Genomic DNA, 66,376 nt, shown 5'->3' with positions numbered 1-66,376 from the left:
ATGGTTCCAGTTTCCCTTAAAGCCTCCTGAATATTATAACATAAATCTACACTGGTTATCAATGATATAATAGAATACATCATATTGTTGCTCACCTCATTCATTTCTTCATCATCCTCCACTTCCTGTCTGGAGTCATGCTCCTTCTGTCCACCTTTGATTTTGGTGTAAAATCAATGAATGTTGTTTTGGAGAGTCCCTAATCGTTATTGTTTACAAAAGGTTCAGATATCAATCTGATTGAACTCTGTATACTGTATGATTATTTAAATAACTGCATGGCACATGGTGTGATGGGTGCTTAGGAGTTCAACTCAATAATGACTTTATCACAGTAATTGAGTCGATGTAATTACATGCCAGCCTCACAAGCAACACACGGATTTTCCTCCACAGTGGGCATGCTATGTTTGGTTCTAACACTTCAATGTAAATTTTTGAATAACCAGGTCATACATAACTAGATCATCACAGCTGAAATGAACAGCACTATCTGTAACATTAGTTCAGTCTTGGCACATGAGCTAACAGGATACAAACACGATCATACTGCCATTGTTAAGGCCTCACACATGAGTTACCTGTATCTAGAATGATGTGTGTCATGTTGACAGGAGAAGCCGAGATAGGGGACGTTACCTGAGTTTATTCAGCAGGCTGTTCTCTGTCTGACAACAGGAAGCCCATTGCAGTGTTACCACAGTGTTCTCTTTAGGGGATACTCTCTCTGGTGGTGTAAACAAGTAACTACAACTCAAAATAGAAAACCCAACAACATTACAAACACAAAGCAGCTCCAGTGTTCCATCGCTCTGACAGGGAGTCAGAGCCTTCAGATAAGACCCCAGACTTCCACTTGTGTAATCCATCCATCCATCCATCCATCCATCCATCCATCCATCCATCCATCCATCCATCCATCCATCCATCCATCCATCCATCCATGTCTGGTATCCAGGTGAGTACAGGTAGAGTGTCCTGTTCTAGTCTCCTGGGAGTTGTTTGGCCGTCGCTGTCCAAGGTGCTGAACTGTCAGAAACAGATTCAGGTATCTTCTGTCTCTGTTCAGGATGCTGCACCTGTGCTGCTGCTGAGCTCTGTGGAGCAGACATGAAGCTTCAGTCAACATCCACAAACTGCTCGTCTCTCTTGTAACTGTTGGATGTCAAATAAATCAATACAAATAAGCAACGATTGAATTCAAAGTGAGATCAGGTTTCTGTGATGCTGCCTATCATTTGGTCAGTATACTTAATGATCGCTTCTATGAACATCAAGTTTAGTCTGACCTTGAAAACAGTTGCTGCACTGAGCTCCAGCTGTGGTGATGATCAGTTCAGTCTCTAGAGTCCAGGGAACAGAGGACGAGAAGCTCCCCTGCACTCACCTGGAGGAGAGCCATGAAGAGGAGAGTCCAGTCATTTCACTCCTCTCCACTGAGGAGGATGATGATGATGAAATGCTCTGTCTCTTCTAAATGTTGTTCTGATTTAACTCTCTTAAGTAAACTACTATAGTCTGTTGGCGTACACTTGTACTTGAGTACAGCAACATTTAGTGGACTTTAGTAAACTGTATTTTCACTGGGTGTTTGTTCAGTCTAACATCATGACTCTTCCCTCACCATGCTCACTGTGGAGCTCACTCAGGTTTACAGATTCGAGCTTCTGTTCTGTAGAGGCGCTGATTCTCTGAAGTTATTATCAAGTAGATCAAATGGTCTGTTAAAGGGCAGCCACACCATACTGCTATTTAATTACACTAGTTGTTTCATAGCCAAATAAAGTGTGATACTCAAATCCAGACCCCTTAAGTTACAAGTTCAGCAGCACTGAAAGCAGTTTTACCTAACAGGAACAGCAGAGCGCATTGGAAGAATCAGATTTGTTTTCTTCCTCGGACCATAATGAATGTCAGTGACATGGACAGAAACCCTTGATGCTGCAGTGAGTGTATGATCCATAAAATGAATCAGGGGTTAACAGTGTCCATGCGACTACTGTCGGACCGCCTTTCTGTTTTTTACAGGTTAGGTCTATTTTGGTCTGCTTTAACTACACAAGTAGCCTTTATGCATACATATAAACATGCATACAGTTTGTTTATTTGTGATTGACAACAGAACTGCTTTATTATGAATGTTATTCAGTAACTTCAACAGAAACTCCTGGTTGCTGCAGTGTTCTAAACGTATCCATCAAATGAATCAGGTGTAAACAGACTGAACTGTATTTCTACAGCAGCAGTGACTGAAGTATATAGTATATATGTATATGGATATACATATGGACTTGAATCATTCCCATGAAAGTGCACTAAGAGTTTTATTAGAACGTCACCCTTCTGGGATGATACGTGAAGAATGAATTAAACTTGATGCTATAATAAATATACGAACCTACCGCGTGACAATTGGATCATCTTAACCAACATAAGTTAACATGAGTTTCTATAATGTGCTGTGTTTCATTCTAATTTTTCCACACATAATCGTACAACATATAGAAATATCTCGGTAGTTGTAGTGGGGGCTCTTAAAAGAGCCGTTTGTTGTATTGTTGATGTGTGGTCCTGTTTAACCTCCGAAGCCGTAGAGAGTGCGGCCCTGTCTCTTGAGAGCATAAACCACATCCATGGCGGTCACAGTCTTTCTCTTGGCGTGCTCGGTGTAGGTGACGGCGTCACGGATGACGTTCTCCAGGAACACCTTGAGCACCCCGCGGGTCTCCTCGTATGAGACCGGAGATACGCTTCACTCCGCCACGGCGAGCCAGACGGCGGATAGCGGGCTTGGTGATCCCCTGGATGTTATCACGGAGGACTTTACGGTGACGCTTGGCGCCTCCTTTACCGAGTCCCTTTCCTCCCTTTCCGCGTCCAGACATGATGATCAATCGAAGTGGTTCGGTTGAAGTGTAAAGTTTTTAGGCAAACGTGTGTATTTAAAGCATGTCAGCGGACGTTTCTGAGGCACACAGCTCCTGGGCGGGATCTTTGTTTTCTGCTCTGGTTTAACTCCGCCTACACTCAAACCCAGTCACTGCTTTGTCTTCATGCTTTCATGTGACTTCACTTATAACTGCATTCTCCTATTCTAATTGTTCATCTGTTTTAATTATATATTCTGTGTGGTAAGTCCAATCCACAAATCATAGGTGGGTTCCTTAATTGGCTTCACCGGCGTTAAAAACAATCTTTAAAACATGTTGCATACAACACAAGTTACACACAGCTGATTTCCGTTTTTCAGCCTCAACTTTCTGACTCAATTTCATCTTGTGGACATAATATCTTCAAAATGTCTAACACTTTATAAAGTATCATTCTGAAACCTCTTGTACCATGTAGAGACATTCTGTCCGTTTTAATCAAGGTATTGTTTGTTCGAGTTTTCTATCTACAACTTTTATGGGGAAAATAGATATAATGTAGTTGAAACATAAGCATTTACTGTGTTTTTATTAAGCATTCACTTGACATGTCTTATCTGAGGAGCTTTTTTTTAATCAAGCCAAAGCAGCTTTAGTAACAGTATCCCTTAATGTACTTTTTTATTCTCTCCTTTGTGGTTGATTTTTTTTAATATAATTAATGGTGTCATGTATAGGGCAGAATACAAACCAGGGGATAGAGGGGCAGAGTGGAGAATATAGATTCATACAGTTGGTTATTACGTTTATTTGTAGTGATTTAACTTGAGGTATTATCTGTACCGCGGGTTAGTTCCCAAACCTCAGGTGTTGCACAGACTGCCCTGAGTTAAACATGATTATCACTGATATGGGTTACATAAATGAACGATGAACTATTGTACGTGTCCGACTACACACACGGAATAAGTTAATTCCATGAACTTACACCGTTTGTGTTAATTGTATTTCTGAAACATGGATAGAATGTCTGAAGATGTTCAGATTACCTCTTTAACTGCCTCCATGAAAGGCTATGTATCACTAGGGACAAATAATATAACTTAGTGTTTGTGTGTACTCTTATTGATATTCAGAACCTTTCATTCTGATGTCCAGACAGAGGAACCTCTTAGTTTGAGTGAGTGGCTCTTAAAAGAGCCTTTGGTTTACAGGTTGATGCAGCAGAGGTGTTTACTGGAGCTGGTGTACTTGTCACAGCCTTGGTGCCCTCAGACACGGCGTGCTTGGCCAGCTCACCGGGCAGCAGCAGGCGGACGGCGGTCTGGATCTCCCTGGAGGTGATGGTGGAGCGCTTGTTGTAGTGGGCCAGACGGAGGCCTCACCGGCGATGCGCTCAAAGATATCACTCACGAAGGAGTTCATGATGCCCATAGCCTTGGAGGAGATCCCGGTGTCGGGTGGACCTGTTTCAGGACCTTGTACACGTAGATAGCATAGCTCTCTTTCCTGGTCCTCCTCCTCTTCTTGCCGGTCTTGGTGGCCTTGGACACGGCTTTCTTAGAGCCCTTCTTGGGTGCTTTCACTGTCTCAGGCATCTTGCTTTAGTCAGTCTGACCTTAGATAGATAGATGGTTGGGTGGAGGTTCAGGAGATTCTATTTATATTGACTCAATTCAGATCAAACTGCTCTGTCCCTCAAAGAGGATTGGCTGAGATTCAGAGCTCAACTGAGTCAACACACTACAAGTCTCTGAGACACGTGACGATCCCTGACCAATAGTAGCTTTCCTTTTTTTCTACACATCAGTGACGTCATGAAGGTAATAGTGCCTGAAGAGTCAAACAACATGAACTAAATGAATGATTCTCTCATTTCCTCCTGGTAGTTGTCACAAAAAGTCAGTTTGAACTTGTGTGAGACAAACAGCTCTTAAAGTACTTGAACAACAAAGTGAGTGAAAAGAAGTGTAAAGGACATGTAAGTAAGGTGAGTCAGAGTGTGATACAGACACACGAGAAGATCAGTGCATTATACTATACTTCAGAAAGTTACGTCACTGCTCGATATAAACACTCCAGAATAATGAGCCATGAGAAGACAAGGGATGAAAACACTTTCAGATTTCTGACAACTATGAACAAAAGAAGAAGATAACAAGATTATCAAATAAATGTTCCTTACTGTGTTCAACGTTTCAATTTAATTTAGCAGACGCTTTTGTCCAAAGAACCAGAATCAGCTGTATGGGTCGAGTGTACGAGCACATAGAAGAAATGTGACTCTGGGGAAGTTTGCTCTCTGTGTACAAACAATCAACATAAACAATATGATCATATGTTCAAGTCAACTTTAGACTTTGAACTGAGAGATAGGCCTAAAAGTGTGAGAGCTAATGTATGATGAAAAGAAAAGGGCATTTTATTCTACAGAGTAATGAATAGCTCTACGTTTTGTTTTTGTCTCCATTTATGTTAGTGTCCTCCTCTTCACACATCTTCACACCTGTAGCAGAGGGGCTGATTGTACAGGTACGACTGGTTCTCTGTTGAGGGCTGGTGACAGCAGGTGAGGTGAAAAATCAAACAACCTGTTTTATAATGAGATAACTCTCTCTGTTACAGATACACAACATGTTTTGATCCTCACAGACTCATACATGTGAACATTGTGAGTCCACAGCAGCAGGTGTTATGTTGTGCTCTTCTTCATCAGCTACATCCTATTATAACTTCAGTCATGTTCTGATAGAGGAAATCATTCCTGCTCTCTTCCAAAGACTCATTTCATCCAATAAAGCTGTCAATCATTTATTAGTCTGTCAGTGTGATCAGTGTTTCAGACTCTTCTCAGCACTGACTTGGAGGGAAAATGGCTCCACATTAGGTTGTGTGCTTCTAACATTGGTCAGTGTGTTTATGAATGAATACTGCAGCAAAGCCCATAAAATGCCATCAAAAGATCTTTGTCTGTGTTCGTACAGAGCAGAGGAACAGTTTGTGTCAATGATTGAAAGCAGAGGACATGTCCACAGAGACAGAGAGCAGCTCTGAGAGGAAGCCTGGACAAACTGCAGCACAGGCCTCAGTCCTCCTCAGTGTGTTTGCTGCGACCACAATAACTTGATTTGATGACAAACTCTTCATCAACACATGGATGTTTTTACTCTGAGGCTCTGAACAAACATGTGGAGCAGCGGGAGAAGCACTTTTCACCGAGCTCTGAAGCTTTTTCAATCCTTTGAGGAGAGAAATGAGAGAGAGAAAAGCCGCTGAGCAGTGCTGCTCACGGCGGTGAATCTGTGCGCTTTGGAGGCTCCACAAAGAAGGCGCAGCGAGCAGCAGAGCTCAACATGACTTCAGTCTGAAGAGACACAAGTCTACTATCTGCTCCTTCACTGTCAGCCTTCAGCACGGCTCCATCTTTTAGTTTGGACTCTTTAATCAGGGAGAGAAAACACAAGAGGCTCGGCTTTCAGACGGCCCAGAGGAGACCCGGCCCGGATTGAGTCTCTACGGTTCTCATGGTGCGTTTAAGAGCAGCGTATTGCTCATTGAGCTTTAACGTGTCAGTCACTCCGTGCTGTGAACGACTCTACGACTGAACTATGGCAGAACAAGCTCCAGCCCCAGCCGCCGCCCCGGCCAAGGCGGCCAAGAAGAAGGCTCCCAAGCCGAAGAAGGCCGGCCCCAGCGTCAGCGAGCTCATCGTTACAGCTGTGGCCGCGTCCAAGGAGCGGAGCGGCGTGTCCGCGGCCGCCCTCAAGAAGGTCCTGGCTGCAGGAGGATACGATGTGGACAAGAACAAGGCCCGCGTCAAGACTGCTATTAAGAGTCTGGTGGCAAAGGGCACTCTGGTCCAGGTCAAGGGAACCGGGGCCTCCGGATCCTTCAAGATGAGCAAGAAGATCGCAGAGAAGAAGCCGGCTAAGAAAGTCGCTCCTAAAGCCAAGAAACCTGCAGCGGCCAAGAAGCCCAAGGCAGCGGCAGCTAAGAAGCCAGTAGCAGCTAAGAAGTCCCCGAAGAAGGTCAAGAAACCCGCGGCGGCCAAGAAAGCAGCCAAGAGCCCTAAGAAGCCCACAAAGAGCCCTAAGAAGGCTACAAAGAGCCCCAAGAAGGCCACCAAGAGTCCCAAGAAGGTGGTCAAGAAGGCTCCTGCAGCCAAGAAAGCCCCCGCAAAGAAGGTTGCCAAGCCCAAAGTCAAGAAGGTAGCAGCAAAGAAGAAGTGAGCTGAGACCACCGAAGATTCACCTCAAAACTAAAGGCTCTTTTAAGAGCCACCCACATCTCACACTGAAGAGAGGAGTCCTGTTCATTCATGTCACATTTAACACATTCAATCAATTACAGAGACATTCATTCTTATTCACTGAGCTCTATGTCACCTCGTAGGCCATTTCAATCCAACTCCTTACATTCACCGCAGACAGGACAAACATGTAACATCAACAGGCCTCATTCAATAAGTCCTGTTCAACAACAAAACCTTGTTCAGCAGCGTTCATATGATAGGACTCAATCCATCACTTCAACAACATGGCTGCTGTAAGCTTAGAATATACTAACACAAATACACAACACACTGCTCCCAGTGCTCCTCAACTGAGCACCATCATCCAAATACATTTATCACAAGCAGACTGAGCTGAACAAGCTGTTACTCAAATACATCATTTCAATAACAAGCACTTCTTTAACAAACATGCTCTCTGTTTGGGTTTATAATGCAAGAGTCCCTGAAATATACCTGAGGCCAGGTCATATTTAATTATCCAAAAGTGTTAAAACCCCAATCGATATTTTTTTAGTCTCATTATCAACTCCATTACTAACCATTTCAATCCATTGCCATTTAATGCTGTATTTAGCTGGTTTGGAGGGCATATATTGCCTAAAATTGAAGGAACTTCTGAATGCCACTATCCTTTCATCCACTGTGACATTAGGGCCTGGATTAAAGACAAGTGGAAGTTGATCCACCCACTTGTCCCTCACTGTCCTAATGGCTGCCAGCTTGTCTCTCTTCCATCCAAGCTCCTGCAGTCACATTCCAAAGTGTCCTTGAGCAAGACACTGAACCCCAAACTGCTCCTGCTGTTGTTCAGCGGTGTGTGTATGAATGAGATTAGCTAATACTGATGGTCCCTTACTATAGCAGCCTCTACCATCAGTGAGTGAATGTGGTATGAATGAGTGAATGTGACGAGTAGTGTAAAAGAGCTTTGAGTGGTCAGAAGACTAGAAAGAGATGTATAAGTACAAGTCTATTAAACATTTACCATTTACCATGACCAGCTCAAAAGCTGACTGGATGTCTGTTACACAAGTCCCTGCTATCCTAGTGGCTCTGTCTTTATAATGTTTTCTGCAGACAGTTTTGCCTGACGTATATTTGGGGTGGGAGATCACTGTATTTCCCTATCTTTAGATGTGAATGTCTTGCCTGGAGGAAAATGAATAGCTGTTTCCTCATTTGGATTGTAATCAGAATCATCAGACTCAGAATTGACCACAAGATGATCTTCATGTTCAGACACACCCTCCTCTCTTTCCCTGTCATGATCAAAAAGGAGTGCCAGGGTTGTCACCTGTTTACTTCTGCTGCTCACTCTGTAACACTCTGACAGAGAGCATTTGAGAAATGAAGACAGAGTCAGATACGTCAGTCTGAAAACACCTTCTGCTTTTGTGAAGAGAATTCATCCAGGCGTAGATTTATTAGATCACATGAAGCCATGTGTTCATGATGTTTCAGGGTCTTTGATGTCAAATGTTGGGCTGTCACCTTGTCAATAAGTCTTTTATTTCACACATGATATATTTTGTTTTATTTTCCTGGAACATTGCATCAACTGTCTTCATCTGTACTCGTGTTTGAAATGACACATTGTCTTGATTTTGGATGCAAACTTGGATCCTGAAGACTTCCTGCTCACTCTCTGAGAGGGACAGCAGGTCTTCAGCATCATCACTGAGCAGCTCTACTGGATGGAGCTACAGGGTGTCAGCGAGGCCAGGTGGAGACTTTAGTCTCAAAGCTGCTCATGAATGGAGATGTTTCTCTCACTGTCTTTACAAATGTTCTCTAAGGACTGATGGAAATTAAACTTTCATGTAGTTGCTGATAGTGAGCTCAAGGTCGATGTAAAACCACTTCCTGTCACACACCCTGTTTTTCTAAGTTATTGTGTGTCATTCTCACCTTCACAAAGGATTACATTCTAAACAGGTTCAGTGTGAGCATTAAACAAAGTGACACAACAAGGAAGGTTACATGTGAACACAGTTACAACCAGGAAGCTTTGCATCTCTGTGCTGATCAATAAACCATGAGTTAAACAAGAACTAATACACACCTGCACACACTCTGATCAGAGGTTAGTTGAAGCTGAAGAGTTGATGAGAGTTTCTGATTCTGCTTCATGTTTGGATGTGAACTCTGAACCACTCTAAATTCATTGTTACAGGACTGCTTGTTATTTAATCAGTGATTCAAGCTTAAAACGATATTAATGTGCATGAATGTCAATAACTAAGAGATCTCATGTTAGACAATTGTTGGCAGTATTTGATCATCCATTGAGCTCGTGTTTGAGCATATGGAGGCAGCACTGTTCCAGCTCTGTCATGTTATCATCTGAGTGAAGAGAAGTCTGATATATGCTGCTCATGATGTGATTCTTTTATAGACACACAGCTCTAATAATTTATCTAAGAGAGGGGCCAGTGATGAAACTCGGTGATTACGGTATAATTGCTTTGTGTGAAACTTTTCCAAATGTGTGCTGAAGCGTTGACTGTAAAGGTGATGTAACATAATGTGGAAATAATCTCTGTAGGTGTAGTGAGGTGGCTCTTAAAAGAGCCGTTGTGTTGGTTGGAGCAGCAGTAGTGGAAGACAGTTTATGCTCTCTCTCCGCGGATGCGTCTGGCCAGCTGGATGTCTTTGGGCATGATGGTGACCCTCTTGGCGTGGATGGCGCACAGGTTGGTGTCCTCGAAGAGACCCACGAGGTAAGCCTCGCTGGCCTCCTGCAGAGCCATGACGGCGGAGCTCTGGAAGCGCAGGTCGGTCTTGAAGTCCTGAGCGATCTCACGGACCAGGCGCTGGAAGGGCAGCTTGCGGATCAGCAGCTCGGTGGACTTCTGGTAACGACGGATCTCTCTCAGGGCCACGGTACCGGGCCTGTAACGATGAGGCTTCTTCACGCCTCCGGTAGCCGGTGCGCTCTTACGGGCTGCCTTGGTGGCCAGCTGCTTCCTGGGGGCTTTGCCTCCGGTGGACTTACGAGCGGTCTGCTTGGTTCTTGCCATTGTCTCTGCTTACTGTGAGCGGGAGAATAATGTTGAAGAAAGAGGAGGCGCGCTGCTCTTAAAGCGGAGGAGCAGCTGTGACACGGTGACGCTGCTTCAAACCTCCGGCTCGTGATTGGTGAGAGGCCGCTCCTGGAGCCCAGCCCCGCCGCAGAGGGGGGAGCGAGCCCCCGCCTCAAGCTCCGCTGCTTATTGGAGAGAAAGCCTCCAGACTGTGAAGCGGGGCTGAGCGCGGACCGCCCTCTGCTGCTCTGCTGGAAGCCTCTTTTCTGGTTGGTGAGCCAGGAAAACGCGCGCGCTCCGCGGGTATATAACCTGGGTTTGGTCTATGGAGGACATTATTTCTCTGAGTCCAGACTCTAGAAACAACCCCAAAAATGAGTGGAAGAGGCAAAACCGGCGGAAAGGCCAGAGCAAAGGCAAAGACCCGCTCATCCCGTGCCGGGCTCCAGTTCCCGGTCGGTCGTGTCCACAGACTGCTGCGCAAAGGGAACTATGCCCAGCGTGTTGGTGCCGGTGCCCCCGTGTACCTGGCAGCTGTGCTGGAGTACCTGACCGCTGAGATCCTGGAGTTGGCTGGAAACGCTGCCCGTGACAACAAGAAGACTCGTATCATCCCCCGTCACCTGCAGCTGGCTGTCCGCAACGACGAGGAGCTCAACAAGCTGCTGGGCGGAGTGACCATCGCTCAGGGCGGCGTGCTGCCCAACATCCAGGCTGTCCTGCTGCCCAAGAAGACTGAGAAGGCCGCCAAGAAGTAAACACTCAACAAGAACTGCAAACAAACACAAAGGCTCTTTTAAGAGCCACTCACCATACACCTTAAAGAGCAGAGCTTCACTGATGTAAAAAAGGGAAATTGATATTATATTGTTTACTCTGATTACTAGATGCATCTCATAAAGGCTTTTTAACCCAGGATTAAGAACTGGAAAAAAAAATATTCATCACAATAAACCACCTTAATGCATAATTTCTCTTCAATATAAATCAATTATCTGAAACTTTGTTATCATTTATAAGATGCACACACGAGGGCCGATAAAATACGAACTGCTGAACACCCACAATGTGATTTTCGAGTGGAACTAGTCGCAGATCTTCTGGACCCTGTGGTGTCTTCACAGGAGAAGAACAGTCACAATGGCTTGGAATTATTATTATTTCAAGCTCAAGTGTTAACACACTTGACACTTGCTTCCCAAAGCTTAAAAATAAAATTTCCTCAGTCAAACCGGAATTAGCTCTTCTTCTACCATGGCAAGGAGCTAAGCTACAATAAACAACTTCATATTATTGATAATATTAATATTCCATCATTTATGTTGGGATCCAGGCTCTCCATTTTCACTATTCCTACTGAGTACCAACAGGAAGCTGAAAATACGAGCTGTCTTGTCCGACAGCAACACAAATGAAACAAAGTATTTTGCATTGGCATCACTCCCTTTCCTCTCTGTCTCCCTATGCCTGTCCGTCTCTCTCTTACTTCACATTCATCTTACGTAAAACATGCAAAAAACAAAACCACAACACACAAGTATTACAAATGAAATATTGAGAACGTTCATAAACATATTATAACACAGTATCACTCCTGAGTTTTGTGTCTGAGTCACGAACAAAAAATCTTCAGAAAGTCAAACAACATTAAGATGATGGAAATATTTTCTACTTGATCAGTTATTAATCTGGTTCCCCTCCAGTGGTTTAAATGTTTAAAAAGCTCTCAGCTATCCTTTCAAAGGATAAAATGTGATGAATGCATTACTTGAACTTTGACCTGATGATGTGTGTGTGTGTGTGTGTGTGTGTGTGTGTGTGTGTGTGTGTGTGTGTGTGAAGGTCTCACTACCTGCTGAAGCTATCCAACAAGCTAAACAGAGAAATAAACTCCATGTCAAAGTTGCTGCCTTTGATAAAGTTTACTGAAGTTATCTTTCTGCTGTGAAACTGCAGTCTCCTCTCTTTGCATCACGGTGAAGGTACTTCAAAAATACACCACAAGGTGGAACTGTAACACAAAAAATACACAAGATGTGTTTTCTCCTTTCACAAAATTATATTTTTCACCTCAAATTGATGTATACATGTTCAACAAAATGCAGAGAAGTAAGTGTTAGATGCTCAAACCTCCCTGGAGTACAAACACCAGACTCTTCTCTGATTATCTGGGCCTCAGTATGCTGAAATGAACCCTAAACTGTGGTTATCAGAGGGTTAAAAAACTGCTCCAGTTCTGGAACCTCCAGGCGACCTTACAGGTTTTCAGTCCAACATTTTTACTAGCTCTCCCTTTTAACAGATTAGGGCCGCCGCTTCTATACAACTACCTTATGATCACAGAACACCAAGGAGAGAGAAAACTGAAGAGCTCACACAGTGGTCTTCAAAATGCTGTAAGAGGCAGATCTTTTAGTGCTCTGCTCCTCACATCACACAGGAGGAGCCCTTTTTGTTTGTTTGTCCTCAATGCTCCTCAAACAGACTGAGTACGTCCCTGCTCTTCATCATACTCACTCAGTCTGATAAAGACAAAGCTCTAACTTGAATGGATGTGACATCAGCTGCTGTGACTGATGGTCATTGCTCCTCTCCTCCAGGTGGAGGCGCTGTAGGACAAACAATCACAGCTGCTCTGTGCAGGTGTGTATGGAAACAAGAAGCAGCAGAAGCAGTGCTGAAGCTGTTGTAACATGTAGAAACATTGATGTTGAGCCTGTGTGTGTTTGTTTGTCAGTGTGCAGAGTTTAAAAAGACCGGGTCCCGCTGTATTACTCAGGCTGCACTACAGCGTCTATTCTCAGGCGCGATCCCACTACTGAGCGGCACGAGGGCTTTGACCTGCTCCGTCTCCGACCTGGGCCGGTGCACCCCTCCTTAGACGACCTTGTGGTCCCGGGCTCCCCCAGGAGCACCATATCGATACCGAACTTAGTGCGGACACCCGATCGACACAGTCCGCTGCAGCTCAGAGCTCCTGAGCTTAAACGATCCTCCAGCCTCAGCCTCCCGGTAGCTTGGATTACAGGTGCGCGCCACCGCACCCGGCGAGAGATTCTCTCATTCATAGAGGGTTTGTGGTTTTACGCACGTGACGTCATCAGAGAGGACGCCCAGGCAGGAAATGTTATTGTTGTTTGATGTGTATATGTTGTTTTGGACAGATCTTAATGTAATTTTGTTCGGCCCATGTCACCTTAGGGGCTCCGTAGATGACGCCTTCATGTTTATTTCGCGTTTAAAGGAAAGTAAATAAATCCACTCCTGCTGCCACTCTGCCTCTCTGAAGTGTGTTTTTCCCAATGGGATATGCAGTTTGTTTCACGTGCGCACGTAATACCTTTTCGTGCTTACCAGAAACGATCTATCTAATATTTTTTTCTGCCCACGTCACTTTAGGGGCGCCGTAGTACAACAGGAAACTTTAATCTCAAAAATTGAATGCCAACTGAAATAGAGGAAATTCTAAATAAGAAGAATGAAAAGAAAAGACTAGTAGGTGCGGTGTGTGATATTCTTATCAGGGCCGAAAGCAATGAAGAACTGTTACAAAAGATATGTAATAAATGGAATGAGGATCTTCAAATTGTAGAAACAGAAACAAACTAAATGGAAGGATTGTTTAAAACTAACATATAACGTGAGCACTAATGAAAATATGCGCCCAATCCAGCATAAGCTAATAACAAGCATGTACTATAGTGGAAACAAATCCATAAATTTAACCCCAGCTGCTCAGATAGATGTCTCCCTCATACATGCCTTTTAGTATTGGGATTTTATCGATTTGGGATAATATCGAAAAATTGATCTCTTAATAGGTTATTATAAAACTGAGTTTTCACCTATACATATATTTAAAAAAAAAAATGATTTCATGTCTCATATTATGGGATGCCCTGAGACCAATTCAAAAATAAAAATTATGAGGCCTACATAAAATAGTTTGAAGGAGAAGATCTCCATCTCTTCAGTTGAACCACTTCATCTGCTCTGTGACTTTGATGGTTCCAGTTTCCCTTAAAGCTTCCTGAATATTATAACATAAATCTACACCGGTTATCAATGATATAAATAGAATACATCATATTGTTGCTCACCTCATTCATTTCTTCATCATCCTCCACTTCCTGTCTGGAGTCATGCTCCTTCTGTCCACCTTTGATTTTGGTGTAAAATCAATGAATGTTAGTTTTGGAGAGTCCCTAATCGTTATTGTTTACAAAAGGTTCAGATATGTATCTGATTGAACTCTGTATACTGTTATGATTATTTAAATAACTGCATGGAGCACATGGTGTGATGGGTGCTTAGGAGTTCAACTCTAATAATGACTTCATCACAGTAATCTGAGTCGATGTAATTACATGCTAGCCTCACAAGCAACACACGGATTTTCCTCCACAGTGGGCATGCTATGTTTGGTTCTAACACTTCAATGTAAATGTTTACTTTGAATAACCAGGTTATACATAACTAGATCATCACAGCTGAAATGAACAGCACTATCTGTATCATTAGTATTTATTGCATATATATTGAATAACTTTATTCCATTTTCTGGAGACATACAATATAATAAGCACATTTAACCCCGCTCAACCAAAACCCAGTGCAACAAGAGCAACATCACACAGACCTCGTCAGTGAAACAGACGGCACAGTGAAATATTTACAGTTCTAAGGTTTATAGTGTCCCAGGACAGAGCACTGCTCTCTGACAGTCTAAAGGTTTCCTCCTCCTAAGGTTAGTCTGAATGGTTTTTAAAACGGTCTCACTTTTGATCACAGACTGATGGATTACAATTTCTGCTCGTGTTTTCCAGATGTGGGTGTTGATGATGGACATGATGAGCCAGAACAATCTTCTCTTTGTGTTTGTGAGTGTTTCATTAACCTTCCTCTTGTGTTAGCTGTCTGTTAACATCTCTTGTGTTAACGGGTTGGTTTCGACCTGTGTCTTAAATCAGCTGTAAAATACACTAAAAACAATTTACTATCATCCAATTTGTATCTCATCTCTTGGTTACCTTGTTAGGCTTCTTTATCCATGAAAATATTGGTTTTAATAATTTTGGTGTGGGCCTCTGGGCCTTTTTTTGTCAGTATACCCCTATATTTCAATTTTAAAATATTGTAAAATTAACCTCAAGATAATTATATAGATATATTAAAGGTTGTTGTGTTATCTGCCTATTACTGAGGGGTATTAGAACACATCTCTGAAATATATTTGTTTTATTTATTTTTCATTTCAATTTAATTAACTATAGTAACATATATGGTGTTATGGGTCAGTTTCGACCCATATATAATTACTTCAAGAAAAAGGATAAAAAAGTAATATAAGCATCCAGGTATTCCTCATCTCTTTCCACATGTCACCATGGACTTTTTTTCCTTCAAGGTTTGTCATATATGATGACTCTTCTTAGTGACAATGGCATAAATAGCTCAAAAAATGTCTTGATGTCACTGACTCTCATCACAGCAGACCTTGTGATTCCAGGGCTCATTTTGATGACATGTGCAGCAGCTGCCCTGCCATGTACATCATGAGGTACTGAGCTCCAAAAGATCTCACCATCTTTGGACTTGAATCTTTCAGGGAGAGCAGCTTCACCTCCGGGGACCTCCTCATCAGACTCATTAAATGTGTCTGTCTTCCTCCTCAGAAACCTGCTCATCCTCATACTGCTCTGTGTTCTCTCCCTCATTTTAACCAAAAATAGTATCCAGAACTTGGCTCACTGAAAATCTTCTTCTCATTTTTGCATGCTGAAAATTGGAGATGTGCACTCTGCAAGTCCAATGCTGGTCATCCCTATGTTCCCACAGCACTATGTTCTCACATTTCTAGAAGATTTTCAAAATTAGGTCTTGTGTTCCTATATTTCCCGTCAATTGAAGCCTATCCTCTCACAAATGGTTTTGCAAGCACTTTATAGTAAATTAATGAATACATGGTTAATTTTATTTCGATTAGCAGCAGCAGAAATCGTCACAATCAAAATTATTACAAGAAAAATAAAACAGGCTGATCAAAAAGGGTTTCGGCTGAAGCAGAGCTTATAGATGCCTAAATGTACATAGGCAAGCTCCCCAAATGATCACTCAAATGAGTGAATTAACCTCACATGTCTGGATATGCCTGTCTTTGTTTATTTTGTTTTTGTGCAGGTATACTGGAAAACAATACAAAATGAGAATCCCCTAAAGCTCACGTGATTGGGAAATGATCTGGCTGTCAGTGTGTTGACTGACAGTTCACTTAGGATTTCAGTTTTGACTCTAATTTTTGCTTTTTCATCTTATTTTTATGACCGGGTCGAAACCGACCCTAACGAAACAAAGGTTATAATTTCAACCAGAGCATTTTATGATTAAGTGAAAAAAAAAGTTGTATTTTGTTGAAATAGAGGTTCCTGACAAAGTCAAAAAGCCTTGATGCAATAAAATATTTTTTCTAACACAAGAGGAAGGTTAGAGAGTCCATACATGACTGATCTCTCACTGTTACAAACATTAAAACCAATTGTAGACATTTAGTTCCTGATGTCTCTGGTCCTGTAACAGTCCAGGAGAAGGTGTTGGAGAGGCTAATCCTCATCACATGAGGGCATCGGACATTTTTTAGTGGTCATAAAGCAGCTCCACTGTACCACCGCTCTGACATGGAGTCAGAGCCTTCCGATAAGACCCCAGACCTCTGCTTGTGTATGTATTGTACACAATATACTTCATCCATCCATCCATCCATGTCTGGTATCCAGGTGAGTACAGGCAGAGTGTCCTGTTCTTGTCTCCTGGGAGTTGTGTGGCTGTCGCTGTCCAAGGTGCTGAACTGTCAGAAACAGCTCAGGTATCTTCTGTCTCTGTTCAGGATGCTACATCTGTGCTGCTGCTGAGCTCTGTGGAGCAGACATGAAGCTTCAGTCAACATCCACAAACTGCTCATCTCTCTTGTAACTGTTGGATGTCAAATAAATCAATACAAATAAGCAACGATTGAATTCAAAGATCAGGTTTCTGTGATGCTGCCTGTTATCATTTGATCAGTATAAATACTGACTCAATGTTCACTTCTATGAACATCAAGTTTAGTCTGACCTTGAAAACAGCTGAGCTCCAGTCTAACTATTAGTCTGTTGGCTCGTACACTTGTTGTACAGCAACATTTAGTGGACTTTAGTAAACTGTATTTTCCCTGGGTGTTTGTTTCAGTCTAACATCATGACTCTTCCCTCACCACTGCTCACTGTGGAGCTCACTCAGGTTTACAGGAGACATGCTGTCCCTGATTCGAGCCTCTGTTCTGTAAAGGGCGCTGATAGTCTTAGAAGTTATTATCAAGTAGATCAAATGTTCTGTTAAAGGGCAGCCAACCCATACTGCTATTTTATTACACTAGTTGTTTCATATCAAATAAAGTGTGATATTGAAATCCAAACCCCTTAAATTACCAGTACAGCAGCACTGAAAGCAGTTTTACCGAAAGGGATGAACAGCAGAGTGCATTGGAAGAATCATATTTGTTTTCTTCCTCGGACCATGAATGAATGTCAGTAACATGGACAGAAACCCCTTGATGCTGCAATGAGTGTATGACCCATAAAATGAAACAAGGGGTAATGTCCACGTACGCGCGCGATTACTATCGGGACCTTGTCTTTGTTTTTACAGGTTAGGTGTATTTTGGTCTGCTTTAACAAATCAACACTTACCTCCAGTACATAGGAGCTTGATCATTATGTTATTTTCCACACATATCATCGTACAAACATAGTAGAAATAGCTCGGTAGTTGTAGTGGGTGGCTCTTAAAAGAGCCGTTTGTTGTGGTTGTTGGTGTGTGATCCTGTTTAACCTCCGAAGCCGTAGAGAGTGCGGCCCTGTCTCTTGAGAGCATAAACCACATCCATGGCGGTCACAGTCTTTCTCTTGGCGTGCTCGGTGTAGGTGACGGCGTCACGGATGACGTTCTCCAGGAACACCTTGAGCACCCCGCGGGTCTCCTCGTAGATGAGACCGGAGATACGCTTCACTCCGCCACGACGAGCCAGACGGCGGATAGCGGGCTTGGTGATCCCCTGGATGTTATCACGGAGGACTTTACGGTGACGCTTGGCGCCTCCTTTACCGAGTCCCTTTCCTCCCTTTCCGCGTCCAGACATGTTGATCAATCGAAGTGGTTCGGTTGAAGTGTAAAGTTTTTAGGCAAACGTGTGTCTTTAGAGCATGTCAGCGGACGTTTCTGAGGCACACAGCTCCTGGGAGGGATCTTTGTTTTCTGTTCTGGTTTAACTCCGCCTACACTCAAACCCAGTCACTGCTTTGTCTTCATGCTTTCATGTGACTTCACTTATAACTGCATTCTTCTATTCTAATTGTTCATCTTTTTTAAATGATATATTCTGTGTGGGAAGTCCAATCCACAAATCATAGGTGGGTTTCTTAATTGGCTTCACCGGCGTTAAAAACACAATCTTTAAAAACATGTTGCATACAACACAAGTTACACACAGCTGATTTCCTTTTTTCAGCCTCAACTTTCTGACTCAGTTATTTTCATCTTGTGGACATAATATCTTCAAAATGTCTAACACTTTATAAACTATCATTCTGAAACCTCTTGTACCATGTAGAGGACATTCTGTCCGTTTTATCAAAGTATCGTTTGTTCGAGTTCCATTATCTCTACTACTTTGTATGGGGAAAATAGATATAGTAGTTATAGTAGATATGTAGTTGAAACATAAGCATTTGCTGTGTTTTTATTTAAGCATTCAGTTGACATGTCTTATCTGAGGAGCTTTTGTTATCAAGCCAAAGCAGCTTTAGTAACAGTATCCCTTAATGTACTTTTTTTATTCTCTCCTTTGTGGTTGTTTTTTTTTTAAAATATATAATTAATGGTGTCATGTATAGGGCAGAATACAAACTACCTCTGTTTGTGTATGGAGGCTCAGGCTTTGTGCTTTGAAATGGTGAGGGGATAGAGGGGCAGAGTGGAGAATAAAGATTCAGACGGTTTAGTTATTATATTTATTTGTAGTGATTTAACTCGAGGTATTATCTGTACCCGTAGTCATTCCCAAACCTCAAGTGCCCTGAGTTAAAATGTGACTTATCACTGATATGGTTTCATAAATGTATCTGACTTTGCAGTTAGGATAAGCAAATCGTTAGAAACTGATTCTTATCATGTTAATTGTAATTATAAAACATGGACGGAAAGTCTGCAGATGGTCAGATTACCTCTTTAACTGCCTCCATGGAAAGGATGAATCATATTTATGTGTACTCTTATTGATATTCAGAACCTTTTCATTCTGATGTCCAGACAGAGGAACCTCTTAGTTTGAGTGAGTGGCTCTTAAAAGAGCCTTTGGTTTACTGGTTGATGAAGCAGAGGTGTTTACTTGGAGCTGGTGTACTTGGTCACAGCCTTGGTGCCCTCAGACACGGCGTGCTTGGCCAGTTCACCGGGCAGCAGTAGGCGGACGGCGGTCTGGATCTCCCTGGAGGTGATGGTGGAGCGCTTGTTGTAGTGAGCCAGACGGGAGGCCTCACCGGCGATACGCTCAAAGATATCACTCACGAAAGAGTTCATGATGCCCATAGCCTTGGAGGAGATCCCCGTGTCGGGGTGGACCTGCTTCAGGACCTTGTATACGTAGATGGCATAGCTCTCTTTCCTGGTCTTCCTCCTCTTCTTGCCCGTCTTGGTGGCCTTGGACACGGCTTTCTTAGATCCCTTCTTGGGTGCTTTCACTGTCTCAGGCATCTTGCTCTAGTAAGACTGACCTTAGATAGATGGTTGGGTAGAGGCTCAGGAGATTCTATTTATATTGGCTCAATTCAGATCAAACTGCTCTGTCCCTCAAAGAGGATTGGCTGAGATTCAGAGCTCAACTGAGTCAACACAATACAAGTCTCTGAGACACGTGACGATCCCTGACCAATAGTAGCTTTCCTTTTTTCTACACATCAGTGACGGCATGAAGGTAATAGTGCCTGAAGAGTCAAACAACATGAACTAAATGAATGATTCTCTCATTTCCTCCTGGTAGTTGTCACAAAAAGTCAGTTTGAGACTTGTGTGAGACAAACAGCTCTTAAAGTACTTGAACAACAAAGTGAGTGAAAAGAAGTGTAAAGGACATGTAAGTAAGGTGAGTCAGAGTGTGATACAGACACATGAGAAGATCAGTGCATTATACTATACTTCAGAAAGTTACGTCACTGCTCGATATAAACACTCCAGAATAATGAGCCATGAGAAGACAAGGGATGAAAACACTTTCAGATTTCTGACAACAATGAACAAAAAGAAGAAGATAACAAGATTATCAAGTAAAATGTTCCTTACAGTGTTCAACGTTTCAATTTAATTTAGCAGACGCTTTTGTCCAAAGAACCAGAATCAGCTGTATGGGTCGAGTGTACGAGCACATAGAAGAAATGTGACTCTGGGGAAGTTTGCTCTCTGTGTACAAACAATCAACATAAACAATATGATCATATGTTCAAGTCAACTTTAGACTTTGAACTGAGAGATAGGCCTAAAAGTGTGAGAGCTAATGTATGATGAAAAGAAGAGGGCATTTTATTCTACAGAGTAATGAATAGCTCTCCGTCTTGGTTTTGTCTCCATTTATTGTTAGTGTCCTCCTCTTCACACATCTTCACACCTGTAGCAGAGGGGCTGATTGTACTGGTACGACTGGTTCTCTGTTGAGGGCTGGTGACAGCAGGTGAAGTGAAAAATCAAACATCCTGTTTTATAATGAGATAACTCTCTCTGTTACAGATACACAACATGTTTTGATCCTCACTAACTTATACATGTGAACATTGTGAGTCCACAGCAGCAGGTGTTTATGTTGTGCTCTTCTTCATCAGCTACATCCTATTATAACTTCAGTCATGTTCTGATAGAGGAAATCATTCCTGCTCTCTTCCAAAGACTCATTTCATCCAATAAAGCTGTCAATCATTTATTAGTCTGTCAGTGTGATCAGTGTTTCAGACTCTTCTCAGCACTGACTTGGAGGGAAAATGGCTCCACATTAGGTTGTGTGCTTCTAACATTAGTCAGTGTGTTTATGAATGAATACTGCAGCAAAACCCATAAAATGCCATCAAAAGATCTTTGTCTGTGTTCGTACAGAGCAGAGGAACAGTTTGTGTCAATGATTGAAAGCAGAGGACATGTCCACAGAGACAGAGAGCAGCTCTGAGAGGAAGCCTGGACAAACTGCAGCACAGGCCTCAGTCCTCCTCAGTGTGTTTGCTGCGACCACAATAACTTGATTTGATGACAAACTCTTCATCAACACATGGATGTTTTTACTCTGAGGCTCTGAACAAACATGTGGAGCAGCGGGAGAAGCACCTTTCACCGAGCTCTGAAGCTTTTTCAATCATTTTAGGAGAGAAATGAGAGAGAAAAGCCGCTGAGCAGTGCTGCTCACGGCGGTGAATCTGTGCGCTTTGGAGGCTCCACAAAGAAGGTGCAGCGAGCAGCAGAGCTCAACATGACTTCAGTCTGAAGAGACACAAGTCCACCATCTGCTCCTTCACTGTCAGCCTTCAGCACGGCTCCATCTTTTAGTTTGGACTCTTTTGTCAGGGAGAGAAAACACAAGAGGCTCGGCTTTCAGACGGCCCAGAGGAGACCCGGCCCGGCTTGAGTCTCTACGGTTCTCATGGTGCGTTTAAGAGCAGCGTATTGCTCATTGAGCTTTAACGTGTCAGTCACTCCGTGCTGTGAACGACTCTACGACTGAACTATGGCAGAACAAGCTCCAGCCCCAGCCGCCGCCCCGGCCAAGGCGGCCAAGAAGAAGGCCCCCAAGCCGAAGAAGACCGGCCCCAGCGTCAGCGAGCTCATCGTTACAGCTGTGGGCGCGTCCAAGGAGCGGAGCGGCGTGTCCGCGGCCGCCCTCAAGAAGGTCCTGGCTGCAGGAGGATACGATGTGGACAAGAACAAGGCCCGCGTCAAGACTGCTATTAAGAGTCTGGTGGCAAAGGGCACTCTGGTCCAGGTTAAGGGAACCGGGGCCTCCGGGTCCTTCAAGATGAGCAAGAAGGTCGCAGAGAAGAAGCCGGCTAAGAAAGTCGCTCCTAAAGCCAAGAAACCTGCAGCGGCCAAGAAGCCCAAGGCAGCGGCAGCTAAGAAGCCAGTAGCAGCTAAGAAGTCCCCGAAGAAGGTCAAGAAACCCGCGGCGGCCAAGAAAGCAGCCAAGAGCCCCAAGAAGCCCACAAAGAGCCCTAAGAAGGCTACAAAGAGCCCCAAGAAGGCCACCAAGAGTCCCAAGAAGGTGGTCAAGAAGGCTCCTGCAGCCAAGAAAGCCCCCGCAAAGAAGGTTGCCAAGCCCAAAGTCAAGAAGGTAGCAGCAAAGAAGAAGTGAGCTGGGACCACCGAAGATTCACCTCAAAACTAAAGGCTCTTTTAAGAGCCACCCACATCTCACACTGAAGAGAGGAGTCCTGTTCATTCATGTCACATTCAACACATTCAATCAATTACAGAGACATTCATTCTTATTCACTGAGCTCTATGTCACCTCGTAGGACATTTCAATCCAACTCCTTACATTCACCGCAGACAGGACAAACATGTAACATCAACAGGCCTCATTCAATAAGTCCTGTTCAACAACAAAACCCTGTTCAGCAGCGTTCATATGATAGGACTCAATCCATCACTTCAACAACATGGCTGCTGGGAGCTTAGAATATACTAACACAAATACACAACACACTGCTCCCAGTGCTCCTCAACTGAGCACCATCATCCAAATACATTTATCACAAGCTGACTGAGCTGAACAAGCTGTTACTCAAATACATCATTTCAATAACAAGCACTTCTTTAACAAACATGCTCTCTGTTTGGGTTTATAACGCAAGAGTCCCTGAAATATACCTGAGGCCAGGTTATATTTAATTATCCAAAAGTGTTAAAACCCCAATCGATATTTTTTTACTCTCATTATCAACTCCATTACTAACCATTTCAATCCATTGCCATTTAATGCTGTATTTAGCTGGTTTGGAGGGCATATATTGCCTAAAATTGAAGGAACTTCTGAATGCCACTATCCTTTCATCCACTGTGACATTAGGGCCTGGATTAAAGACAAGTGGAAGTTGATCCTCCCACTTGTCCCTCACTGTCCTAATGGCTGCCAGCTTGTCTCTCTTCCATCCAAGCTCCTGCAGTCACATTCCAAAGTGTCCTTGAGCAAGACACTGAACCCCAAACTGCTCCTGCTGTTGTTCAGCTGTGTGTGTATGAATGAGATTAGCTAATACTGATGGTCCCTTAATATAGCAGCCTCTACCATCAGTGAGTGAATGTGGTATGAATGAGTGAATGTGACGAGTAGTGTAAAAGAGCTTTGAGTGGTCAGAAGACTAGAAAGAGATGTACAAGTACGAATCTATTAAACATTTACCATTTACCATGACCAGCTCAAAAGCTGACTGGATGTCTGTTACACAAGTCCCTGCTATCCTAGTGGCTCTGTCTTTATAATGTTTTCTGCAGACAGTTTTGCCTGACGTATATTTGGGGATGGAGATCACTGTATTTCCCCATTTTTAGATGTGAATGTCTTGCCTGGAGGAAAATGAATAGCTGTTTCCTCATTTGGATTGTAATCAGAATCATCAGACTCAGAATTGACCACAAGATGATCTTCATGTTCAGACACACCCTCCTCTCTTTCCCTGTCATGATAAAAAAAGGAGTGCCAGGGTTGTCACCTGTTTACTTCTGCTGCTCACTCTGTAACGCTCTGACAGAGAGCATTTGAGAAATGAAGACAGAGTCAGATACGTCAGTCTGAAAACACCTTCTGCTTTTGTGAAGAGAACTCATCCAGGCGTAGATTTATTAGATCACATGAAGCCATGTGTTCATGATGTTTCAGGGTCTTTGATGTCAAATGTTGGGCTGTCACCTTGTTAATAAGTCTTTTATTTCACACATGATATATTTTGTTTGATTTTCCTGGAACATTGCATCAACTGTCTTCATCTGTACTCGTGTTTGAAATGACACATTGTCTTGATTTTGGATGCAAACTTGGATCCTGAAGACTTCCTGCTCACTCTCTGAGAGGGACAGCAGGTCTTCAGCATCATCACTGAGCGGCTCTACTCTTTAGAGTCAGCTCAGAGAGTTAGTGCAGCAGGATGTAGCTACATAGTGTCAGCGAGGCCAGGTGGAGACTTTAGTCTGAAAGCTGCGCATGAATGGAGATGTTTCTCTCACTGTCTTTACAAATGTTCTCTAAGGACTGATGGAAATTAAACTTTCATGTAGTTGCTGATAGTGAGCTCAAGGTCGATGTAAAACCACTTCCTGTCACACACCCTGTTTTTCTAAGTTATTGTGTGTCAATCTCACCTTCACAAAGGATTACATTCTAAACAGGTTCAGTGTGAGCATTAAACAAAGTGACACAACAAGGAAGGTTACATGTGAACAGTTACAACCAGGAAGCTTTGCATCTCTGTGCTGATCAATAAAACCATGAGTTAAACAAGAACTAATACACACCTGCACACACTCTGATCAGAGGTTAGTTGAAGCTGAAGAGTTGATGAGAGTTTCTGATTCTGCTTCATGTTTGGATGTGAACTCTGAACCACTCTAAATTCATTGTTACAGGACTGCTTGTTATTTAATCAGTGATTCAAGCTTAAAACGATATTAATGTGCATGAATGTCAATAACTAAGAGATCTCATGTTAGACAATTGTTGGCAGTATTTGAGCATCCATTGAGCTCGTGTTTGAGCATATGGAGGCAGCATTGCTCCAGCTCTGTCATGTTATCATCTGAGTGAAGAGAACAAAGTCTGATATATGCTGCTCATGATGTGATTCTTTTATAGACACACAGCTCTAATAATTTATCTAAGAGAGGGGCCAGTGATGAAGCTCGGTGATTACGGTATAATTGCTTTGTGTGAAACTTTTCCAAATGTGTGCTGAAGCGTTGACTGTAAAGATGATGTAACATAATGTGGAAATGATCTCTGTAGGTGTAGTGAGGTGGCTCTTAAAAGAGCCGTTGTGTTGGTTGGAGCAGCAGTGGAAGACAGTTTATGCTCTCTCTCCGCGGATGCGTCTGGCCAGCTGGATGTCTTTGGGCATGATGGTGACCCTCTTGGCGTGGATGGCGCACAGGTTGGTGTCCTCGAACAGTCCCACGAGGTAAGCCTCGCTGGCCTCCTGCAGAGCCATGACGGCGGAGCTCTGGAAGCGCAGGTCGGTCTTGAAGTCCTGAGCGATCTCACGGACCAGGCGCTGGAAGGGCAGCTTGCGGATCAGCAGCTCGGTGGACTTCTGGTAACGACGGATCTCTCTCAGGGCCACGGTACCGGGCCTGTAACGATGAGGCTTCTTCACGCCTCCGGTAGCCGGTGCGCTCTTACGGGCTGCCTTGGTGGCCAGCTGCTTCCTGGGGGCTTTGCCTCCGGTGGACTTACGAGCGGTCTGCTTGGTTCTTGCCATTGTCTCGGCTTACTGTGATCGGGAGAATAATGTTGAAGAAAGAGGAGGCGCGCTGCTCTTAAAGCGGAGGAGCAGCTGTGACACGGTGACGCTGCTTCAAACCTCCGGCTCGTGATTGGTGAGAGGCCACTCCTGGAGCCCAGCCCCGCCGCAGAGGGGGGAGCGAGCCCCTGCCTCAAGCTCCGCTGCTTATTGGAGAGAAATGTCTCCAGACTGTGAAGCGGGGCTGAGCGCGGACCGCCCTCTGCTGCTCTGCTGGAAGCCTCTTTTCTGGTTGGTGAGCCAGGAAAACGCGCGCGCTCCGCGGGTATATAATCTGGGTTTGGTCTATGGAGGACATTATTTCTCTGAGTCCAGACTCTAGAAACAACCCCAAAAATGAGTGGAAGAGGCAAAACCGGCGGAAAGGCCAGAGCAAAGGCAAAGACCCGCTCATCCCGTGCCGGGCTCCAGTTCCCGGTCGGTCGTGTCCACAGACTGCTGCGCAAAGGGAACTATGCCCAGCGTGTTGGTGCCGGTGCCCCCGTGTACCTGGCAGCTGTGCTGGAGTACCTGACTGCTGAGATCCTGGAGTTGGCTGGAAACGCTGCCCGTGACAACAAGAAGACTCGTATCATCCCCCGTCACCTGCAGCTGGCTGTCCGCAACGACGAGGAGCTCAACAAGCTGCTGGGCGGAGTGACCATCGCCCAGGGCGGCGTGCTGCCCAACATCCAGGCTGTCCTGCTGCCCAAGAAGACTGAGAAGGCTGCCAAGAAGTAAACACTCAACAAGAACTGCAAACAAACACAAAGGCTCTTTTAAGAGCCACCCACCATACACCTTAAAGAGCAGAGCTTCTGAGACAGCTGTTCTTTTGAAAGATCTAAGAAAATACTCTCATAAATGGATCTAACTTGTTTTAGTAAAGGTTTCATAGTGACAAAGATTCATTTGGAAGTCTGAAACACCAAACTAAAACTTTCTAACTAAACAAAACTTCCTGATGTTTTGTCTACGTTCATAGTAAAAAAGAATGACCTAAATTTCCCGACGTTTTTAAAACTCTGGTATTTTCGAGAAGGCCGCCAAGAAGTAAACACTCAACAAGGACTGCAAACAAACACAACGGCTCTTTCAAGAGCCATACACCTTAAAGAGCAGAGCTTCACTGATGTAAAAAAGAGAAATTGATCTATTGTTTACTCTGATTACTTGATGCATCTAATAAAGGCTTTTTAACCCAGGATTCAGAACCGGAAAAATAAATTCATCACAATAAACCACCTTAATGCTAATTAATTTAATTTTAATTAATTTTAATTTTCTCCAATATAAATCAATTATCTGAAACTTTGTAATCATTTATAAAATACACACACGAGGGCCGATAAAATACGAAATGCTGAACACTCACAATGTGATTTCTGAGTGGAACTAGTCGCAGGTCTTCTGGGCCCTTCTGGAGGAGAAGAACAGTCACAATGGCTTGGAATTATTATTATTTCAAGCTCAAGTGTTAACACACTTGACACTTGCTTCCCAAAGCATAAAAAATAAAATTTCCTCAGTCAAACCGGAATTAGCTCTTCTTCTACCATGGCAAGGAGCTAAGCTACAATAAACAACTTCATATTATTGATAATATTAATATTCCATCATTTATGTTGGGATCCAGGCTCTCTATTGGATGTACTCAGTCTGTTTGAGGAGCATTGAGGACAAACAAACAAAAAGGGCTCCTCCTGTGTGATGCGAGGAGCAGAGCACTAAAAGATCTGCCTCTTACATTATTTTGAAGACCACTGTGTGAGCTCTTCAGTTTTCTCTCTCCTTGGTGTTCTGTGATCATAAGGTAGTTGTATAGAAGCGGCGGCCCTAACCTGTTAAAAGGGAGAGCTAGTAAAAATGTTGGACTGAAAACCTGTAAGGTCGCCTGTAGGTTCCAGAACTGGAGCAGTTTTTTAACCCTCTGATAACCACAGTTTAGGGTTCATTTCAGCATACTGAGGCCCAGATAATCAGAGAAGAGTCTGGTGTTTGTACTCCAGGGAGGTTTGAGCATCTAACACGTACTTCTCTGCATTTTGTTGAACATTTATACATCAATTTGAGGTGAAAAATATAATTTTGTGAAAGGAGAAAACACATCTTGCGTATTTTTTGTGTTACAGTTCCACCTTGTGGTGTATTTTTGAAGTTCCTTCACCGTGATGCAAAGAGAGGAGACTGCAGTTTCACAGAAGAAAGATAACTTCAGTAAACTTCATCAAAGGCAGCAACTTTGTCGTGGAGTTTATTTCTCTGTTTAGCTTGTTGGATAGCTTCAGCAGGTAGTGAGACCTTCACACACACATATCATCAGGTCAAAGTTTAAGTAATGCATTTCATCACATTTTATCCTTTGAAAGGATAGCTGAGAGCTTTTTAAACATTTAAACCACTGGAGGGGAACCTGAGGAGGAACGTTCCAACATTTTATTTACTGGAAAAGCATCAAGAGATGACTTTGTTTACAGCCTGTCCACTGGACGGGCACCTGTGACAACTTTTACTGTGTTTTCCAATAAAAGGTCACCAGAGAGGACATTTTATGATATTTTATGTGCACTACAAAGGCATTCAAACAGGCTCTTATGCTGTGTTTTGTCCAGCCATGAGAGCATCGGTGTTCTGTCCTGTTGTGAGCTCACATCCACTTTTATGTGTAAATGATCAAATTAAATATGGCTTCCTGTCACTTCAGTGATGTCTCACTGGGACACCTGAACACAACAGAGCCTTCATTCATGTAATCAGTGAGACCTGTGCACATCTTAAGGAGACAAGTCAAACTGTCAGTGATGAGGCAATAATCTGTTTTTGTCATGAGAGGAAAAGCTTTATGTCAAAAATGCACATTAATCTAATACCTGATTGGTGTCTTCTGGCTTCATTGATAAGTTCAACTGAGTGTCATCAGCATAACAATGAAAATGTATGGAGTATTTCCTCATGATGCAACCTAGAGGAAGCATAAATAATTTGCAAATAATTGGTCCAAGCACTGATCCTTGTGGAACTCCATGACTAACCCTGGTGTGCTCAGAGGACTTTTCATTAACGTGTACCAACTGAGATGGATCTGTCAGATACGACTTAAGCCGAGCTAAAGCGGTTCCTGTAATGTCTATTAGTCGCTCTAATCTTTGGTGATCAGCCTTAAATGGAAGCCAATTAATAAATAAACTAAAATTAAAATGAACTAAAATCAATAAATAAACACAAACATCAATTTAACTCAGAAATACTAGGGTGAACCAACTCAGTTTTTGGTAACTTGTTACAAACACTTATTAGAAACAAGTTATTTGTACTTCATGGTCATAAAAGCTAATACACTTAATTTTCTTAACTTTACTCATGTTAAACAAATCAAGTGATTAGAACTGAAGACTTCTTCCAGAGGTGAAATGCAGTATTTTCAATTTGTACTTTACTTTTCTTGTCATTTCCCCATTACTACACATCAGCCTTAGGCCTACCTACACATTATGGCCAATACATTTTTTTTTCCAGAAAAATAACCTCAATAAAAGCCAGTTTAAGTTTAAGGCATATTAAGTTTGATATCATTTTATATTATTTCATTACAATTGATTACATTTTTTAGTTTAAAAAAATATACATAAATAGAAAGGTTGCATTTTCTGAAAGCAAATGCATTGAAATGCTGAAGCTGAAGGCTGAAAGCTGTTAAACACAGCTGAAAGTGTGGAAGAGTTGGAGAAGAAGTTGGAGAAGAAGAAGTGGAAAAAATAGAAGTTGAAGAAGTGGAAGGAGTGGAAAAAGTAGAAGGAGTGGAAAACGTAGAATGAGTAGAAAACATAGAAGTTGAAGAAGTGGAAAAAGTAGGAGTGGAAAACGTTGAAGTTGAAGAAGTTGAAGAAGTGGAAAAAATAAAGGAAGTGGAAAAGGTATAAGTGGAAGACGTGGAAGGAGTGGAAAACAGAAGTTGAAGAAGTTGAAGGAGTGGAAAAAGTGGAAGGAGTAGAAAACGTAGAATGAGTGGAAAACATAAAAGGGCGGTACACGTAAAAATTACAGCAAAGGGGAGAAAATTTGTGGAGATTAATAGCGTAGAGGAATAGTGGCAAAATAGTAAGTAAGTAAGTTTTGTCTGTTTGTCTGTTGAGTTGAGTTCTATCCTTAAAATTGTATAGAAATATTGCTTAAAAAATGTATGTACATATCAATACTCATAATTCATAATCTTGTTGATACTAATGTTCTTTTATTAAACTTGTTAAAGATTGAGAATTTTCAATTCACTGCTACCTGATTGATAACAATCCACAGAGCCAATTTGACAACCCTTTGGCTCTACTGTCCTCAATGTGTGTGACAAGTATGAACCAGACAGATCAGTTCTTTAAAAAAAAACATTTTAATAGCATACCATCTGATTCTTGTGAGGACAATAAGTGACTAAATATATCGACAGCACAAAACCCAACAAGTCTGAAATGATTTACATAAATGACAGAAGTCATACTATAAATCATTTGAATGTGGAATATATATTTCTTTATACATTTTGGACAGTCAAACGTCAGATAACATCACGACCCACAGATTTTGATACAAAACATCCTTTACATATGAAATAAATGAATAACTTCTGCTTCAAAATCTTCTTTGCCTATTTAAAACTGTGATGTGTGGGTCAACTCATTTAGAACTTGTAAAAACATAAGTTAAAAAACAAAAATGTTGAAAGGTTAAATAAACCATTAAAGGTGTATTTCATTTTTAAAAAAAGGTCTTAAATTATTATCCTTTTACAATCACTATATGACAAGGCTCGACAATTTCTAAGTGTGACACATTCATTAAGAAAGATCTTTTGGTTTTAAAATCTCCTCTAAAATGTTCTTTGTTTAATTCTCATAAACTGAGTATGTTATTCACTGTGATGTGTTGTATTGTTCAGCCTTACCATCAGAGGCTTTTCAACTTGTCAAACAATAACTCAGGTAAAAGGAAACTTAATTTTTTTTTTTTACAGTGGATGCAAGGCTACCCACACTTACAGACAGGCAGGAGGAGTGGCCTTAAAAACAAAGGACCTATATGTATACTTTTGTTAAAAAACTAAAGGATAACTTGTCAATGTAGAAGGCAAGGCTCACACATTTATATATGTGACAAATATGTCAAGAAAGATATTTAAGACTATTCTGTTGACAGTGATCTCTGATAATTCTCATAAACTGAGTATGTTGCTCATCGTGATGTTTTGTATTGTTCAGCCTTACCATCAGAAACTTCTCACAGGTTGGTTAGACCAGGGCTGATTCCCTCTTTAGTTCATAGTTCTGGACTGACAGTCAACATTTTAGTCTCTATTGTTTGTTATAGCAACACGTTGCTCAGATTACTGAGTCTTACTGGAGCACTGGGATATCCTTGACTTTGAAGGACTCATCACAAAAAGAGGAAGAACTCTACAAAAGTAATAAAATCCTAATAAAACACAACATATAAATATATAATGGATCATATGAGGTAGAGAACTATAATCAAAGAAAACTTAACTTATATTTGTCCATTCATTAAGACAAGCAGTCACTCTGCAGGTCAGTAACATGCACAGCACAGTTTCACATTGATGGTGTAAGGTAAGGTGTTGCAATGGTTTGACCTTTGACCTGTGGTTGAAGTATCGCTGCGAGCAGTTATCAGTGTTTTTGACAACAGCATGACTGCAGTGACCTAAAAGACAAGAACATACATGAAGTTTAGTCCTAGTTTTTTTACAGTAATGAACTCCATTAGCATGCGCAATAACAGCTTTGTTTGTTTGTTTGTTTGTTTGTTTGTTTGTCTGTCTGTCTGTTTGTTTGTTTGTTTGTTTGTTTGTCTGTCTGTTTGTCTGTTTGTTTGTTTGTTTGTTTGTTTGTTTGTTTGTTTGTTTGTTTGTTTGTTTGTCCTCAATGCTCCTCAAACAGTCTGAGTACGTCCCTGCTCTTCATCATGCTCACTCAGTCTGATAAAGACAAACCTCTAACTTGAATGGATGTGACATCAGCTGCTGTGACTGATGGTCATTGCTCCTCTCCTCCAGGTGGAGGCGCTGTAGGACAAACAATCACAGCTGCTCTGTGCAGGTGTGTATGGAAACAAGAAGCAGCAGAAGCAGTGCTGAAGCTGTTGTAACATGTAGAAACATTGATGTTGAGCCTGTGTGTGTTTGTGTGTCAGTGTGCAGAGTGTAAAAAGACCGGGTCCCGCTGTATTACTCAGGCTGCACTACAGCGTCTATTCTCAGGCGCGATCCCACTACTGAGCGGCACGAGGGCTTTGACCTGCTCCGTCTCCGACCTGGGCCGGTGCACCCCTCCTTAGACGACCTGGTGGTCCCGGGCTCCCTCAGGAGCACCATATCGATACCGAACTTAGTGCGGACACCCGATCGACACAGTCCGCTGCAGCTCAGAGCTCCTGAGCTCAAACGATCCTCCAGCCTCAGCCTCCCGGTAGCTTGGATTATAGGCGCGCGCCACCGCACCCGGCGAGAGATTCTCTCATTCAAAGAGGGTTTGTGGTTTTACGCACGCGACGTCATCAGAGAGGACGCTCAGGCTGGAAATGTGATTGTTGTTTGATGTGTATATCTTGTTTTGGACAGATCTTAATGTAATTTTGTTCAGCCCATGTCACCTTAGGGGCTCCGTAGATGACACCTTCATGTTTATTTCGCGTCTTCAGGAAAGTAAATAAATCCACTCCTGCTGCCACTCTGCCTCGCTGAAGTGTGTTTTTCCCAATGAGATATGCAGTTTGTTTTATATATATATATATATATATATTTTTTTTTTAAATAGTATTTAATGTCTCATATTATGGGATGCCCTGAGACCAATTCAACAATGAAAAACATGAGGCCTACATAGAATAGTTTGAAGGAGAAGATCTCCATCTCTTCAGTTGAACCACTTCATCTGCTCTGTGACTTTGATGGTTCCAGTTTCCCTTAAAGCCTCCTGAATATTATAACATAAATCTACACTGGTTATCAATGATATAGATAGAATACATCATATTGTGGCTCACCTCATTCATTTCTTCATCATCCTCCACTTCCTGTCTGGAGTCATGCTCCTTCTGTCCACCTTTGATTTTGGTGTAAAATCAATGAATGTTAGTTTTGGAGAGTCCCTAATCGTTATTGTTTACAAAAGGTTCAGATATGTATCTGATTGAACTCTGTATACTGTTATGATTATTTAAATAACTGCATGGAGCACATGGTGTGATGGGTGCTTAGGAGTCGATATAATTACAGTCATGGCCAAAAGTTTTGAGAATGACACAAATATTACATTTTCACAAAGTCTGCTGCTTCAGGGTTTTTAGGTGTTTTTGTCAGATGTTTCTATGGTATAATGAAATACAATTAGAAGCATTTCATAAGTATCAAAAGCTTTTATTGAGAATTACACAGAATTCATGCAATAAGTCAATATTTGCAGTGTTGACCCTTCTTTTTCAAGACCTCTGCAATTCTCCCTGGCATGCTGTCAATCAACTTCTGGACCAAATCCTGACTGATGGCAGTCCATTCTTGCATAATCAATGCTTGGAGTTTGTCAGAATTTGTGGGTTTTTGATTGTCCACCCGCCTCTTGAGGATTGACCACAAGTTCTCAATTGGATTAAGATCTGGGGAGTTTCCTGGCCAAGGGCCCAAAATCTTAATGTTTTGTTCCCCGAGCCATTTTGTTATGACTTTTGCTTTATGGCAAGGTGCTCCATCATGCTGGAAAAGGCATTCTTCATCACCAAACTGCCCTTGGATGGTTGGGAGAAGTTGCTCTCGGAGGACGTTCTGGTACCATTCTTTATTCATGGCTGTGTTTTTAGGCAAGATTGTGAGAGAGCCCACTCCCTTGACCGAAAAGCAACCCCACACATGAATGGTCTCAGGATGCTTCACTGTTGGCAAGAGACAGGACTGATGGTAGCGCTCACCTCGTCTTCTCCGAACAAGCCTTCCTCCAGATGCCCCAAACAATCGGAAAGGGGATTCATCAGAGAAAATGACTTTACCCCAGTCCTCAGCAGTCCAGTCCCTGTACCTTCTGCAGAATATCAGTCTGTCCCTGATGTTTTTACTGGAGAGAAGTGGCTTCTTTGCTGCCCTCCTTGACACCAGGCCTTCCTCCAAAAGTCTTCGCCTCACTGTGCGTGCAGATGCACTCACACCTGCCTGCTGCCATTCATGAGCAAGCTCTGCACTGGTGGTGGCCCGATCCCGCAGCTGTAACACCTTCAGGAGACGGTCCTGGCGCTTGCTGGACTTTCTTGGGCACCCTGGAGCCTGTTTGGCAACAATTGAACCTCTCTCCTTGAAGTTCTTGATAATTGGATAGACGGTTGACTGAGGTGCAATCTTACTCGCTGCTATAAACTTCCCTGTTAGGCCCTTTTTGTGCAATGCAATGATGGCTGCACGTGTTTCCTCGCAGGTAACCATGGCTAACAGATGAGGAACAATGGTGTCATGCACCATCTTCCTTTTAAAGTGTCCAGTCACTCAATCATGACAGATTGATCGCCAGCCTTGTCCTCATCAACACCCACACCTGTGTTAATGTGTGTGACACCTGTGTGTCATTGAAATTATGTTAGCTGGTCCTTTTGTGGCAGGGCTGAAATGCAGTGGAAATGTGTTTTTGGTGATAAAGTTCATTTTCAAGGCAAAGAGGGACTTTGCGATTAATTGCAGTTGAGCTGATCACTCCTCATAACATTCTGGAGTATATGCCAATTGCCATTATAAAAACTGAAACAGCAGACTTTGTGAAAATGAATAGTTGTGTCATTCTCAAAACTTTTGGCCATGACTGTACATGCCAGCCTCACAAGCAACACACGGATTTTCCTCCACAGTGGGCATGCTATGTTTGGTTCTAACACTTCAATGTAAATGTTTACTTTGAATAACCAGGTCATACATAACTAGATCATCACAGCTGAAATGAACAGCACTATCTGTAACATTAGTTCAGTCCTGGCATATGAGCTAACAGGATACAAACACGATCATACTGCCATTGTTACAGGCCTCACACATGAGTTACATGTATCTAGAATGATGTGTGTCATGTTGACAGGAGAAGCCGAGACAGGGGACGTTACCTGAGTTTATTCAGCAGGCTGTTCTCTGTCTGACAACAGGAAGCCCATTGCAGTGCTACCACAGTGTTCTCTTTAGGGGATACTCTCTCTGGTGGTGTAAACAAGTAACTACAACTCAAAATAGAAAATACAAAAAAAAACCAACAACATTGCAAACACAAAGCAGCTCCAGTGTTCCATCGCTCTGACAGGGAGTCAGAGCCTTCAGATAAGACCCCAGACTTCCACTTGTGTACATCCATCCATCCATCCATCCATCCATCCATCCATCCATCCATGTCTGGTATCCAGGTGAGTACAGGTAGAGTGTCCTGTTCTTGTCTCCTGGGAGTTGTTTGGCCGTCGCTGTCCAAGGTGCTGAACTGTCAGAAACAGCTCAGGTATCTTCTGTCTCTGTTCAGGATGCTGCACCTGTGCTGCTGCTGAGCTCTGTGGAGCAGACATGAAGCTTCAGTCAACATCCACAAACTGTTCGTCTCTCTTGTAACTGTTGGATGTCAAATAAATCAATACAAATAAGCAACGATTGAATTCAAAGTGAGATCAGGTTTCTGTGATGCTGCCTATCATTTGGTCAGTATACTTAAGGATCACTTCTATGAACATCACGTTTAGTCTGACCTTGAAAACAGCTCCAGCTGTGGTGATGATCAGTTCAGTCTCTAGAGTCCAGGGAACAGAGGACGAGAAGCTCCCCTGCATTCACCTGGAGGAGAGCCATGAAGAGAGAGAGTCCAGTCATTTCACTCCTCTCCACTGAGGACGGATGATGATGATGAAATGCTCTGTCTCTTCTAAATGTTGTTCTGATTTAACTCTCTTTAAGTAAACTAACTAATAGTCTGTTGGCTTGTACACTTGTACTTGAGTACAGCAACATTTAGTGGACTTTAGTAAACTGTATTTTCACTGGGTGTTTGTTTCAGTCTAACATCATGACTCTTCCCTCACCACTGCTCACTGTGGAGCTCACTCAGGTTTACAGGAGACATGCTGTCCCTGATTCGAGCTTCTGTTCTGTAGAGGCGCTGATTCTCTGAAGTTATTATCAAGTAGATCAAATGGTCTGTTAAAGGGCAGCCACACCATACTGCTATTTAATTACACTAGTTGTTTCATAGCCAAATAAAGTGTGATACTCAAATCCAGACCCCTTAAGTTACAAGTATAGCAGCACTGAAAGCAGTTTTACCTAACAGGAACAGCAGAGCGCATTGGAAGAATCATATTTGTTGTCTTCCTCGGACCATGAATGAATGTCAGTGACATGGACAGAAACCCCTTGATGCTGCAGTGAGTGTATGATCCATAAAATGAATCAGGGGTTAACAGTGTCCATGTGCGCGCGACTACTGTTGGACCGCCTTTCTGTTTTTTTACAGGTTAGGTCTATTTTGGTCTGCTTTAACTACACAAGTAGCCTTTATGCATACATATAAACATGCATACAGTGTGTTTTATTTGTGATTGACAACAGAACTGCTTTATTATGAATGTTATTCAGTAACTTCAACAGAAACTCCTGGTTGCTGCAGTGTTCTAAACGTATCCATCAAATGAATCAGGTGTAAACAGACTGAACTGTATTTCTACAGCAGCAGTGACTGAAGTATATAGATATATATGTATTTGGATATACATATGGACTTGAATCATTCCCATGAAAGTGCACTAAAGAGTTTTATTAGAACGTCACCCTTCTGGGATGATACGTGAAGAATGAATTAAACTTGATGCTATAATAAATATACGAACCTACCGCGTGACAATTGGATCATCTTAACCAACATAAGTTAACATGAGTTTCTATAATGTGCTGTGTTTCATTGTTCATTCAAATTTTTCCACACATATCATCGTACACATATAGTAGAAATAGCTCGGTAGTTGTAGTGGGTGGCTCTTAAAAGAGCCGTTTGTTGTGGTTGTTGATGTGTGGTCCTGTTTAACCTCCGAAGCCGTAGAGAGTGCGGCCCTGTCTCTTGAGAGCATAAACCACATCCATGGCGGTCACAGTCTTTCTCTTGGCGTGCTCGGTGTAGGTGACGGCGTCACGGATGACGTTCTCCAGGAACACCTTGAGCACCCCGCGGGTCTCCTCGTAGATGAGACCGGAGATACGCTTCACTCCGCCACGACGAGCCAGACGGCGGATAGCGGGCTTGGTGATCCCCTGGATGTTATCACGGAGGACTTTACGGTGACGCTTGGCGCCTCCTTTACCGAGTCCCTTTCCTCCCTTTCCGCGTCCAGACATGTTGATCAATCGAAGTGGTTCGGTTGAAGTGTAAAGTTTTTAGGCAAACGTGTGTGTTTAAAGCATGTCAGCGGACGTTTCTGAGGCACACAGCTCCTGGGAGGGATCTTTGTTTTCTGCTCTGGTTTAACTCCGCCTACACTCAAACCCAGTCACTGCTTTGTCTTCATACTTTCATGTGACTTCACTTATAACTGCATTCTCCTATTCTAATTGTTCTAATCTGTTTTAAATTATATATTCTTTGTGGGAAGTCCAATCCACAAATCATATATGGGTTTCTTAATTGGCTTCACCGGCGTTAAAAACACAATATTTAAAAACATGTTGCATACAACACAAGTTACACACAGCTGATTTCCTTTTTTCAACCTCAACTTTCTGACTCAGTCATTTTCATCTTGTGGACATAATATCTTCAAAATGTCTAAAACTTTATAAACTATCATTCTGAAACCTCTTGTACCATCTAGAGGACATTCTGTCCGTTTTATCAAAGTATCGTTTGTTCGAGTTTTCCTATCTCTACAACTTTTTATGGGGAAAATAAATATGTAGTTGAAACATAAGCATTTACTGTGTTTTTATTTAAGCATTCAGTTGACATGTCTTATCTGAGGAGCTTTTTTTATCAAGCCAAAGCAGCTTTAGTAACAGTATCCCTTAATGTACTTTTTTTATTCTCTCCTTTGTGGTTGATTTTTTTTAATATATAATTAATGGTGTCATGTATAGGGCAGAATACAAACTACCTCTGTTTGTGTATGGAGGCTCAGGCTTTGTGCTTTGAAATGGTGAGGGGATAGAGGGGCAGAGTGGAGAATAAAGATTCAGACAGTTTGGTTATTATATTTATTTGTAGTGATTTAACTTGAGGTACTATCTGTACCCGTGGTTGTTCCCAAACCTCAAGTGCCCTGAGTTAAACTGTGACTTATCACTGATAAGGCTACATGAATTCAACGATTAATTCTGGAACGTTTATCCGACTTTGCAGTTAGGATAAGCAAAACGTTAGAAACTGATTCTTATCATGTTAATTGTAATTATAAAACATGGACGGAAAGTCTGCAGATGGTCAGATTACCTCTTAAACTCCATGGAAAGGATATGCATCATATTTATGTGTACTCTTATTGATATTCAGAAGCTTTTCATTCTGATGTCCAGACAGAGGAACCTCTTAGTTTGAGTGAGTGGCTCTTAAAAGAGCCTTTGGTTTACAGGTTGATGCAGCAGAGGTGTTTACTTGGAGCTGGTGTACTTGGTCACAGCCTTGGTGCCCTCAGACACGGCGTGCTTGGCCAGTTCACCGGGCAGCAGCAGGCGGACGGCGGTCTGGATCTCCCTGGAGGTGATGGTGGAGCGCTTGTTGTAGTGAGCCAGACGGGAGGCCTCACCGGCGATGCGCTCAAAGATATCACTCACGAAGGAGTTCATGATGCCCATAGCCTTGGAGGAGATCCCCGTGTCGGGATGGACCTGCTTCAGGACCTTGTACACGTAGATGGCATAGCTCTCTTTCCTGGTCTTCCTCCTCTTCTTGCCGGTCTTGGTGGCCTTGGACACGGCTTTCTTAGATCCCTTCTTGGGTGCTTTCACTGTCTCAGGCATCTTGCTCTAGTCAGGCTGACCTTAGATAGATGGTTGGGTGGAGGTTCAGGAGATTCTATTTATATTGACTCAATTCAGATCAAACTGCTCTGTCCCTCAAAGAGGATTGGCTGAGATTCAGAGCTCAACTGAGTCAACACAATACAAGTTTCTGAGACACGTGACGATCCCTGACCAATAGTAGCTTTCCTTTTTTTCTACACATCAGTGACGTCATGAAGGTAATAGTGCCTGAAGAGTCAAACAACATGAACTAAATGAATGATTCTCTCATTTCCTCCTGGTAGTTGTCACAAAAAGTCAGTTTGAGTCTTGTGTGAGACAAACAGCTCTTAAAGTACTTGAACAACAAAGTGAGTGAAAAGAAGTGTAAAGGACATGTAAGTAAGGTGAGTCAGAGTGTGATACAGACACATGAGAAGATCAGTGCATTATACTATACTTCAGAAAGTTACGTCACTGCTCGATATAAAAACTCCAGAATAATGAGCCATGAGAAGACAAGGGATGAAAACACTTTCAGATTTCTGACAACAATGAACAAAAAGTAGAAGATAACAAGATTATCAAATAAAATGTTCCTTACAGTGTTCAACGTTTCAATTTAATATAGCAGACGCTTTTGTCCAAATAACCAGAATCAGCTGTATGGGTCGAGTGTACGAGCACATAGAAGAAATGTGACTCTGGGGAAGTTTGCTCTCTTTGTACAAACAATCAACATAAACAATATGATCATATGTTCAAGTCAACTTAAGACATTGAACTGAGAGATAGGCCTAAAAGTGTGAGAGCTAATGTATGATGAAAAGAAGAGGGCATTTTATTCTACAGAGTAATGAATAGCTCTACGTTTTGTTTTTGTCTCCATTTATTGTTAGTGTCCTCCTCTTCACACATCTTCACACCTGTAGCAGAGGGGCTGATTGTACTGGTACGACTGGTTCTCTGTTGAGGGCTGGTGACAGCAGGTGAAGTGAAAATTCAAACATCCTGTTTTATAATGAGATAACTCTCTCTGTTACAGATACACAACATGTTTTGATCCTCACAGACTCATACATGTGAACATTGTGAGTCCACAGCAGCAGGTGTTTATGTTGTGCTCTTCTTCATCAGCTACATCCTATTATAACTTCAGTCATGTTCTGATAGAGGAAATCATTCCTGCTCTCTTCCAAAGACTCATTTCATCCAATAAAGCTGTCAATCATTTATTAGTCTGTCAGTGTGATGAGTGTTTCAGACTCTTCTCAGCACTGACTTGGAGGGAAAATGGCTCCACATTAGGTTGTGTGCTTCTAACATTAGTCAGTGTGTTTATGAATGAATACTGCAGCAAAACCCATAAAATGCCATCAAAAGATCTTTGTCTGTGTTCGTACAGAGCGGAGGAACAGTTTGTGTCAATGATTGAAAGCAGAGGACATGTCCACAGAGACAGAGAGCAGCTCTGAGAGGAAGCCCAGACAAACTGCAGCACAGGCCTCAGTCCTCCTCAGTGTGTTTGCTGCGACCACAATAACTTGATTTGATGACAAACTCTTCATCAACACATGGATGTTTTTACTCTGAGGCTCTGAACAAACATGTGGAGCAGCGGGAGAAGCACTTTTCACCGAGCTCTGAAGCTTTTTCAATCCTTTGAGGAGAGAAATGAGAGAGAAAAGCCGCTGAGCAGTGCTGCTCACGGCGGTGAATCTGTGCGCTTTGGAGGCTCCACAAAGAAGGCGCAGCGAGCAGCAGAGCTCAACATGACTTCAGTCTGAAGAGACACAAGTCTACTATCTGCTCCTTCACTGTCAGCCTTCAGCACGGCTCCATCTTTTAGTTTAGACTCTTTTATCAGGGAGAGAAAAACACAAGAGGCTCGGCTTTCAGACGGCCCAGAGGAGACCCGGTCCGGATTGAGTCTCTACGGTTCTCATGGTGCGTTTAAGAGCAGCGTATTGCTCATTGAGCTTTAACGTGTCAATCACTCCGTGCTGTGAACGACTCTACGACTGAACTATGGCAGAACAAGCTCCAGCCCCAGCCCCAGCCGCCGCCCCGGCCAAGGCGGCCAAGAAGAAGGCCCCCAAGCCGAAGAAGGCCGGCCCCAGCGTCAGCGAGCTCATCGTTACAGCTGTGTCCGCGTCCAAGGAGCGGAGCGGCGTGTCCGCGGCCGCCCTCAAGAAGGTCCTGGCTGCAGGAGGATACGATGTGGACAAGAACAAGGCCCGCGTCAAGACTGCTATTAAGAGTCTGGTGGCAAAGGGCACTCTGGTCCAGGTTAAGGGAACCGGGGCCTCCGGATCCTTCAAGATGAGCAAGAAGGTCGCAGAGAAGAAGCCGGCTAAGAAAGTCGCTCCTAAAGCCAAGAAACCTGCAGCGGCCAAGAAGCCCAAGGCAGCGGCAGCTAAGAAGCCAGTAGCAGCTAAGAAGTCCCCGAAGAAGGTCAAAAAACCCGCAGCGGCCAAGAAAGCAGCCAAAAGCCCCAAGAAGCCCACAAAGAGCCCTAAGAAGGCTACCAAGAGTCCAAAGAAGGCCACCAAGAGCCCCAAGAAGGTGGTCAAGAAGGCTCCTGCAGCCAAGAAAGCCCCCGCAAAGAAGGTTGCCAAGCCCAAAGTCAAGAAGGTAGCAGCAAAGAAGAAGTGAGCTGAGACCACCGAAGATTCACCTCAAAACTAAAGGCTCTTTTAAGAGCCACCCACATCTCACACTGAAGAGAGGAGTCCTGTTCATTCATGTCACATTTAACACATTCAATCAATTACAGAGACATTCATTCTTATTCACTGAGCTCTATGTCACCTCGTAGGCCCATTCAATTCAACTTATTACAATCACAGCAGACAGGACAAACATTTCAAGCTATGTAACATCAACAGGCCTCATTCAATAAGTCCTGTTCAACAACAAAACCTTGTTCAGCAGCGTTCATATGATAGGACTCAATCCATCACTTCAACAACATGGCTGCTGTGAGCTTAGAATATACTAACACAAATACACAATACACTGCTCCCAGTGCTCCTCAACTGAGCACCATCATCCAAATACATTTATCACAAGCAGACTGAGCTGAACAAGCTGTTACTCAAATACATCATTTCAATAACAAGCACTTCTTTAACAAACATGCTCTCTGTTTGGGTTTATAATGCAAGAGTCCCTGAAATATTCCTGAGGCCAGGTCATATTTAATTATCCAAAAGTGTTCAAACCCCAATCAATATTTTTTTAGTCTCATTTTCAACTCCATTACTAAACATTTCAATCAATATTTAGTGCAATGGTGTTATTTAGTTCCCACAGATCATGGTTCAAAGAGGATAACTCACTTGTTTTCATGGAACTTCATGTTAAATCTTTTTTAAATACATTGGAAAGCCCTAAATATAAATACAATAGTTTTACATGAAATAGATTTGTGTTTATTGTATTTTACATTTTAAATTTTTATTTATTTATTTATTTTTTACCAAGTGATGTTGATAAATTAACAAGAGACAACTCTCCTGTCATATGCTGCCATTTAATGCTGTATTTAGCTGGTTTGGAGGGCATATATTGCCTAAAATGGAAGGAACCTCTGAATGCCACTATCCTTTCATCCACTGTGACATTAGGGCCTGGATTAAAGACAAGTGGAAGTTGATCCACCCACTTGTCCCTCACTGTCCTAATGGCTGCAAGCTTGTCTCTCTTCCATCCAAGCTCCTGCAGTCACATTCCAAAGTGTCCTTGAGCAAGACACTGAACCCCAAACTGCTCCCGCTGTTGTTCAGCGGTGTGTGTATGAATGAGATTAGCTAATACTGATGGTCCCTTACTATAGCAGCCTCTACCATCATTGAGTGAATGTGGTATGAATGGGTGAATGCGACAAGTAGTGTAAAAGAGCTTTGAGTGGTCAGAAGACTAGAAAGACATATATGAGTACAAGTCTATTAAACATTTACCATTTACCATGACCATCTCAAAAGCTGACTGGATGTCTGTTACACGAGTCCCTGCTATCCTAGTGGCTCTGTCTTTATAATGTTTTCTGCAAACAGTTTTGCCTGACGTATATTTGGGGATGGAGATCGCTGAATTTCCTAATTTTTAGATGTGAATGACTTGCCTGGAGGAAAACGAATAGCTGTTTCCTCATTTGGTTCATAATCAGAATCATCAGACTCAGAATTGACCACAAGATGATCTTCATGTTCAGACACACCCTCCTCTCTTTCACTATCATGATAAAAAAAGGAGTGCCAGGGTTGTCACCTGTTTACTTCTGCTGCTCACTCTGTAACACTCTGACAGAGAGCATTTGAGAAATGAAGACAGAGTCAGATACGTCAGTCTGAAAACACCTTCTGCTTTTGTGAAGAGAACTCATCCAGGCGTAGATTTAGTAGATCACATGAAGCCATGTGTTCATGATGTTTCAGGGTCTTTGATGTCAAATGTTGGGCTGTCACCTTGTCAATAAGTCTTTTATTTCACACATGATATATTTTGTTTGATTTTCCTGGAACATTGCATCAACTGTCTTCATCTGTACTCGTGTTTGGAATGTCACATTGTCTTGATTTTGGATGCAAACTTGGATCCTGAAGACTTCCTGCTCACTCTCTGAGAGGGACAGCAGGTCTTCAGCATCATCACTGAGCGGCTCTTCTCTTTAGAGTCAGCTCAGAGACTGAGTGCAGCAGGATGGAGCTACATGGTGTCAGCGAGGCCAGGTGGAGACTTTAGTCTCAAAGCTGCTCATGAATGGAGATGTTTCTCTCACTGTCTTTACAAATGTTCTCTAAGGACTGATGGAAATTAAACTTTCATGTTGTTGCTGATAGTGAGCTCAAGGTCGATGTAAAACCACTTCCTGTTACACACCCTGTTTTTCTAAGTTATTGTGTGTCAATCTAACCTTCACAAAGGATTACATTCTAAACAGGTTCAGTGTGAGCATTAAACAAAGTGACACAACAAGGAAGGTTACATGTGAACACAGTTACAACCAGGAAGCTTTGCATCTCTGTGCTGATCAATAAAACCATGAGTTAAACAAGAACTAATACACACCTGCACAAACTCTGATCAGAGGTTAGTTGAAGCTGAAGAGTTGATGAGAGTTTCTGATTCTGCTTCATGTTTGGTTGTGAACTCTGAACCACTCTAAATACATTGTTACAGGACTACTGGTTATTTTATCATTTTTTCAAGCTTAAAACGATATTAATGTGAATGAATGTCAATAACTAAGAGATCTCATGTTAGACAATTGTTGGCAGTATTTGAGCATCCATTGAGCTCGTGTTTGAGCATATGGAGGCAGCACTGCTCCAGCTCTGTCATGTTATCATCTGAGTGAAGAGAAGTCTGATATATGCTGCTCGTGATGTGATTCTTTTATAGACACACAGCTCTAATAATTTATCTAAGAGAGGGGCCAGTGATGAAGCTCGGTGATTACGGTATAACTGATTTTTGTGAAACTTTTCCAAATGTGTGCTGAAGCGTTGACTGTAAAGGTGATATAACATAATGTGGAAATGTTCCCTGTAGGTGTAGTGAGGTGGCTCTTAAAAGAGCCGTTGTTGTGGTGGTTGGAGCAGCAGTAGAAGACAGTTTATGCTCTCTCTCCACGGATGCGTCTGGCCAGCTGGATGTCTTTGGGCATGATGGTGACCCTCTTGGCATGGATGGCGCACAGGTTGGTGTCCTCGAACAGTCCCACGAGGTAAGCCTCGCTGGCCTCCTGCAGAGCCATAACGGCGGAGCTCTGGAAGCGCAGGTCGGTCTTGAAATCCTGAGCGATCTCACGGACCAGGCGCTGGAAGGGCAGCTTGCGGATCAGCAGCTCGGTGGACTTCTGGTAGCGACGGATCTCTCTCAGGGCCACGGTACCGGGCCTGTAACGATGAGGCTTCTTCACGCCTCCGGTAGCCGGTGCGCTCTTACGGGCTGCCTTGGTGGCCAGCTGCTTCCTGGGGGCTTTGCCTCCGGTGGACTTACGAGCTGTCTGCTTGGTTCTTGCCATTGTCTCTGCTTACTGTGAGCGGGAGAATAATGTTGGAGACAGAGGAGGCGCGCTGCTCTTAAAGCGGAGGAGCAGCTGTGACACGGTGACGCTGATTCAGACCTCCGGCTCGTGATTGGTGAGAGGCCGCTCCTGGAGCCCAGCCCCGCCGCAGAGGGGGGAGCGGGCCCCCGCCTCAAACTCCGCTGCTTATTGGAGAGAAATGCCTCCAGACTGTGAAGCGGGGCTGAGCGCGGACCGCCCTCTGCTGCTCTGCTGGAAGCCTCTTTTCTGGTTGGTGAGCCAGGAAAACGCGCGCGCTCCGCGGGTATATAACCTGGGTGTGGTCTATGGAGGACATTATTTCTCTGTGTCTAGACTCTAGAAACAACCCCAAAAATGAGTGGAAGAGGCAAAACCGGCGGAAAGGCCAGAGCAAAGGCAAAGACCCGCTCATCCCGTGCCGGGCTCCAGTTCCCGGTCGGTCGTGTCCACAGACTGCTGCGCAAAGGGAACTATGCCCAGCGTGTTGGTGCCGGTGCCCCCGTGTACCTGGCAGCTGTGCTGGAGTACCTGACTGCTGAGATCCTGGAGTTGGCTGGAAACGCTGCCCGTGACAACAAGAAGACTCGTATCATCCCCCGTCACCTGCAGCTGGCTGTCCGCAACGACGAGGAGCTCAACAAGCTGCTGGGCGGAGTGACCATCGCTCAGGGCGGCGTGCTGCCCAACATCCAGGCTGTCCTGCTGCCCAAGAAGACCGAGAAGGCCGCCAAGAAGTAAACACCTACCAAGGACTGCAAACAAACACAAAGGCTCTTTTAAGAGCCACTCACCATACACCTTAAAGAGCAGAGCTTCACTGATGTGAAAATAAGGGATTGATGTATTGTTTACTCTGATTACTTGATGCATCGCATGAAGGCTTTTCTCAGATTCATAACTGGAATAAATGAATCACACAAGGCGACCTTAATTCTTCCTTTCTCTTTAATATAAATCAATGATGGGAAACTTTGTAATCTTTTATAAAATACATACATGAAGGCTGGTGTAATACAAACCGCTTAACACCCACAATGTGACTGACTGAGTCGCAGATCTTCTGACCCCGTGTTGGTGTCTTCCCAGTAGAATAACAGTCACAATGGCTTTTAATATTATTTTTTTCATTTCAAAATGAAATGAAAAAAATAAACACACTTTCCACTTGCTTCCCAAAACTTAAAAAATAACATTTCCTTAGTCAAACCAAAATTAGCTTTTCCTCTATGGCAAGGAGCTAAGCTACAATAAACAACTTCATATTATTGATAATATTAATATTTCATCATTTATGTTGGGATCCAGTCTCTCCTATTTTCACTCTTCTTACTAAGGAAGCTGAAAATACGAGCTGTCTTGTCCGACAGCAACACAAATGAAACAAAGTATTTTGCATTGTCATCACTCCCTTTTCTCTCTGTCTCCCTATGCCTGTCCGTCTCTCTCTTACTTCACTTTCATCTTACGTAAAACGTGCAAACAAAAAAAAAACCTGGTTACAACTGATTACATGAATGAAGGCTGTGTCCTGTTCAGTTGTCCCAGAGAGACATCACTGAAGTGACAGGAAGCCATATTTCATTTGATCATCTACACATAAAAGTGGATGTGCACTAACAGGACAGAACACAGGTGCTCTCATGGCTGGACAAAACAATGCAGAAGAGCCCGTTTGAATGCCTTTGTAGTGCACATAAAATATCATAAAATGTCCTCTCTGGTGACCTTTTAGTGGAAAACACAATAAAAGTGGTCACAGGTGCCCGTCCAGTGGACAGGCTGTAAACAAAGGGCTCTCTTGATGCTTTTCCAGTAAATACAATGTTAGGACGTTCCTCCTCAGGTTCCCCTCCAGTGGTTTCAATGTTTAAAAAGCCTTTATTTGAACTTGGGCCTGATGATATGTGTTTGTGTGAAGATCTCACTACCTGCTGAAGCTATCTAACAAGCTAAACAGAGAAATAAACTCCACAACGAAGTTGCTGTCTTTGAAGTTTACTGAAGTTTACTGAAGTTATCTTTCTTCTGTGAAACTGCAGTCTCCTCTCTTTGCATCAAGGTGAAGGTACTTCAAAAATACACCACAAGGTGGAACTGTAACACAACAAATAAACCAGATGTGTGTTCTCCTTTCACAAAATTACATTTTCACCTCAAATTGACGTATAAATGTTTAACAAAATGCAGAGAAGTAAGCGTTAGATGCTCAGACCTCCCTGGAGTACAAACCCTAGACTCTTCTCTGATTATCTGGGCCTCAGTATGCTGAAATGAACCCTAAACTGTGGTTATCAGAGGGTAAGAGGCAGATCTTTTAGTGCTCTGCTCCTCACATCACACAGGAGGAGCCCTTTTTGTTTGTTTGTCCTCAATGCTCCTCAAACAGACTGAGTACGTCCCTGCTCTTCATCATTCTCACTCAGTCTGATAAAGACAAACCTCTAACTTGAATGGATGTGACATCAGCTGCTGTGACTGATGGTCATTGCTCCTCTCCTCCAGGTGGAGGCGCTGTAGGACAAACAAACACAGCTGCTCTGTGCAGATGTGTATGGAAACAAGAAGCAGCAGAAGCAGTGCTGAAGCTGTTGTAACATGTAGAAACATTGATGTTGAGCCTGTGTGTGTTTGTGTGTCAGAGTGCAGAGTGTAAAAAGACTGGGTCCCGCTGTATTACTCAGGCTGCACTACAGCGTCTATTCTCAGGCGCGATCCCACTACTGAGCGGCACGAGGGCTTTGACCTGCTCCGTCTCCGACCTGGGCCGGTGCACCCCTCCTTAGACGACCTGGTGGTCCCGGGCTCCCCCAGGAGCACCATATCGATACCGAACTTAGTGCGGACACCCGATCGAAACAGTCCGCTGCAGCTCAGAGCTCCCGAGCTCAAACGATCCTCCAGCCTCAGCCTCCCGGTAGCTTGGATTATAGGCGCGCGCCACCGCACCCGGCGAGAGTTCCTCTCTTTCATAGAGATTTTGTGGTTTTACGCACGCGACGTCATCAGAGAGGACGCTCAGGCTGGGAGCTTTATTTATGTTGTGTGTTTATATGTTGTTTTGGACAGATCTTAATGTTAAAGTTACACTTTGCTTCACATCTTAAGGCTCTCTGTTACTTAGATAATAAAAGTGAGACCACTGCAGATAAAGTTATTTGGGTATTTCTGTAAACCTGCCTTCTCTTGTATCAGACACCGGGATAAAGGCCCGGGAGAGGTGCTCGTATATATATATATATATATATATATATATATATATATATATATATATATATATATATATATATATATATATATATATATATATATATATATATATATATGGCAAGCCGTTCAGGAAATAATATATTGAATGAAAGTCTGAATATATTGAATGAAACTCGATATATATGGAATGAAGTCTGAATATATTGAATGAAACTCGATATATATGGAATGAAACTCGATATATATGGAATGAAAGTCTGAATATATGGAATGAAACTCGATATATATGGAATGAAAGTCTGAATATATGGAATGAAACTCGATATATATGGAATGAAAGTCTGAATACATGGAATGAAACTTGATATATATGGAATGAAAGTCTGAATATATGGAATGAAACTTGATATATATGGAATGAAAGTCTGAATATATGGAATGAAACTTGATATATATGGAATGAAAGTCTGAATATATCGAATGAAACTCGATATATATGGAATGAAGTCTGAATATATTGAATGAAACTTGATATATATGGAATGAAGTCTGAATATATTGAATGAAACTTGATATATATGGAATGAAGTCTGAATATATTGAATGAAAGCTTAAATAAGTACTCTGAACACCACTTATAATCGTATTGTTTTATTGTCATCAAAGAGACTCATCTTTTATTAATGTCTCTCTGAAAATAAACTTTTGCACTTCTTTTTAGTGTTTCTGAGGGGACACATTTTCCTCTACCTCTGTAACCTGTGGTAATTTGGTCGTACTTTTTCATTACACTCACTCACTGTCAGATGATGCACACAGGTATGAGCTCCACCTGTTAACATTGAACAGGATGCTACATTATCACAAGTCATAACAAAAGTTAGCTAGCGAACTAGAGGACTGAACCACCTGAATAAAGAAGGGGCAATATCTTTAGCCTTTGTAGAAGTGTGTATAACCTGTGATATTTAATATTTTCGTATTTTCACTTGTTTACTACCCTCCGAAATGCTTCTGCAGCCCACTGCTTCGTGTTCCTCTCGTCTCTCTGTGCAGACGGTCCGATCATCACTTTTGGATGAAACCAACTTAATATAGAGGAGGGGTGGGTTCCTTTTTCCTATACGGATTGACTAAACAGCACATGCATTACCCAAGGGGTTGATAACCCCTTCATTAATTAAAATTGCAGTGAAAACATCTCGTGCCTCCCTCACGGTTGCATTACTAAAAGCTACGTCTAACCGGAAAACAAAATCACACCCCTATGATCACACCCCAGAAAGACAAGATGGCGCAGGCCATACATGACGTGATTTTTCATTCCATATATTCCGAGTTTCATTCCATATATATCGAGTTTCATTCCATATATATCAAGTTTCATTCAATATATTCAGACTTCATTCAATATATTCAGACTTCATTCCATATATCGAGTTTCATTCAATATATTCAGACTTCATTCCATATATATCGAGTTTCATTCAATATATTCAGACTTCATTCCATATATATCAAGTTTCATTCCATATATTCAGACTTCATTCCATATATATCAAGTTTCATTCCATATATATCAAGTTTCATTCAATATATTCAGACTTCATTCCATATATATCAAGTTTCATTCCATATATATCAAGTTTCATTCAATATATTCAGACTTCATTCCATATATATCGAGTTTCATTCCATATATATCAAGTTTCATTCAATATATTCAGACTTCATTCCATATATATCGAGTTTCATTCAATATATTCAGACTTCATTCCATATATATCGAGTTTCATTCAATATATTCAGACTTCATTCCATATATATCAAGTTTCATTCCATATATATCAAGTTTCATTCCATATATATCAAGTTTCATTCAATATATTCAGACTTCATTCCATATATATCAAGTTTCATTCCATATATATCAAGTTTCATTCCATATATTCAGACTTCATTCCATATATATCGAGTTTCATTCCATATATATCAAGTTTCATTCAATATATTCAGACTTTCAATCCATATATTCAGACTTCATTCCATATATATTAATTTCCTGAACGGCTTGCCATATATATATATATATATATATATATATATATATTTACATTTACATTTACATTTACATTTACATAGCAATGTGGTCAGGCGGATATGATCACAGGGTACAGCTCTAATCACAGCGGTTCGTCTACATCACCTCAGGCCTGGTAACGGAGGCGTTACAGCACCTGGCTGACCAGATTACAGACGTGGAGAAAAAACATCCTCACTCTCTGCTCATCATTCTCTGGGATTTTAACAGAGCAAATTTAACCCACGAACTACCTAAATACAGACAGCATATTAAGTGTCCCACCAGGGAGTCTAACACTCTGGACCACTGCTACACAGTAATAAAGGACTCATATCGCTCTGTCCCCCGTGCAGCTTTAGGACTATCTGATCACTGTCTGATTCACCTCATCCCGACCTACAGGCAGAAGTTAAAAACGGCTAAGCCTGTAGTTAGGACTGTGAAGAAGTGGACGGAGGAGTCAAAGCAGGAGTTACAAGCCTGCTTTGATTGCACTGATTGGACTGTTTTTGAAGCTGCATCAGGAAACCTCAATGAACTCACTGACACTGTGACTTCATACATCAGCTTCTGTGAGGACATGTGTGTGCAGACCAGGACCTTCCGCACATACAACAACAACAAGCCCTGGTTCACACCTCAACTGAGGAAGCTGCTTCAGGCCAAAGAAGAGGCCTACAGGAGTGGGGACCGGGACCTGTTCAAGCAGGCCAGAAACAAACTGACGAGGGGGATCAAGGTAGCTAAGAGGAGCTACACTGAGAAGTTAAAACAGAGCTTCTCTGCCTCAATGACTACAGGCCCGTCGCCCTGACGTCTGTGGTCATGAAGTCCTTCGAGAGACTGGTGTTGAGCCACCTGAAGGACATCACAGGCCCCCTGCTGGACCCCCTGCAGTTTGCCTACCGGGCAAACAGGTCGGTGGAGGATGCAGTCAACATGGGTCTGAACTACATCCTGCATCACCTGGACTCCCCAAGGGCCTACGCTAGGATCCTGTTTGTGGACTTCAGCTCTGCGTTCAACACCATCATACCATCCTGCACCAGAAACTCACCCAGTTCACAGTGCCGGCCTCCATCTGTCAGTGGATCACCACCTTCCTGACGGACAGGAGACAGCAGGTGAGGCTGGGGAGCATCAAATCCAGCACCCGGACCATCAGCACTGGCGCCCCACAGGGATGTGTTCTCTCCCCACTTCTCTTCTCCCTCTACACCAATGACTGCACCTCAGGGGACCCCTGAAACTCCTGAAGTTCACAGACGACACCACCGTCATTGGTCTCATCCAGGACGGAGACGAGTCTGCTTACAGACAAGAGGTGGAGCAGCTGGCTCTCTGGTGTAGTCAGAACCATCTGGAGCTGAACCCGCTCAAGACGGTAGAGCTGACAGTGGACTTCAGGAGAAACTAGACAAACAGACTGCAACGGACTATAAGGACTGCAGAAAAAATCATCGGTGTCGACCTGCCCCCCATCCAGGACTTGTACCGGTCCCGGTCCAGGAAACGGGCAGGTAGCATCACCGCTGACCCCTCACACCCTGGACACAAATTCTTCAAACTCCTCCCCTCCGGCAGGCGCTACAGATCACTGTGCGCCAAAACAACCCGCCATAAGAACAGTTTCTTCCCCCAGGCTGTCACTCTGATGAACACTAAACCATAACAGTGTCATACCTGTCAGATAAATACTCTCTGTAAATATACATGTAGATATACAATGCAACAATTCTCCAAGCAGAATTCCATATTTCTATTTTTTGTACTATTTAACTATTTTTATAATGTAAAACTACCTCTGCAACTCACCACTGCACTTTATCATATTATTTAAGCCTGTACATATTAGTAGAGCGTATTTTTTTGTTTCTTGTATTTATAGCTAATGTTATTGTTATTATATTATTTATTTTATTTTTTATTGTAGTTCTTATTCTTATGCATTGTACAAAGAGAGCACAGTTTACTAAAGTCAAATTCCTTGTGTGTTCAAGCATACCTGGCGAATAAAGCTGATTCTGATTCTGATTCACACCTGCAGATCATGCGTCCTTTGAAGTGATCTCCAGTGATCTCACTTTAAAAATTCACACAGCAAAGATACACCTTCATCAGTTTTTAGAAATAGACGATTAAACACAAATGATAAAAAAATGAGATCAAAGTAGCTCAAATATGGTTTCAGGTGACACTGACAATGACTAGTATGTTCTAATGAGCACTAATGTGGTGAAATAAACCTGGTTTCATTCATGGTTTCCTTCAACTGTCATATCCCAACAAATACGTGTGAAAGTGAAATGAATCTGTTCACTGAAATCAGCTTTGATATAGAAGTCAAGATAACAATGTTAAAACCCAATAATGACTTATTCTAATGGAAGGCAGAGTTGTTAAAAAACAGACGAACATTTCCCTGAAACGGAAACAAAAGTAAACTGTCAAATAATACCAGAGCTGGCCTTAACCATGTTGGTGCCCAAGAGGCACCACAAGATTTTAGCTGTTGCTCCTTGTATTGCAGTCAGCTCCACCACCAATCAAAATATTCATAAACTTCAAGAGAAGTGGCATTAAGATTTATATTTTACATATTTTCTTTATTTTAAAAAAGAAAAATAACTCTGAACAATCAACAACAAAATGTCAACAACAATAATACTTATCCTGGATAAACAAAAATAGAATACATAAACAAAGACCTATAAATACAATACTTTTCAAAGATTGCACACAATACATACTAGAGGACCCTGTCTGTTTTTATTGATGAATAACAAAATAAAAATATTTAAGAAATGGAATCACATAATATTTACAAACACAAAAAAAAAGACTACTTAAATGTCAGGTGCCTGTGCAGAGGTGGAGGCAGAGGACCCTGACAGAGCATAACTTGGCTGTGCAGAGGTGGAGGGAGAAGACCTGATGGAGCATCACTTGGCTGTGCAGAGGTGGAGGGAGAAGACCTGATGAAGCATCACTTGGTTGTGCAGAGGTGGAGGGAGCAGAAAGGGTCACAGATGGTCCAGGGATAGCAGTTGATGGATTTAGATATTTTAAAAGTGCATCTGTAGAAGGAAGATGAAGAAAATAAATAACTCAGCCTAAGAAACAACCTACCAGCCCCCTTATTGTATTGCTGCATCCACACTGTGCTTATTTTTTGGGAAACGTATTACTTTTACTCCACTACACTCAGAAGACAATTATCTTACTTTACTAGCTTTGAAGTCAGTTCATGAATGTCCTTCTCTTTTCTGAAATCTGATCCTAAGACAGTAAACTGTGTTTGTGTAGTTCTGTTTGTCTCAGTGGTTTAGTCGTACCTGTATATCGTGCGTCTCCACGGTTGAACGTGGAGCAAACACAGAGCAGATTTCACTTAGATCAGGCAGTTCATGTAGAGGTGGTAATGATGGCTATAATTCTCCACCTGAGCACCCATGGTCATATCTTCAGCCCGTGTTAGAGGTTTTTGAAATGAAGAATGATGCGTATCATTTGAAATGTTCTCCCTGTTTCCCACTCTGCCCAAACATACAAACATTCACTGTCCAACCAGTTGAATTGTGAATGTTATAGGTCACATTAAAGGTGGAAAAAATTCTGACATGATTTATCTTGGTCTCATTTTTTTACATCACAAAACCTAGCATTTTAACAGAGGTGTGTAGACTTTTGCTATCCACTGAATATACTCTATTGGTGAGAATTATTCTAAAATATTGATTATAATTTAATTTGGCATTGTAAACATTCCATAAGATGGTGCCATATCCCCATGCTTCCACAGTGAGATCACTATTTTGAATTTTCCTTCACCTAAACATCTTTGTGGCACTATATAAACTACGCAGGCTACAGATAACTTCCATGCAAAACAACTTTACTGTAAGATTTTCCACACAAGAACATTTTAATAATACAGAAAAATATATAAATTTGTTTTACAGGTTGGTGTTCTTCTTCCAGTCTTTTGAGGAGCCTTGTTGTACATGGGGCAGTCCTCAGCAGGCAAGTGATATCATCCATGTAGCTTCTAAGTGGGGGAAGCCTCCGACCTGCAGGCAGCCTGACACCACCCACCACCTGCCTTGCTCCAACCAGGATGACTTCAAAAGCTGCCACAAAGAGGATAGGGGAGATGGAGCACCCCATTGCAATCCCCACTTCCAGCCGTTGCCAACAAGAGGTGAAGCTCCTGCTCACCACGTACAAATCCCTCAATAACCTGGCCCCCCCATACCTCACTGACCTTCTCCAGTACTACCACCCCTCCCGCCGCCACCGATCCTCTGACTCCAACCTCCTCACTCCCATTACTAAATCCAAGCACTTTACCTTGGGGGACCGGGCCTTTGCCATAGCCGCCCCCACCCTCTGGAACTCTCTCCCCCCACACATCCGTGCTTCTGACTCACTTCATTCATTTAAGAAACAGTTCAAAACTTACCTTTTCAAACAGGCATTCCCCACACATTAATTATTCCACCTCTTCCCTTGTCGTCTGCTTGTCTTATATGTCTTTATTGTATTTATTTATTGTTTCTCTTGTAAAGCGTCTTTGAGTTATTGAAAAGCGCTATATAAAACTTAGGTATTATTATTATTAAGCTCTGCAGTGCAAGACACATATGAAAATCCTGTAAGTATGTCATCACCATGGCCTTGATGTTCACTGGGATGTAGAAGTAGTCCAGCCTGAAGGCAATAAGTTGATGTGGGACTGACCCATAGGCATTAACTAGGTCCAGCCACGTGCAGGTCCTCCTTCTTCTTTTTAGCAGACTGGATCTGTTCCCAAATCATCGACGCATGCTCCATACAGCCCGGGAAACCAGGGACCCCGGCCTTCTGGCAGCTAGTGTCAATGTAGTTGTTCTCCATTAGGTAGGTGGTGATCCTTCTTGCCATGACAGAAAAGAAAATCTTCCCATCAACATTCAGTCGGGCTATACTCCTGAATTGGTTGAGGGACTTGGAATTCAGCTCTTTTGGGATAGCCACTGCCACTGCCCTTTGCCACTCTGATGGGATGCTCTCTTCCTAGTCCAGGTAACTTTCATGAGGGACCAAAGGAGCTTCAGCACTCTTGGACAGTTCTTATATAGTTTGTATGGTGTTCCGTTTGGTCCTGGGGCTGAGGCAGATCTTGCTCGCAGGGTCACCTGCCTGACCTCACTGAGTTTGGGTGGTGATGCATCAAACAAGGCTGGTGGTTCAGGGGGCTTCGGCACGTAACCTGGTGAGCCTAGGGGCTCCCTTCTTGAAGGGTCACTGTACTGTGCGTGAAGATGTTCCTCCAGCTCTTCTTTGGAGGCTTCCAGTGTTCCACTGGTCCTCTCCTTAAGGAGCCCACGGGCATAGTAGGTTAGCAAGCCTTCCCTTGATCTCATCCCAGAGGACTTTCAGATCCTCTTTTTCCGACTCATCTGCCCTCCTCCAGCGCTTGTGTAGCCTTCTTCTGCTTGCTACCAGATCATCTATTTCCTTCTCCCTCCTCCCCTTTATCCTTGCTGCTGCCTTCTTGAATGTTACCTCGCCATACCTGCCTCTGCTCTCTTCATACAGGATTTCCCCAAACAGGTTCAACTTGGTTTCAGCCGAGCCTCTCAGCGTTCTCTCCAGCAGATTGCTCAGGTGTTCATCTAAGATTCTCCACTCTGCAGTGTCATTGGACTTTGGCCATATGATGCTGTTCCTTCGACCAGGGCTCTATAGACTTCTGGCTCTCTGGTTTGACTCCGCTCCTGGGTTGCTTGGGGGTGTTTCTGGGTTGACATTGAAGTATCTGATAGTTAATAAGTAACTGACGTAAAACAAGTCAAAGAGAAACCTATGTTGCCCCAGACATTCAAGGAATTTTGGTTGAGACCCCCTTCCAATTTAGTGACATGCATGGACAAGTTTGGGCTTTGCAGTAGGCTATGTCATTGGCTCAAAGACCTATAAAAGGTGCTGGTCAACAGCACTCTGAGAGTCAGCAGATTTGCAGAGCTGTTCTCCCAAGCATTCCGGGTGCTTGTTCGATACTGGTATTGTTTTCTTGTAATAAACGTATTACTATGCAAGCAAGCCAGTGTCACGAAGATTCCTTCTGCATCTACACATCACAGGCGGTCAAGATACAACAACATCTTGGGGGTCACCGGCATTCCTGTCTACCGACCTTGCCTCCACAATGTTGGGCCCATCGGCGCTGTGGTTTTCAACCTGGCCCTGGATCCCACTTGTCTGACCTGCCCTTCTCAGGGCAGTGCAAGGTTGCTTTTGGCTCACACCACCACACTTCATCCTTCCCATGTGAATGCATATTAACATACTAAATAATATAAGATGTATGTATACAAAAAATGTAAATACAACTAGAATAAAAATGAGGGGATTATAAAAATGTGAATGCAAAATTGTACTACCCCACCTGGTGTTTCTACACCTGAACTACTTTACAAACAGTAGCTCAGCTCTTTGACTCGAATCCACATCAAAACAATGCAAATGAACAGCTCACAACTGCGAATCGGTTCTCATGCTTCACTTAAAAGAGCCGTTCAAAAGACTGACTCGTTTGCGAACCTCACATCTCTAATGGTTTCTAAATAAACATATTGTACAGAATCTACTACTATGTATTCTTGACTGCATTTATATATTTTGAAAATACAACGTTTTGAGATATTTTCAAAAGTACTTTGAATACTTCAGTACTTTTATAAGGAAGTTCTCCAGGACTTTAACTCAAGTTATAATTTGACAGAGCAACTTTCACTTGTATTGAAGTAATATTTGACCTGGAGTATCTATACTTTGACTTAAGTAAGGAAGCTGTGTACTTTGTCTGTCACTGCAGGTTGTAAAGAAACTTGATATTAATCGGTATAGTGTCACCCATCAATAGCTTGCCTGGCCTCTCCTCCTCAATGAGCAGATAATGAGCAGGTGACGTGCAGCAGTGAAGTGATGCGCCGGGCAAGGGTCAAGGGGGAGCAAAACAATATACCTTTTTAACGTAGTTGTGTTTTCTTGACTTATTTTGTAACAATATTAATTTATATCAAGAAAATGACAGTAGATGAAATACTAGGCAATAAAGTGATAGATAAACACATTTTCTTTTTTCCCCTTCATATTGTCTTCAACTTAACATGGCGCCCCCTTCGGACTGACGGCGCCCCTAGCATTTGCCTATACTGCCTATACCACAGGCCGGGCCTGCCTAGAACAGTCCAGGCGCAGGTGATGGAGAGTCTCATCCTCATCACACGAGGGCACACTGCTGTTCACACTGATCAGCCACACGGTGTCCTGGAGGTTTTCAGATAAGACCCCAGACCTCAGTTTGTTAATTTGGACTTTATTCAACCTGAAGTTGATTCTAGTTTCCTCCTAAGTTGTCATAAGCCAATATGATTAATGTAAATAAATCATTTACAACATGAGCTCATCTCTCCACCTCTCTTCATTGCAGCAGAATGACGTTTGTTTTATCATCGTTTAAAAGACTATTTTTTAAAAGGTCCGGAATACCGGATAAATAAAGTGAATCATGCTTCAAGGAGGAAATAAACCACACACATATATTTAGCTGGAACGAAGAACACAAAACAAAACTTAATTTTCTGCACATGCACATATTAACACGTGGCACTTCAGTATAAGAGCAGATCTATAACATTTTGGTGTAACATTTAACACCCCACATTCTTCATTAATCATGTGAAACTCAGGACACGCTGACAGTATTGCCAGGATCTGATGATAACTGACGTCCCTTACATCAACTATACATTTATAAAGTCAAAGGATATAAATCTTTATCTCAAGTTTACTGCTGGGTTACATGCGGTTGGATTCTGTGCTGTGTACTGGATAGGCCAAGTGACTGATGACAACATGTGATGTGGATTCATTTTACTTGAATCGAATTCGTACAAAAGTGAGAAATTCAAGAGAAGGCAGGTTTACAGACATACCCAAATAACTTTATCTGCAGTGGTCTCACTTTTATTATCTAAGTAACAGAGAGCCTTAAGATGTGAAGCAAAGTGTAACTTTAGCATTAAGATCTATCCAAAACAACATATAAACACACAGCATCAATAAAGCTCCCAGCCTGAGCGTCCTCTCTGATGACGTCGCGTGCGTAAAACCACAAACCCTCTATGAATGAGAGAATCTCTCGCCGGGTGCGGTGGCGCGCGCCTGTAATCCAAGCTACCGGGAGGCTGAGGCTGGAGGATCGTTTGAGCTCAGGAGCTCTGAGCTGCAGCGGACTGTGTCGATCGGGTGTCCGCACTAAGTTCGGTATCGATATGGTGCTCCTGGGGGAGCCCGGGACCACCAGGTCGTCTAAGGAGGGGTGCACCGGCCCAGGTCGGAGACGGAGCAGGTCAAAGCCCTCGTGCCGCTCAGTAGTGGGATCGCGCCTGAGAATAGACGCTGTAGTGCAGCCTGAGTAATACAGCGGGGCCCAGTCTTTTTACACTCTGCACACTGACAAACAAACACACACAGGCTCAACATCAATGTTTCTACATGTTACAACAGCTTCAGCACTGCTTCTGCTGCTTCTTGTTTCCATACACACCTGCACAGAGCAGCTGTGATTGATTGTCCTGCAGCGCCTCCACCTGGAGGAGAGGAGCAATGACCATCAGTCACAGCAGCTGATGTCACATCCATTCAAGTTAGAGGTTTGTCTTTATCAGACTGAGAGAGCATGATGAAGAGCAGGGACGTACTCAGTCTGTTTGAGGAGCATTGAGGACAAACAAACAAAAAGGGCTCCTCCTGTGTGATGTGAGGAGCAGAGCACTAAAAGATCTGCCTCTTACCCTCTGATAACCACAGTTTAGGGTTCATTTCAGCATACTGAGGCCCAGATAATCAGAGAAGAGTCTAGGGTTTGTTCTCCAGGGAGGTCTGAGCATCTAACGCTTACTTCTCTGCATTTTGTTGAACATTTATACGTCAATTTGAGGTGAAAATGTAATTTTGTGAAAGGAGAACACACATCTTGTGTATTTTTTGTGTTACAGTTCCACCTTGTGGTGTATTTTTGAAGTACCTTCACCGTGATGCAAAGAAAGGAGACTGCAGTTTCCCAGAAGAAAGATAACTTCAGTAAACTTCATCAAAGGCAGCAACTTTGTTGTGGAGTTTATTTCTCTGTTTAGCTTGTTAGATAGCTTCAGCAGGTAGTGAGATCTTCACACAAACACATATCATCAGGCCCAAGTTCATATAAAGGCTTTTTAAACATTGAAACCACTGGAGGGGAACCTGAGGAGGAACGTCCTAACATTGTATTTACTGGAAAAGCATCAAGAGAGCCCTTTGTTTACAGCCTGTCCACTGGACGGGCACCTGTGACAACTTTTATTGTTTTTTCCACTAAAAGGTCACCAGAGAGGACATTTTATGATATTTTATGTGCGCTACAAAGGCATTCAAACGGGCTCTTCTGCATTGTTTTGTCCAGCCATGAGAGCACCGGTGTTCTGTCCTGTTAGTGCACATCCACTTTTACGTGTAGATGATCAAATGACATATGGCTTCCTGTCACTTCAGTGATGTCTCTCTGGGACAACTGAACAGGACACAGCCTTCATTCATGTAATCAGTTGTAACCAGGTTTTTTTTGTTTGCATGTTTTACGTAAGATGAAAGTGAAGTAAGAGAGAGACGGACAGGCATAGGGAGACAGAGAGAAAAGGGAGTGATGACAATGCAAAATACTTTGTTTCATTTGTGTTGCTGTCGGACAAGACAGCTCGTATTTTCAGCTTCCTGTTGGTACTTAGTAAGAAGAGTGAAAATAGGAGAGACTGGATCCCAACATAAATGATGAAATATTAATATTATCAATAATATGAAGTTGTTTATTGTAGCTTAGCTCCTTGCCATAGAGGAAAAGCTAATTTTGGTTTGACTAAGGAAATGTTATTTTTTAAGTTTTGGGAAGCAAGTGGAAAGTGTGTTTATTTTTTTCATTTCATTTTGAAATGAAAAAAATAATATTAAAAGCCATTGTGACCATTGTGTTATTCTCCTGGGAAGACACCAGCACGGGGTCAGAAGATCTGCGACTCCTCAAGACGCAGTTCCACTAAGGAAGTCACATTGTGGGTGTTAAGCAGTTTGTATTACACCAGCTTTCATGTATGTATTTTATAAAAGATTACAAAGTTTCCCATCATTGATTTATATTAAAGAGAAAGGAAGAATTAAGGTCGCCTTGTGTGATTAATATTTCTTCTTCCAGTTATGAATCCTGAGAAAAGCCTTCATGCGATGCATCAAGTAATCAGAACAATATATGAATCCCTCATTTTCACATCAGTGAAGCTCTGCTCTTTAAGGTGTATGGTGAGTGGCTCTTAAAAGAGCCTTTGTGTTTGTTTGCAGTCCTTGGTAAGTGTTTACTTCTTGGCGGCCTTCTCGGTCTTCTTGGGCAGCAGGACAGCCTGGATGTTGGGCAGCACGCCGCCCTGAGCGATGGTCACTCCGCCCAGCAGCTTGTTGAGCTCCTCGTCGTTGCGGACAGCCAGCTGCAGGTGACGGGGGATGATACGAGTCTTCTTGTTGTCACGGGCAGCGTTTCCAGCCAACTCCAGGATCTCAGCGGTCAGGTACTCCAGCACAGCTGCCAGGTACACGGGGGCACCGGCACCAACACGCTGGGCATAGTTCCCTTTACGCAGCAGTCTGTGGACACGACCGACCGGGAACTGGAGCCCGGCACGGGATGAGCGGGTCTTTGCCTTTGCTCTGGCCTTTCCGCCGGTTTTGCCTCTTCCACTCATTTTTGGGGTTGTTTCTAGAGTCTAGACTCAGAGAAATAATGTCCTCCATAGACCACACCCAGGTTATATACCCGCGGAGCGCGCGCGTTTTCCTGGCTCACCAACCAGAAAAGAGGCTTCCAGCAGAGCAGCAGAGGGCGGTCCGCGCTCAGCCCCGCTTCACAGTCTGGAGGCATTTCTTTCCAATAAACGGCGGAGCTTGAGGCGGGGGCTCGCTCCCCCCTCTGCGGCGGGGCTGGGCTCCAGGAGCGGCCTCTCACCAATCACGAGCCGGAGGTCTGAAGCAGCGTCACCGTGTCACAGTTGCTCCTCCGCTTTAAGAGCAGCGCGCCTCCTCTCTCTTCAACATTATTCTCCCGCTCTCAGTAAGCAGAGACAATGGCAAGAACCAAGCAGACCGCTCGTAAGTCCACCGGAGGCAAAGCCCCCAGGAAGCAGTTGGCCACCAAGGCAGCCCGCAAGAGCGCACCGGCTACCGGAGGCGTGAAGAAGCCTCATCGTTACAGGCCCGGTACCGTGGCCCTGAGAGAGATCCGTCGTTACCAGAAGTCAACTGAGCTGCTGATCCGCAAGCTGCCCTTCCAGCGCCTGGTCCGTGAGATCGCTCAGGACTTCAAGACCGACCTGCGCTTCCAGAGCTCCGCCGTCATGGCTCTGCAGGAGGCCAGCGAGGCTTACCTCGTGGGTCTCTTCGAGGACACCAACCTGTGCGCCATCCATGCCAAGAGGGTCACCATCATGCCCAAAGACATCCAGCTGGCCAGACGCATCCGTGGAGAGAGAGCATAAACTGTCTTCTGCTGCTCCGACCACACAACAACGGCTCTTTTAAGAGCCACCTCACTACACCTACAGAGATCATTTCCACATTATGTTACATCACCTTTACAGTCAACGATTCAGCACACATTTGGAAAAGTTTCACACAAATCAATCAAACCGTTATCACCGAGCTTCATCACTGGCCCCTCTCTTAGATAAATTATTAGAGCTGTGTGAATATAAAAGAATCACATCACGAGCAGCATATATCAGACTTCTCTTCACTCAGATGATAACATGACAGAGCTGGAACAATGCTGCCTCCATATGCTCAAACACGAGCTCAATGGATGCTCAAATACTGCCAACAATTGTCTAACATGAGATCTCTTAGTTATTGACATTCATTCACATTAATATCGTTTTAAGCTCAAATCACTGATTAAACAACCAGCAGTCCTGTAACAATGTATTCAGAGTGGTTCAGAGTTCACAACCAATCATGAAGCAGAATCAGAAACTCTCATCAACTCTTCAGCTTCAACTAACCTCTGATCAGAGTGTGTGCAGGTGTGTATTAGTTCTTGTTTTACTCATGGTTTTATTGATCAGCACAGAGATGCAAAGCTTCCTGGTTGTAACTGTGTTCACATGTAACCTTCCTGTGATGTGTATGTTCACACAGTTCATTGGTTCATTCCTTGCAGGACACAGAAAGCAGGTGAGCTACAGGTGGAGCTCCCAGCGAGCAACCATAGCTGTCCGAGGTGCTGAAGTGAAAGCTGCCAAAGCTTGGTGTGTCACTTTGTTTAATGCTCACACTGAACCTGTTTATAATGTAATCCTTTGTGAAGGTGAGATTGACACACAATAACTTAGAAAAACAGGGTGTATGACAGGAAGTGGTTTTACATCGACCTCGAGCTCACTATCAGCAACAACATGAAAGTTTAATTTGCAGCAGACCTGCTGTCCCTCTCAGAGAGTGAGCAGGAAGTCTTCAGGATCCAAGTTTGCATCCAAAATCAAGACAATGTGTCATTCCAAACACGAGTACAGATGAAGACAGTTGATGCAATGTTCCAGGAAAATCAAACAAAATATATCATGTGTGAAATAAAAGACTTATTGACAAGGTGACAGCCCAACATTTGACATCAAAGACCCTGAAACATCATGAACACATGGCTTCATGTGATCTACTAAATCTACGCCTGGATGAGTTCTCTTCACAAAAGCAGAAGGTGTTTTCAGACTGACGTATCTGACTCTGTCTTCATATCTCAAATGCTCTCTGTCAGAGTGTTACAGAATGAGCAGCAGAAGTAAACAGGTGACAACCCTGGCACTCCTTTTTTTATCATGATAGTGAAAGAGAGGAGGGTGTGTCTAAACATGAAGATCATCTTGTGGTCAATTCTGAGTCTGATGATTCTGAATCTGAACCAAATGAGGAAACAGCAATTCGTTTTCCTCCAGGCAAGACATTCACATCTAAAAATGAGGAAATACAGTGATCTCCATCCCCAAATATACGTCAGGCAAAAAATTATAAAGACAGAGCCACTAGGATAGCAGGGACTCGTGTAACAGACATCCAGTCAGCTTTTGAGCTGATCATGGTAAATGGTAAATGTTTAATAGACTTGTACTTGTACATCTCTTTCTAGTCTTCTGACCACTCAAAGCTCTTTTACACTACTCGTCACATTCACCCATTCATACCACATTCACTCAATGATGGTAGAGGCTGCTATAGTAAGGGACCATCAGTATTAGCTAATGTCATTCACACACAGCTGAACAACAGCGGGAGCAGTTTGGGGTTCAGTGTCTTGCTCAAGGACACTTTGGAATGTGACTGCAGGAGCTTGGATGGAAGAGAGACAAGCTGGCAGCCATTAGGACAGTGAGGGACAAGTGGGTGGATCAACTTCCACTTGTCTTTAATCCAGGCCCTAATGTCACAGTGGATGAAAGGATAGTGGCATTCAGAGGTTCCTTCAATTTTAGGTAATATATGCCCTCCAAACCAGCTAAATACAGCTTTAAATGGCAGCATATGACAGGAGAGTTGTCTCTTGTTAATTTATCAACATCACTTGGTAAAAAAAAAATCAAAAAAAAAATCAAAATTTAAAACGTAAAATACAATAAACACAAATCTATTTCATGTAAAACTATTGTATTTATATTTAGGGCTTTCCAATGTATTTAAAAAACATTTAACATGAAGTTTCATGAAAACAAGTGAGTTATCCTCTTTGAACCATGATCTGTGGGAACTAAAGAACACCATTGCACTAAATATTGATTGAAATGGTTAGTAATGGAGTTGATAATGAGACTAAAAAAATATTGATTGGGGTTTTAACACTTTTGGATAATTAAATATGACCTGGCCTCAGGTAGATTTCAGGGACTCTTGCATTATAAACCCAAACAGAGAGCATGTTTGTTAAAGAAGTGTTTGTTATTGAAATGATGTATTTGAGTAACAGCTTGTTCAGCTCAGTCTGCTTGTGATAAATGTATTTGGATGATGGTGCTCAGTTGAGGAGCACTGGGAGCAGTGTGTTTTGTATTTGTGGTAGTATATTCTAAGCTCCCAGCAGCCATGTAGTTGAAGTGATGGATTGAGTCCTATCATATGAACGCTGCTGAACAGGGTTTTGTTGTTGAACAGGACTTATTGAATGAGGCCTGTTGATGTTACATAGCTTGAAATGTTTGTCCTGCCTGCTGTGAATGTAAGGAGTGGGATTGAAATGGCCTACGAGGTGACATAGAGCTCAGTGAATAAGAATGAATGTCTCTGTAATTGATTGAATGTGACATGAATGAACAGGACTCCTCTCTTCAGTGTGAGATGTGGGTGGCTCTTAAAAGAGCCTTTAGTTTTGAGGTGAATCTTCGGTGGTCTCAGCTCACTTCTTCTTTGCTGCTGCCTTCTTGACTTTGGGCTTGGCAACCTTCTTTGCGGGGGCTTTCTTGGCTGCAGGAGCCTTCTTGACCACCTTCTTGGGACTCTTGGTGGCCTTCTTGGGGCTCTTTGTAGCCTTCTTAGGGCTCTTTGTGGGCTTCTTGGGGCTCTTGGCTGCTTTCTTGGCCGCCGCGGGTTTCTTGACCTTCTTCGGGGACTTCTTAGCTGCTACTGGCTTCTTAGCTGCCGCTGCCTTGGGCTTCTTGGCCGCTGCAGGTTTCTTGGCTTTAGGAGCGACTTTCTTAGCCGGCTTCTTCTCTGCGACCTTCTTGCTCATCTTGAAGGATCCGGAGGCCCCGGTTCCCTTAACCTGGACCAGAGTGCCCTTTGCCACCAGACTCTTAATAGCAGTCTTGACGCGGGCCTTGTTCTTGTCCACATCGTATCCTCCTGCAGCCAGGACCTTCTTGAGGGCGGCCGCGGACACGCCGCTCCGCTCCTTGGACGCGGCCACAGCTGTAACGATGAGCTCGCTGACGCTGGGGCCGGCCTTCTTCGGCTTGGAAGCCTTCTTCTTGGCTGCCTTGGCCGGGGCGGCGGCTGGGGCTGGAGCTTGTTCTGCCATAGTTAAGTCGTAGAGTCGTTCACAGCACGGAGTGACTGACACGTTAAAGCTCAATGAGCAATACGCTGCTCTTAAACGCACCATGAGAACCGTAGAGACTCAATCCGGACCGGGTCTCCTCTGGGCCGTCTGAAAGCCGAGCCTCTTGTGTTTTCTCTCCCTGATAAAAGAGTCCAAACTAAAAGATGGAGCCGTGCTGAAGGCTGACAGTGAAGGAGCAGATAGTGGACTTGTGTCTCTTCAGACTGAAGTCATGTTGAGCTCTGCTGCTCGCTGCGCCTTCTTTGTGGAGCCTCCAAAGCGCACAGATTCACCGCCGTGAGCAGCACTGCTCAGCGGCTTTTCTCTCTCATTTCTCTCCTCAAAGGATTGAAAAAGCTTCAGAGCTCGGTGAAAAGTGCTTCTCCCGCTGCTCCACATGTTTGTTCAGAGCCTCAGAGTAAAAACATCCATGTGTTGATGAAGAGTTTGTCATCAAATCAAGTTATTGTGGTCGCAGCAAACACACTGAGGAGGACTGAGGCCTGTGTTGCAGTTTGTCCAGGCTTCCTCTCAGAGCTGCTCTCTGTCTCTGTGGACATGTCCTCTGCTTTCAATCATTGACACAAACTGTTCCTCTGCTCTGTACGAACACAGACAAAGATCTTTTGATGGCACTTTATGGGTTTTGCTGCAGTATTCATTCATAAACACACTGACTAATGTTAGAATCACACAACCTAATGTGGAGCCATTTTCCCTCCAAGTCAGTGCTGAGAAGAGTCTGAAACACTGATCACACTGACAGACTAATAAATGATTGACAGCTTTATTGGATGAAATAAGTCTTTGGAAGAGAGCAGGAATGATTTCCTCTACCAGAACATGACTGAAGTTATAATAGGATGTAGCTGATGAAGAAGAGCACAACATAAACACCTGCTGCTGTGGACTCACAATGTTCACATGTATAAGTTTGTGAGGATCAAAACATGTCGTGTATCTGTAACAGAGAGAGTTATCTCATTATAAAACAGGTTGTTTGATTTTTCACTTCACCTGCTGTCACCAGCCCTCAACAGAGAACCAGTCGGACCTGTACAATCAGCCCCTCTGCTACAGGTGTGAAGATGTGTGAAGAGGAGGACACTAACAATAAATGGAGACAAAAACAAAACGTAGAGCTATTCATT

The 66,376-nt window shown here is 43.0% G+C and overlaps 16 protein-coding genes, 2 long non-coding RNA genes and 2 pseudogenes across 18 annotated transcripts; 7 read left to right on the top strand and 13 right to left on the bottom strand.

The window, feature by feature from the left end:
- Positions 1-1,048: 1,048 nt before the first annotated feature.
- LOC117817128 lies at positions 1,049-4,488 on the bottom strand (annotated as a pseudogene).
- On the bottom strand, positions 2,549-2,898 carry LOC117817134 (annotated as a pseudogene).
- A 1,870-nt stretch (positions 4,489-6,358) lies between the features above and the next one.
- On the top strand, positions 6,359-7,152 carry LOC117817095 (histone H1-like). The gene has a single exon (XM_034689586.1). The coding sequence runs from the start codon at positions 6,479-6,481 to the stop codon at positions 7,097-7,099; it is 621 nt and encodes a 206-aa protein (XP_034545477.1). The 5' UTR covers positions 6,359-6,478; the 3' UTR covers positions 7,100-7,152.
- Positions 7,153-9,529: 2,377 nt separating this feature from the next.
- LOC117817103 (histone H3) lies at positions 9,530-10,233 on the bottom strand. The gene has a single exon (XM_034689593.1). The coding sequence runs from the start codon at positions 10,182-10,184 to the stop codon at positions 9,774-9,776; it is 411 nt and encodes a 136-aa protein (XP_034545484.1). The 5' UTR covers positions 10,185-10,233; the 3' UTR covers positions 9,530-9,773.
- Positions 10,234-10,527: 294 nt separating this feature from the next.
- On the top strand, positions 10,528-11,146 carry LOC117817108 (histone H2A). The gene has a single exon (XM_034689598.1). It carries the CDS (start codon positions 10,562-10,564, stop codon positions 10,943-10,945), a length of 384 nt encoding a protein of 127 aa, XP_034545489.1. The 5' UTR covers positions 10,528-10,561; the 3' UTR covers positions 10,946-11,146.
- Positions 11,147-14,697: 3,551 nt separating this feature from the next.
- Positions 14,698-15,255, bottom strand: LOC117817144. The gene is made up of 2 exons (XR_004632091.1): positions 15,085-15,255; positions 14,698-14,929 (listed from the first exon to the last, which is right to left on the bottom strand). It is a non-coding gene; the product is annotated as an uncharacterized LOC117817144 (long non-coding RNA).
- A 1,378-nt stretch (positions 15,256-16,633) lies between these two features.
- LOC117817132 (histone H4) lies at positions 16,634-18,408 on the bottom strand. The gene is made up of 2 exons (XM_034689619.1): positions 17,912-18,408; positions 16,634-17,098 (listed from the first exon to the last, which is right to left on the bottom strand). The coding sequence occupies exon 1, from the start codon at positions 18,358-18,360 to the stop codon at positions 18,049-18,051; it is 312 nt and encodes a 103-aa protein (XP_034545510.1). The 5' UTR covers positions 18,361-18,408; the 3' UTR covers positions 16,634-17,098; positions 17,912-18,048.
- An 809-nt stretch (positions 18,409-19,217) lies between these two features.
- On the bottom strand, positions 19,218-19,983 carry LOC117817127 (histone H2B 3-like). Its single transcript, XM_034689616.1, has one exon. It carries the CDS (start codon positions 19,971-19,973, stop codon positions 19,605-19,607), a length of 369 nt encoding a protein of 122 aa, XP_034545507.1. The 5' UTR covers positions 19,974-19,983; the 3' UTR covers positions 19,218-19,604.
- A 1,854-nt stretch (positions 19,984-21,837) lies between these two features.
- On the top strand, positions 21,838-22,714 carry LOC117817093 (histone H1-like). Its single transcript, XM_034689585.1, has one exon. It carries the CDS (start codon positions 21,982-21,984, stop codon positions 22,600-22,602), a length of 621 nt encoding a protein of 206 aa, XP_034545476.1. The 5' UTR covers positions 21,838-21,981; the 3' UTR covers positions 22,603-22,714.
- A 2,544-nt stretch (positions 22,715-25,258) lies between these two features.
- Positions 25,259-25,732, bottom strand: LOC117817105 (histone H3). The gene has a single exon (XM_034689595.1). The coding sequence runs from the start codon at positions 25,718-25,720 to the stop codon at positions 25,310-25,312; it is 411 nt and encodes a 136-aa protein (XP_034545486.1). The 5' UTR covers positions 25,721-25,732; the 3' UTR covers positions 25,259-25,309.
- Positions 25,733-26,046: 314 nt separating this feature from the next.
- On the top strand, positions 26,047-26,876 carry LOC117817116 (histone H2A). Its single transcript, XM_034689605.1, has one exon. The coding sequence runs from the start codon at positions 26,099-26,101 to the stop codon at positions 26,480-26,482; it is 384 nt and encodes a 127-aa protein (XP_034545496.1). The 5' UTR covers positions 26,047-26,098; the 3' UTR covers positions 26,483-26,876.
- Positions 26,877-34,874: 7,998 nt separating this feature from the next.
- Positions 34,875-36,481, bottom strand: LOC117817140. The gene is made up of 3 exons (XR_004632088.1): positions 36,075-36,481; positions 35,504-35,588; positions 34,875-35,311 (listed from the first exon to the last, which is right to left on the bottom strand). It is a non-coding gene; the product is annotated as an uncharacterized LOC117817140 (long non-coding RNA).
- Positions 36,482-36,543: 62 nt separating this feature from the next.
- On the bottom strand, positions 36,544-37,187 carry LOC117817133 (histone H4). The gene has a single exon (XM_034689620.1). It carries the CDS (start codon positions 37,137-37,139, stop codon positions 36,828-36,830), a length of 312 nt encoding a protein of 103 aa, XP_034545511.1. The 5' UTR covers positions 37,140-37,187; the 3' UTR covers positions 36,544-36,827.
- Positions 37,188-38,334: 1,147 nt separating this feature from the next.
- LOC117817123 (histone H2B 3-like) lies at positions 38,335-38,801 on the bottom strand. The gene has a single exon (XM_034689612.1). It carries the CDS (start codon positions 38,751-38,753, stop codon positions 38,385-38,387), a length of 369 nt encoding a protein of 122 aa, XP_034545503.1. The 5' UTR covers positions 38,754-38,801; the 3' UTR covers positions 38,335-38,384.
- Positions 38,802-40,231: 1,430 nt separating this feature from the next.
- On the top strand, positions 40,232-41,443 carry LOC117817091 (histone H1-like). The gene has a single exon (XM_034689583.1). The coding sequence runs from the start codon at positions 40,764-40,766 to the stop codon at positions 41,388-41,390; it is 627 nt and encodes a 208-aa protein (XP_034545474.1). The 5' UTR covers positions 40,232-40,763; the 3' UTR covers positions 41,391-41,443.
- A 2,857-nt stretch (positions 41,444-44,300) lies between these two features.
- On the bottom strand, positions 44,301-44,781 carry LOC117817104 (histone H3). Its single transcript, XM_034689594.1, has one exon. It carries the CDS (start codon positions 44,764-44,766, stop codon positions 44,356-44,358), a length of 411 nt encoding a protein of 136 aa, XP_034545485.1. The 5' UTR covers positions 44,767-44,781; the 3' UTR covers positions 44,301-44,355.
- Positions 44,782-45,101: 320 nt separating this feature from the next.
- LOC117817115 (histone H2A) lies at positions 45,102-45,715 on the top strand. Its single transcript, XM_034689604.1, has one exon. The coding sequence runs from the start codon at positions 45,145-45,147 to the stop codon at positions 45,526-45,528; it is 384 nt and encodes a 127-aa protein (XP_034545495.1). The 5' UTR covers positions 45,102-45,144; the 3' UTR covers positions 45,529-45,715.
- Positions 45,716-60,460: 14,745 nt separating this feature from the next.
- Positions 60,461-60,913, bottom strand: LOC117817110 (histone H2A). The gene has a single exon (XM_034689599.1). It carries the CDS (start codon positions 60,892-60,894, stop codon positions 60,511-60,513), a length of 384 nt encoding a protein of 127 aa, XP_034545490.1. The 5' UTR covers positions 60,895-60,913; the 3' UTR covers positions 60,461-60,510.
- A 344-nt stretch (positions 60,914-61,257) lies between these two features.
- LOC117817101 (histone H3) lies at positions 61,258-61,734 on the top strand. Its single transcript, XM_034689590.1, has one exon. It carries the CDS (start codon positions 61,273-61,275, stop codon positions 61,681-61,683), a length of 411 nt encoding a protein of 136 aa, XP_034545481.1. The 5' UTR covers positions 61,258-61,272; the 3' UTR covers positions 61,684-61,734.
- A 2,798-nt stretch (positions 61,735-64,532) lies between these two features.
- Positions 64,533-65,717, bottom strand: LOC117817089 (histone H1-like). The gene has a single exon (XM_034689580.1). It carries the CDS (start codon positions 65,286-65,288, stop codon positions 64,584-64,586), a length of 705 nt encoding a protein of 234 aa, XP_034545471.1. The 5' UTR covers positions 65,289-65,717; the 3' UTR covers positions 64,533-64,583.
- Positions 65,718-66,376: the final 659 nt, after the last annotated feature.

Source organism: Notolabrus celidotus, chromosome 8, assembly GCF_009762535.1.
Source record: "Notolabrus celidotus isolate fNotCel1 chromosome 8, fNotCel1.pri, whole genome shotgun sequence".
NCBI lineage: Eukaryota > Metazoa > Chordata > Actinopteri > Labriformes > Labridae > Notolabrus > Notolabrus celidotus.
Note: the sequence above shows the minus strand (reverse complement) of the source record. Positions and strands in the feature narration are given on the sequence as shown.

Bases quoted from the DNA above. Each gene is read 5' to 3' on its own strand.
- LOC117817095 (XM_034689586.1), top strand. From the start codon at position 6,479: ATGGCAGAACAAGCTCCAGCCCCAGCCGCCGCCCCGGCCAAGGCGGCC.
- LOC117817103 (XM_034689593.1), bottom strand. From the start codon at position 10,184: ATGGCAAGAACCAAGCAGACCGCTCGTAAGTCCACCGGAGGCAAAGCC.
- LOC117817108 (XM_034689598.1), top strand. From the start codon at position 10,562: ATGAGTGGAAGAGGCAAAACCGGCGGAAAGGCCAGAGCAAAGGCAAAG.
- LOC117817132 (XM_034689619.1), bottom strand. From the start codon at position 18,360: ATGTCTGGACGCGGAAAGGGAGGAAAGGGACTCGGTAAAGGAGGCGCC.
- LOC117817127 (XM_034689616.1), bottom strand. From the start codon at position 19,973: ATGCCTGAGACAGTGAAAGCACCCAAGAAGGGATCTAAGAAAGCCGTG.
- LOC117817093 (XM_034689585.1), top strand. From the start codon at position 21,982: ATGGCAGAACAAGCTCCAGCCCCAGCCGCCGCCCCGGCCAAGGCGGCC.
- LOC117817105 (XM_034689595.1), bottom strand. From the start codon at position 25,720: ATGGCAAGAACCAAGCAGACCGCTCGTAAGTCCACCGGAGGCAAAGCC.
- LOC117817116 (XM_034689605.1), top strand. From the start codon at position 26,099: ATGAGTGGAAGAGGCAAAACCGGCGGAAAGGCCAGAGCAAAGGCAAAG.
- LOC117817133 (XM_034689620.1), bottom strand. From the start codon at position 37,139: ATGTCTGGACGCGGAAAGGGAGGAAAGGGACTCGGTAAAGGAGGCGCC.
- LOC117817123 (XM_034689612.1), bottom strand. From the start codon at position 38,753: ATGCCTGAGACAGTGAAAGCACCCAAGAAGGGATCTAAGAAAGCCGTG.
- LOC117817091 (XM_034689583.1), top strand. From the start codon at position 40,764: ATGGCAGAACAAGCTCCAGCCCCAGCCCCAGCCGCCGCCCCGGCCAAG.
- LOC117817104 (XM_034689594.1), bottom strand. From the start codon at position 44,766: ATGGCAAGAACCAAGCAGACAGCTCGTAAGTCCACCGGAGGCAAAGCC.
- LOC117817115 (XM_034689604.1), top strand. From the start codon at position 45,145: ATGAGTGGAAGAGGCAAAACCGGCGGAAAGGCCAGAGCAAAGGCAAAG.
- LOC117817110 (XM_034689599.1), bottom strand. From the start codon at position 60,894: ATGAGTGGAAGAGGCAAAACCGGCGGAAAGGCCAGAGCAAAGGCAAAG.
- LOC117817101 (XM_034689590.1), top strand. From the start codon at position 61,273: ATGGCAAGAACCAAGCAGACCGCTCGTAAGTCCACCGGAGGCAAAGCC.
- LOC117817089 (XM_034689580.1), bottom strand. From the start codon at position 65,288: ATGGTGCGTTTAAGAGCAGCGTATTGCTCATTGAGCTTTAACGTGTCA.